The 72,089-nt window shown below is 45.2% G+C and overlaps 1 protein-coding gene across 6 annotated transcripts; it reads right to left on the bottom strand.

The window, feature by feature from the left end:
• Positions 1-18,667: 18,667 nt before the first annotated feature.
• LOC119180198 (uncharacterized) lies at positions 18,668-35,214 on the bottom strand. 6 transcript variants are annotated; one of them, XM_075868661.1, is made up of 5 exons: positions 35,030-35,214; positions 21,302-23,852; positions 20,133-20,602; positions 19,929-19,959; positions 18,668-18,969 (listed from the first exon to the last, which is right to left on the bottom strand). In XM_075868661.1, the coding sequence occupies exons 1-3, from the start codon at positions 35,039-35,041 to the stop codon at positions 20,136-20,138; spliced, it is 3,030 nt and encodes a 1,009-aa protein (XP_075724776.1). In that variant the 5' UTR covers positions 35,042-35,214; the 3' UTR covers positions 18,668-18,969; positions 19,929-19,959; positions 20,133-20,135. The 6 variants fall into 6 exon arrangements, with proteins under 6 accessions (XP_075724776.1, XP_037287243.1, XP_037287242.1 ...); XM_037431346.2 differs by lacking the exon at positions 19,929-19,959 and having other exon boundaries at positions 21,302-22,906; positions 23,009-23,852; positions 35,030-35,209; XM_037431345.2 differs by lacking the exon at positions 19,929-19,959 and having other exon boundaries at positions 21,302-22,927; positions 23,009-23,852; positions 35,030-35,208.
• Positions 35,215-72,089: the final 36,875 nt, after the last annotated feature.

Genomic DNA, 72,089 nt, shown 5'->3' on the forward strand with positions numbered 1-72,089 from the left:
ATGGTGAACACAAGCAACAGACTAACATGAAAATCATGACATGCGTCTCATGTAACAACATGACTACTGGCACGCTCGTAATGCGCTCGCGGCCGTTTCGTCTATCTATCTATCTATCTATCTATCTATCTATCTATCTATCTATCTATCTATCTATCTATCTATCTATCTATCTATCTATCTATCTATCTATCTATCTATCTATCTATCTATCTATCTATCTATCTATCTATCTATCTATCTATCTATCTATCTATCTATCTATCTATCTATCTATCTGTCTGTCTGTCTGTCTGTCTGTCTGTCTGTCTGTCTGTCTGTCTGTCTGTCTGTCTGTCTGTCTGTCTGTCTGTCTGTCTGTCTGTCTGATCTAGCCACTTATGGCTTTTAGCTCTTCTGGTCATTTGAATAATGGGATGAATACCAAAATGGGTATGGCATAACGTGACTGCATGACGTGCATAAGTGACTAGTCATAACATGCAAATCATGACATGTATGTCTTCGATGTAATTATTTACATGTCATGGTCTTGCTGCTCTTGCGGTGGTTTCGTTCACATGACATATTGCAAAAGTGGTGTGGTATGACACGACTGCATGGCGAACATAGTGACGGGTGCTAACGGGGAAATCATGACATGCGTGTCATGTAAGTCATGACTACATGCCACGCCCTGGGTGCGCTCGCGGCCGTTTCGCTAGCTTCGCACATACCAATTTTCGTGTTGCGTGACGCAAATGGATGACGAAGGTAAATGGCACGACCAAACGTGATAATCATGACATGCGTGTCACGTAAAACATGACTACACGCTGCGCTCATAGTGCACTCACGGCCGTTTCGCTAGCTTCACTTATACCAAATTTGGTATTACGTGACGTGAATAGATGACACGTCCAAGCATGATGGTCATTATGTGCGTGTCATGTAAAACATAACTACATATTGCGCTCAATTCCCGGCTGCGGCGGCTGCATTTCCGATGTAGGCGGAAATGTTGTAGGCCCGTGTGCTCAGATTTTGGGTGCACTTTAAAGAACCCCAGGTGGTCGAAATTTCCGGAGCCCTCCACTACGGCGTCTCTCATAATCATATGGTGGTTTTGGGACGTTAAACCCTACATATCAATTAATCATATTGCGCTCAAAACGCTCGCAGCCCTTTCACTTATGCCAAGTTTAGCATTTTGTGACGTGAGTGCATGACGAGCGTAAAATAAACGTCCAGATATGATAGTAATGCCGTGCGTGGCCCGTACAGCATCACTACATGATACGCTCATAATGCGCTCTCAGCTGTTTCGCTATAGCTTTACATGTACGAAATAATTTGGTCTTACATGACGTGAATCGACGACGAACATAAATGCCAGACGCAAACATGGTAATCACGACATGAATACAAGTACAGCATAATTTACGTCCACCTCGTAACGCTGTGCTGATTTTAAGGACAGCAGCAGATGCCATAGGAGATAAGTAATAACTGTATGGCACAGTAGACGTTGGTAAGGTGGGGCTGACGTACATAAATATTTTATTGATTTTGTTATTTTGGCCCGTGATTTGGTCTTATCGTACGAGCCATGACACTGTTTCATCTGTCAGTATATATTTCATAGTCTTCCGAATAAACTTTCACTTGGTAGTAAGCGCTTGTCCCTGTCTGTCTGTCCGCGTCTAAGCAGAGCACTCTCATTTCATAACAATCATGTATCACCAACTCGTCCAATCAACAATATTGACATATCAACCTTCCCCATTCGTTCTTCGGATATCATCGATTTCCACTGTAGGTTGAATCTGCCAATTTTTTTTTCTTATACTCCTCACTTGTCGTTTTCGGTGAACATACGATAGCTGTACGTGTCGCACGACCACACGCAGTTAGAACAAACAACGCACCACAGTCCATTGTGTATTGCTGGCTTGACTCTGTGTTGTGATGTGGGGACACATCTTATTCTGGAAAAGAAGACGAAGAGAATCATATGGCAAGCTCGACCAGTGCCTCCGAGGCGCTGGCTTGACATGTGAATATCGTAAGGGAGCAGGGTGTACGAATCAGTACGGAGGCCGGTGAAATTTCGGCAGCATATGCTACCCACAGCAGGATAGTGGCTTTCGTAACCATATGATGGGGCATCAAGTGCTGTTTTTGGCAAGTACTTGTTTGTGTAATTTTGATCTAAAACTATTAGGGAGATAAAGTTTGTCTTCTTCTAAGCCATCACTAACTGGTCTAAGCACGAGGGCTAATTTTAATCCAATGGCGCCAGAAGCTAAAGTTCGTCTTCTTAAGGTAGGTCATTACCTCCGAGAAGAAATTTTACAGTTTTAGTCCGACAGTTACATTATGGTTTTGGCTTGTAGTGTTTTAGAAAGTCTTGAGATATCGGTAGTAAAATAGCTAAAAAATTGCTAAAATATTCATGTTGCGCCAACAGTGATAACTAATTAACCTTTGGGGTGACTCACACGTGACTTGGCAGCTATATATTAGTTAGGCCAACACCCTGTGCGTCTAACCTCCACGACCATCATATCTGGAAGCCTAGATGCGTCATCATAAAAAGAGTGAAAAAGTTTGTTTCGCAAATGCGCAGTTGGGCACATTCCAAAAAGTTACCGCTTATTATCAATAATTCTGCTTGATTGCAGAGCTCCCCATTTAAAGAAAGAACACGTAAAATTTTATGCGAAAGTGATGGTTAGAAGCGGGGCTATCATTGTTCGCTAGGATTCCAAAAATCACGTTCAGAAATAAAACAAATGACTTTGTGTATTTGAACCGAATGTCTATGTAACAAAGAAATATTCAAGACGCCTGAACTTCACCAAGTTTTATAGATTGAGACCTGTTCGAAGTGGTGCAAGCTTTTCTTGAGCTAGGCAAAAGAAGTATTTTTTTTTTCCTAGCTCGTTTTGTGTCTGCAGGTGACTCTCACACTTGTGCTCCACAGTGGGTTCACGCTTGGTATATTGAAATTCGAAATCGCATATACGCTTCTTTTCCGTCCCATACTTCGCCATACTTTACGACGTATGCGGCCCCAACAACTGTGAGGGCCTCGGGACGGGTTTATGCTCTCCCACTGTAAAATACCAAGTACTCTTAAGTCGCTAAACGATTTCTTCTAAACACACAACTTTCTCCTTAAAAAGCCAGAATTGTATTCAAGCACTCGCGATCGCATAAAAAACAGTGACTGCTGAACGAAAACACGCGCAATATTACTAGTCGAGTGCTCTAACGAAGTAGTGACAATTTTAAAATAGAATAGAGGACATGATGTTCCGAAAGCTTTAAAACGTACTTTGCTAACTTAGCATTACGTAATACGTATATGAAAAATATTTATGGCGAGGTGGTAGGTGTTGTGAAAACGGAAACACACACAGTATCGGTTTCGGATGCATCCATAAGGTGTTCAAAAAATGGCGATAACTTTTGAGTTACTCAAGATAGCTCTATTTTTTTCTGTAGGTGTTCTTGAATGGACAGGGAGCTCGAAAATGTGAAATCCCCAAAAAACACTTCTTTAAAATTGCGTTCTTGAAGGTATAACTAACTATAGTCTAAGTACGAGGGCGAATGCTTCAGAGTTTGCCCATGGTCTCAAATCGGCAACTGTTACGCGAGAATGATTCCAAAAGGTCGCATTTTTTTTCAGGCAATAAACGGCATCAGAAAAGGCTGCGTTCGATCTTTTGTTAACGCCGAAGAGTTAGCTGCTGCTGTTACTGAAGATGAATGTTCAATCTATTGATTAGTTAATCACTTCAATTTAATTTTATTATTAGGTCGAAAGCCTTTCATGATTTATCACGAGTGAATTCATGATTTAGCGTTGACATTAACGGCGCAGCAAGTCACGGGATAACCTCATCTTCACGTCAATCTAACGTGGCATAGCATTACGTCACTTACGACGGCGTTGTTGTACGACATCGACACTTTGTCGAAAGGTTCCGATGTGGTAGACAATGCAACGCCACGTGAGATGCAGGAATCTTCGGGAGAGGTGGGTGGATGAATAATTAATACAATCGACTCAGTAAAAAAAATGGTTCTCGGTTCACGCGGCGCTTCAGTCTTGTGCATAATAATCGTGTGATTTATAATAATAATAATAATAATAATAATAATAATAATAATAATAATAATAATAATAATAATAATAATAATAATAATAATAATAATAATAATAATAATATCAAAACGGAAGCCACATATGTTTAATAAAAGATGAAAATTGGCCAACGGCACCGCTGACATCAATGTGGGCCGTGCAAAAAAAAAAACATTTCATTACTCATATGTCATCACGTGATAACTTCATTACATGGCATCCGCGCTTCATCAGTGATGGGATGACCATGGCGCCTGTGGAAAACCATGCGAGGTGGAAAAAACTGGCAATTCATCTGATCATTATGGTACTGCAGTGCTAAACCACATTACTTGCAGGAAGATTTTGGATGAGGTGTGGAGGACCGGTAAATAGAGCGTGTAAGTGGAAAAAAAAAGGAAGGGGGGGGGGGGCTTTTGCCTTCATGTTGTCCTATGAACAAATGCGAATAAACCCCATGGGATTTTCGTTAAATTACAATGTAGGTTTACCCATAACATATTCACAGATCTGGGGCCTTATTTTAGTAAATAATTCCATTTCGTGAGGGAGAAGCAGCGAAAGAGAAGCAAAGAAATCAGCCAGGCTTGAGCGGAGCACGCAGCATTGTCACATCTAAAGATGCAAGAGCGGCCTTTCAGAGCTTTTTTTAACACTCTTTTGGGTAGCTGCTGCAAGCACACTTGCAGGGTACCTACTACGCCACAAATTGTTGTGTAGTAGGCAGGCATTCACTCTGCCAACCTTCATCATTCTTCGGAGAAGCGTGGTAACCACTGTACACTTGCAAGAAATTTCGCGCAATTTTTTGATGCTGTGGCTGACGGCAATGGAGAATCATGCCAGAAGATTTTATTGTCATCGTCATCATCATCATCATCATCATCATCATCATCATCATCAGCCTGACTACGTCCACTGCAGGACAAAGCCTTCCCCCCCTCCCCATGTTCCGTTAGTCAACTCGGTCCTGTGCTTGCTGCTGCCATTTTATACCCACAAACTTCTTAATCTCATCTGCCGACCTAGCCTTCTGTTTCCCCCTAACCCGCTTGCCTTCTCTGGGAATCCAGTTAGTTGCCCTTAATGACCAGCGATTGTCCTGTCTATGGGCTACATGCCCGGCCCATGTCCATTTCCTCTTCTTGATTTCAACTATGATATTGTCACGTGCTTGCTCAAGAAAGACGATGGCAGTTGTGCATGTGCCACGAAGGACTACGAAATGGACGAAGAAGAAGAAGTCGCTTGCGCGTTCTAATTAAAAAAGATTGACCTGCTTCTGGTGTCTTAATCTCTACGGCAAGACCTCTGTTTTGACGTCGTGGCAATATCTTTAACCACGGTTTGTTCCCTGATCCGCTCTGCTCTCTTCTTGTCTCTTAAGGTTGCACCTACCATTTTCATTTCAATAGACCGATCCCACAGGCCAGTTTCGCGACGCCACCGCTGCCGCGGCAGCCGCGGTGCATGCCGGTACTTGTAGTCGTCCGGGCGCACCAGCCAGCCGAAGTGCCTGAGCGTTCCCTTTTCGATAGATTTTTCGGTCGTGTGGAGCCAGCCGTCTTACGATGGGAGGATTTACGTGCTGTGTTCCTGGATGCTACAACAACAGCACAAGGGATAAAGGCTTGGGTTTCTACGTCTTTCCTAAAGAGCAAAAGCTTCGGGAGACGTGGATTCAGCGTATCAACAGGGCTGGACGGGGCGGCATCTTATTAAATGTATAGTGCCGCTTTGAAACTAAATAAGCGTATTGCGGTGGTTTTTTTTATGTGAATGTTTAATCATGAAGCTTAGCATACCAAAGAATATGATCTTTGCTCACTCTGCCTGCGTATACTCTTACCGGATAGCTCAGCCGCGGTTCGCGGTTGTGCATGCCGGTCATTTTTTAGCGCATCTTCCTTATTTTAGCGTTTTTTGTTACCGCTGCGTACTAATATTATTATTATTACGAGTTGTAGTGCTGAGGTCTTTTAGTTTTCCATGTTGCGCAAGTGCAGCACCGCGTACGCGGCTTGCGTTTTTTTTTTTTACAACGCAAGTGGCAAGCATGCAGGCATAAGGGGAAGGCAAGCTCATTGACGAGGCTCTTCTAATAGCTCTACCGTACATCGAGACCTTACTTTTTAGAAACGACGTAACGTACTTCACGGCACGCTTGCAACAACGTACCCAGAACTCGTTGTGCCAAACGGCGATTAGCTTTCGCGGATCACCCTCGATGCAAACGGTGCCTCTGTAATCTCGTCCTTTCCGTAAAATAGTTATCTGGTGCATGCACGCGGCCGATTTCGCTGCACCTATGCAGATGAGTGGCACAAACAGCTGTATAATTTACCTGTGTGTGGCGTTGTCGAGTGAGGCTGAAAATTAAAATTACATTTGTCATTTGCCCTTGACTGATATGGAACTTTTTGTACGTTAATCAAGAGAAAGTGATACTGTTGTCTTGCAGTGGTAGCATGCAGACTGGACATTTAAAAGGAACCTGAAAACGCAGTAGGTGATGTTCAGTGTCATATGAAATAATGCTGGAACTTTTTGTGCTCAGGTTCTCCAAGTTTACGCCTACCACGGGACACCGAGTATGCGGTGCCCGTATGCACATGCGAAAAAAACAGTCGCGCAGAACAACCGCTAACATACATCACTCAAATGAAAACGGTACTCAACAGGCAATGAACGGGTGGCTGTCCTAAGTCCCGCCGAAACGAAGGAGTAGCAGGCACTTATGACCGAAATTCGCGCCGCCTGCTCCCATTAACAGACAATGTAGGTATTGAAAATACTCACATGACGACTTTTTCTTGCTGGTGAAATCGGAGAGACGTCCGCGAAGCTCCGGCGCAGTACTGAAAAAGCGGCGGCCACTGCGTAGTCGCTGTAGTCTGGTTGACCGATTGACTACAACTAAGATGGCGGCGGGGCAACTCCGGAAAACCGGCGCATGCGCTGATCGGCTGGTGGGATCGGTGTATTTCTAGCTGCATCGTTCTCAATTTAAGCTGAACCCTCTTTGTAAGTCTCCAGGTCTCTGCTCCGCAGTTAAGTACCCGCAAGATGCAGCTGTTATATACCTTTCTCGTGAGGAATAGTGAATTACGTACTCCCCCACAACCCCCCCCCCCCCCCCAGTACGTATGTGCCCCAGTTAATAGGTGAACGACATCAAGCTTTTGTAATGAGTTGGAACATTTGACGACACACTCGGTGTGCACTTCACATTGTGCGACGCCTTGTTGTTCCTTTGCTGTTCTAAAACGCCTTATTTTTCACACTAACGAACTTCCTTTCCCAGCATCAAGCGTGCCCAAGGCAAGTTTGTTGTGGTGTTCCAAACATTGGCGTAGCTCAGTGATAGAATACTGGGCTTAAACGCAGGGGACCCGGGTTCAAATCCCATTGCGCCCTTGATGTTTTTTATTTGGTGCGATAGTGGTTGCGGACACTGGCGACGGCGGACAACGACAGCGTCGCACGCGCTCTTTGTTGTGTTCCCGCAACAGCTTTCGCTGTAAAATGTCAAAACTAAAGTTCACTTCACCAGAAAATTATGGATCGTATCAGGGCGAAAAGCTGCTCTAGGTAGCCCGATTCGATCCCTGAAGGCCCTCGCGTTGGTAGCATGTGATTTTTACAGTACCAATCGGCATACTAGGTCATACTTAAACATACACGAGTAATGCTGTAAGCTAGGATTACATCAAGCAATGGAAACAGCCCACAGAGAGTCTTAGTGAAATTCGCATTGAAACGCTTAGCACCGAAAAAACACAACTTCATGATACATAAGGTATAGTAATTGTAGGATTGATGTTCAGTTTGCAATCATCAAGCTGGGTGAACTAAAAAAAAACGTCAAAAGAGAGACATAATGAAAGAGTGATAAAAAGGGTTCTAGTCTCTTGCACACTTGAACGTGCACATGATAGCAAATGATAGCAAAGATTGCCTTCATAGCCTCATAGGTAGATTTCCCACAATATATGGAGGTAAAAAGCTGAGAAGTACAAGGCGAAGAACGACGTTGCTTGAATAAATGAGTGCGCCCGTAGTCATGATGGCGCAGATATACCAAGCGCCGTTCTCGAAGCGTTACTATCACTACAGTCTACGTATTCTGACCCGCACCAGGATAGTTGGTGAAGGTTAAGTACTCCGCTTCTTTCTTAGAGTCGACCGGCTTAGCAAGCATACTCTTCAATGGTTTTTGCGTGTCTAACGCTGCAGTTTGATGGCGTGGTCGATATAAAATGTAAATGTAATGCATCGCCTATCATGGCCCTGACTTGGCCTTCAAACTTATTATCCTTGACTATGATAAAAAATAAGCAAATATCTTAGCTACGTGCACCACGTCACACATCTGTAGAGAACAGATAATTGTGCGGAGTCGGCTGCATTCGTAAATCTTCAACTGTTGTGTATCACTTTGGGCCCAAAATGAAAGACGAAACGCTGAATGTCAGTTGCACTTGGGTTGTCATCTGGGAGTTTGTATGGTGGTTACGACTCATAAGCGTTCCGCAGGGCTACAGTAATGCGTGTCTGACAATGTAAGGTTGGGAAGACCCCACTCATCCTTGAAACAACTGACAAACTTGTACACATGTGTGGAATATTATGTTTCAAATACTGCTCTACTTATACAGCCCTCACACGGCTATTCTCAGCACTAATCTTAATGATGACCTAAACGTGCTTGAATATCGTATCAGCTCTAAATGAATGTGTCATGGGCAGCGGAATCTTAACGAAGGTCTATAAAACACAACTTGTGTCTGGGGATCGCAATCCCCTTAATTGACGCCAAGAATGTTGTTATCTTGACTCATGGAAAGACCAGGGTAATACCAGGCGAGAACGATGGGGTTCTTGAAATGTGCTTACAACCCTCCCTCGCGGCTTCTTCGCGTTCTACCGAGATTCATCTGGCTATAGATCAAACTGCTTAGACCAGCGGTGTAGGCCCGTGTGCTCAGATTTGAGTGCACGTTAGAGAACCCCGGGTGGTCTAAATTTCCGGAGTCCTCCAGAATGGCGTCTCTCATAATCATATGGTGGTTTTGGGACGTTAAAACCCGCATATCGATCTGTCTATCTTTTAGGCCATCTTTTCCAAAATTGCTTTATCTGTCAGTACACGCCTCGACAATATTAGGAATTGACAACTCTAAACATCGCCTTTGCGTTCTTTTGGAGTTTGGTATGGAAGTACCTCGACAAGATTTTCAAAGCTATGTATGGTTTTATATGGAAATTGTCAAGAGGAAGCGATAACTTCGGAAAGAAAGGCATGCGTCGATTCAGTCGAAAGACGCTTGCTGTTAGCAATTATCTTTGTAAATAGCTTGTATACTACAGAGAGCAAGCTGATCGGCCTGTAGTTCTTCAAGTTCTTGTCATCTCCTTTCTGCTGTATTAGGATGATGTTAGCGTTCTTCCAAGACTCTGGTACTCTTCTCGCCAGGAGACACCTCGTAAACAGGGTGGCTAATTTTTCTAACACAATCTCTCCTCCATCTTTCAGTAGAACTGATGTTACCTGATCCTCACCAGCAGCTTTGCCTCTTTGCATGCTCTCCGAAGCTTTTCTGACTTCTTTTATCATTACTGGTGGGGTGTCATCTGGGTTACTGCAAGTTCTTATAGTATTAAGGTCGTGGTTGTGTCGGCTACTGTACAGATCTCTGTAGAACTCCTCCGCTATTTTAAGTATCCTATCCATATCGGTAGTTTTTTTGCCTTCTTTGTCCCTTAGTGCATACATCCGATTTTTGCCTATCCCAAGTTTCCTCTTCACTGCTTTGACGCTTCCTCCGTTTATCGGAGCGTGTTCAATTCTTTCCATGTTATACCTTCTTACATCGCATACCTTACGCCCATTAATCAACTTTGAAAGCTCTGCCAGTTCTATTTTGTCTGTTGTACTTGAAACTTTCATAATTCGACGCTTCTTAATGAGATTCTTCGTTTCCTCGGAAAGCTTGCCAGTGTCCTGTGTAACTACCCTGCCTCCAACTTCCACTGTACACTCCGTAATCATACTCGTCAGATTATCATTCATTGTATCTATGCTAAGGTCGGTTTCCTCACTAAGAGCCGAGTACCTCTTCTGAAGCGAGACACTGAATTCCTGTATTTTCCCTCTCAGTGCTAGCTCATTGATTCGCTTCTTGCATATCAGTTCCTTCTTCGTTCCTTCTTCAAGTCTAGGTGATCGTCAAATGATTATTCTTTACGATAGATTCTTTCACATCGTGAAGTAAGAAAAAAAGGCTATCTCGAGAGACGCTACTGGTATCGCCGTCAGATGATGAAGAAAGGCTGTGGTGATCTGCCACTGTGTAACACATCTATGAACCTTGTAAATTCTTTTTGTTGCTTAGTGCTGCCACTAAGCCGCCCGCACTGCATGCCACGCCATCACTTTTCGAGCCATGCCTTATGTAGTCACTCGCAATGACTCTAATATGCATTGCTTTTGGTTCTGGCTTGAAGGTATGACCATGAGGTAAAGTGTAAAGTCACGATCGATCACTGGTGTAGGAAACTTTAGTGGGTCACCGTAGGGTAATGATCACCCCGCGGTGGTTCGGTGGTTATTATACTCCACCACGGACCACCAAGACCGTGGGATTGAATCCCGGCTGCGGCGACCGCATTTCAATGAATGCCAAATGCTATAGACGCCCGTGCGCTTACATTTGGTTGTACGTCAAGGAACTCCTGGTGGTCTACATTTCCCCAGCGTTCCACTGCAGTGCCTCTCATAAATATAACATGGTTTTGGGGCACAAACCCTAAACAGCTATTAAAGGATGCCCCGCCGCGGTGGTCTAGTGGCTAAGGTACTCGGCTGCTGACCCGCCGGTCGCGGGTTCTATTCCCGGCTGCGGCGGCTGCATTTCCGATGGAGGCGGAAATGTTGTAGGCCTGTGTACTCAGATTTGGGTGCACGTTAAAGAACCCCAGGTGGTCAAAATTTCCGGAGCCCTCCACTACGGCGTCTCTCATAATGAAATGGTGGTTTTGGGACGTTAAACCCCACAAATCAATCAGCTATTAAAGGATCGTCACAGTCCTTACACGTCTCTGTAGTGCTTTCACCTCGTCGCAGTGTTATGTGAAAGTATGTCCAAGCCTTGACCTGCTGCGCACCTGTACACGTCTTCGGCTCCTTGCGCGGAACGCGATAATCTGAGAAAAGTGAATAAAAAAAAAGGTCCGTACGTATCAAGATGTACGGGGTCCCTATACATATCCAGGAGAAAGCGCGAGTAAACGTGAGAATATCTGATGAAGTGTGTGCCCTCGCGCCTCATCGATGATGACTTCAACGTCGATATAGCGTCGGTTGATCCAGATTCTCAACGATGGTGACGCTTCCTTTGTCGATGCCTTTTTGGCGTAATATGTTTTTGTTGTTGCTTTCAGTAAACACTACACTCCCCTCTGCACCCTTGCCTCGCTAGTGTCACGCCGATGGTAGCTGGAGACAAGGCGCATTTGCCAGTCGGTCCTTTCTGGACCACCACTCTTTGGGTCACGCGATTGGAATGCAAGAGCCGTACGCTGTCGAATTTTGCGAGACCCGCCGGAATGCGATAAGAAGGGGGGAGGTTTCTCACTGAACAGCCATCCAGTGACCTTTTTAAACTCTTGCTTTTTTTACGGCTGAGCTCAGCATGAGGGGCTGGCGCCCGTAATCAGGTGCATCCTCCAGGGCATCACAATGGTGGTGATATTCCAAAGCCTGAGGCGGTTGTTCATTACAGAGCCCGCGTCGTTGAAGTCGGTAAACGAATTCGCACTCCTTGTGCATAAGCTTCGAGTCGAGATAAAATGTTGTGCCTGGGGTTCCTTATCGAAACTCATGAGCGTGGGCGGAAGTGCTGGTAGCGCCCGTACTTGACACCAATAAACACTGGAATACGATTGAACAGAAACTTACGAGACATCTGGCGGATGTGTCTACGTGTGGTTATTTCTTTCTAGCTACGAATAATTGTGCTGCACTTCTGCCGCAGTTTACTGTTTAATCAGCGTGGCATCCCTTATAAACCTCTGCAATTAAGCTGGTAGTCTATAACCGTGTTTCACTGATAGTACGCACGCCTCAACAAGGACAAGGTGTGTAATAGATCTCTGGCCCTGTCGCAATAAATAAGCATGTCATCTAAAAAGTTTGTTCATTGTACTGACAAGTTCGCTAATGTGTAGCGAACGGTTGGAGCTCATACGTCGTAAGAACGAGAAGGAAAGTGCAGTGTACGGGCAAACCTCACCGGTGAGGCCTGGTAGAGAACACACAACTTTTTTCATCGGAAGCGACTGATTCGCTATCGTGGTCGATAAAAGGCGGCAATATGTGTAGTCGCCTACTTGGCGCGATACATATCCTTCCGCATTGCACGGAACTCGAATCCCACCTCAAAGGCATCGTTTGTTGCGGTTCCAGGAGAAGCTGTCACTGAATACGGTTTTGCTCATAAGTGAATATTGTTTTAAAAACGAGTCATATATCACATTTCAAAAAGTCTGCACTGTTTCGATGGTTTTTACTTATGCAATCTACAGCAGGGCTTTGAAACAGTTTGCTTCTGCGGTATATGCAAAGAAAGAAATGCTCGCCAAAAATCTCTTTGTCTCACGGTCCTTGTTGAGGCATTGTGCTAATTACATATTTTAGCCATTTCATTTTTTAGCATTTTAATTACATTTTTGACCATTTCGCGCACAATCCAATACCATCAAACAGTGAGTAAGCATGTTACTGCCGCAACTTTACATTATTAATAAAGCGATTTCGATAGAGGCAAAATACTTGAGGCTCGTGTCCTTAGAATAAAGACGCCCTTCAGCATCCCAGGTGGTCGAATTTCCGGTATTCTCAGCGTCCACCATTACAGTATTAAGTATTCAGGACCGAAATCCTCAACTGTTATTGGGCGTCGACAGGATTGATTCACCACGCTTTCGTAATGAGAGCACTGAACGCTGGGTGAGTTGGTAATTCATTACTGCAAAAACTGTGTGACAAAGAAACAAGAACGCAGAAGGCACACACACTATAGCAACTTCGCGAAACAAAGGTGTTGATTCGGCGCAGAAATGGGACAGCGAGAGAAGTTTCTGAGACCTTTTTTTTTTATATTGACAGGTGTGACTACACATGTGTCGCAAGAACTTCGATCGCATTGCACCAGCTAGAGAAAAATTATCTAACTGCCAACCTATAATCGTTTACGTCATTTCTTGCTAGTTATGTTTCGGTTTCCCTCAACGAAATTTCAGTAGCTAGTGTGCGCTTTGGCGTGTGCCTTCTGTGTTTTTGTCTCGTTTTCGCGAAGTTTTTTTTTTTTTTTGCATTTGTGCAGCTTTCATGACGAGTAGTGTGAGCTGTGTCGCACCTATGCACAAATGGCAAGTTCACGGGCCAACCAAAGTGAGCAGGCCCGTTCACAAGAATATGAAAGAGGTACACAAAAAGCCAGGGGGAAAGGAGCTGGAGAAAGTTCAAGTTCCCCTGAAAATTATCCGTTTTGCATCCTTATACGTACACGCACATACAAACGAAATTACAAAAGTTTGGTTAAACGCCCCTCCCCCCCCCCCCTAAAATTTTGTCTACGCTTTTGGAGAATGCCTACCTAATAGCAACTCCCCTCATTGTAAATATTTGTGTCGCTCATTGGCACGCATAGATTTAGTGTAACAGATAACGCTGGCTACGTTAATTTGGCAACGACGAAAATATTATATGCTTCTTCACAACCTCATGTGCGATGCTCACTTTTAGCATTCTCTGAAACTTTACCAGAGCTCATTAAAAAGAAATGTTGCGTAGAACAATGTCACTGTTGCACGCACGAATCAATCATTCGGAAGTTTGGGGTGCACGTTAAAGAACCCCAGGTGGTCTAAATTTCTGGAGCCCTCCACTACGGCGTCTCTCATAATCATATAGTGGTTTTGGGACGTTAAACCCTACATATCAATCAACATATCAATCAATCAAGTTTGCAGGGGCCGTTTGCGCAAATTGGTCGCCGTTCCAGCAGTATACTTCATTTCAACTGTTGCGTGCCTTGACGTCATGCGAACGCTGGCCAACCCTGTTTATGAACCGTCACCTGAACGCCGTGTCTGGTACTTTTACGTATCATGTGCGGCTGTGTGTGAGTAAATGTGTCTACATATATGGCTAGTCCTCACCATATATGGATAAAAACAGGGCCGCATATGACAAGGCTTGCCCATGTATGGCGTCAAATACAGGGACGTATACTTAATTTTTCTTTAGCAAAAACATGGTATCACAGCCTTGTGTCGAGAAAACTGATGTAGACTAGCAAAAGAACCAATGAAACTCGAGGCTAGCAACTTGCTGCATTTTTTTAAGGCTTAGTTCGACAAATGGAAAGATTATGCGAAGACAGGACTACCATCTATCTGTGGCTGCAACTTATTCGGATGTAGCATCAGACTATAAAATAAATATCGGACTTGTTTCTTGGCGGTACGACAAATTTCTACACTGAAATAGTGGAGTGCAATGGTTATCTCCTTTACACAGTGTATCTATGCAGCAAACGGCCACTTAAGTTCCCGCACTGCGCCGCCTTGCGCGTGGTGAAAGCCTTAAACCCGAACAACCTCGAAGCAGGGATTAAACTACGGGCACCACAAACCGTCCTTAACCGCATTCTCAGGCAGCATACGGCAAGCGTGATCTTGATTTACAAGCATCACTGGCTTTATCGGTTCTTCTTCGTGTCGCCTCCCCGTCCTTTGTTTTCGAGGGCACGGGGGTGGCCCGCTGCTGGATATCGTTCCACCCGGTGCCAGCTCGGTTCTCCAGTTGCGACACTGGTTTACCCTTGCGGGTTTTTTTTTTTTTTTTCGTTACGTCGATAAGGTCCAAAGCAGTCTGCCACCTGTGTCTATTACGATACCGCTCGCAACGCGAAGAGAATAAGGGTTATGAACCCGTTCTGTGGGAAGGCTTAAAATGTCCTGCCGTCGCGTAGAACGCTTTCAGATTGGGGCGCCGCCTCCAAGGAGCATGGTAATACGTTCAGGTTTTGAGCCGTGCAGTGTGCTTCGTTTTACGGCGAAACTACATGTGGCTAGATGAACAGGCCCATAGCCAGGACGTGTTTTTTTTCCTGAAAGGGGGGGGGGGGCACTTGCTGAAAGCCTTCACCATTCGTAAAAACAATTATTTGCGTCATAGCCAGGACGTTTTTTTTTTCTGAAAGTGGGGGGGGAGGGGGCACTTGCTGAAAGCCTTCACCATTCGTAAAAACAATTATTTGCGTATTGTCATTCACAATGCCAGTATGTAAGTTATGTACTCTTTGTAAAAGCCGTATTCATAACCGCCAAGGTCACTGCGGTTGACACAATGCTGACGGTGGTGAGTTTTTTTTTACGGGGAACACGGGCACGGTGACAGGGCGCCGCGCCGGCCTCGTGAGCGATGGCATGCAACCATGGAAGGTGACGCACGGGCGATCGCATTGTCTGTAGAGTGCGTGTATATAAATGTCGTGAAATCGTTGGCACCATACTCGCCGTAGTTAGTGCATCTAGCACGCGTTCTCTTGTGTGTTTTTCTTTTGTTCGTTGGTGTGCTATTAGTCGCTGTTTAACACGCGGACAAAATGATTTCGCCGACGGCGCCAACGGTGGGTATCACGCTATCACAGTGTTCGGCCCCGTTCCATTAGTTTCGGATCGTCACGACACGCGCTCTACGCAGCCCACGCGCTTTCCTAGTCGGAGAGAGAGTCTCGCTTTCTGCTTCACATTCGGATATAAGCAAGAGGGGGGAATTTGGGCAGACAATATGGCTGACTTCCGGTTTCACAACGTGTTACGTCCGGACCCCCTTGCTCAGTCGTTTCCTCCCTGCATTCCTTTTTCTTAGTCCGTGCGCTACCTCCGTCATTGGCGTCGGCAACGCGCCTTGAGCGACGGTGCGTTGAGGGAGCTTATCTCAGAGGCCTAGGTCTTTGCCGTACCTGCTTGCGTGTAGGGAACGCAACCTCGACGTTAAACCTCAAATTCGTGCAGACCCTTTTGGTAACTCGGCTGAGAGAGGTCACTCGTGCGCGCATGTGTTTTGTATATTGTGCGAGAAAAACGAGTGCCCTGCTCGCAAACACCTACCCCCCTCCCACTGAAATTTCGGAGTGGGGGGGGGGGAGACCCCCTCCCCTGTCTGGCTACGAGCTTGGGCTAGAAGGTGGGGAAATGTGGTTGTCTGTGAGCGCGCTAAAACATGACGATGAAGCAATGCCAGCATACGCCAACTTGAAGTGTCTCCGCTCTCGCACTACTTCAGTTCAAGGTTTCACCAGCACAATGGCTAGGAATGATACCCGCTGCACTAAGAATCACTATAAAATTCTCGAAGAGCTTTTAATTCCGCCCAAGTTAACGCCACCTAGCGAAATGTTTGAAGCACACCTATCTAGAATGCAGTGATATCAAAATTTAAAAAGTACGAAAAAGGGCACTTCTATAGATTCCAGCATGCTATGAGCATTGAGCCGCACTTTCCAGCTTCTCCGGTTAACCATATGTACATTGTGCTTGGGTGGGAAATTGTTTTCTGGTTTCTAACATATTGACGATAACCTGATGTCTGTAGTTAAAGCTACTTCAGTAAATAGGAGGAATTCAGGGGCCTGTCCGCCATCATAATAAATATTCTTTTCACCCCAGTTTTTGTGATTACGAACAATATTACGACAAGTAGTTAGCGCTTGCGCTAAGTAAATGTTAAGTAAAATGTTAATAAATGTTAAGTAAATGTTAAGTAAATGTAAATGTTAAGTAAAAGTAAATGTTAAGTAAATGTAAAGTAAATGTTAAGTAAATGTTAAGTAAATGTTAAGTAAAAGTAAGTGTTAGGGCACCAGGGGCACGCCAAGTCACAATTCATTCTCAATGCAACGGCTCCTGATGACTTTGTCGCGAAGAAGGCTGGCTTTTACATCGTGAGGTACCAACGTCGAGTGAATTAAGGTATAGTGATATCATCTCGTCGTTCACAACATTTGTTCGGGTCATGCACGTCTAGTAAACGGGCAAGGTTAAATCTACAAGCACTGTCGTATGTTATTTCTCTACCTGTGGAAGACACCTTGAAATTCTTCCTGGAGTATATGCTGCGTGTTTCTGAATTCTATGGCAATACGTCTTCACCTTCATGTCCCGTGCTCTGGACTCAAATGTGAACATGTACTCCGATTGAGGCCACTCAGGTCTTGAGTTCGATGTTCGAGATTCCTGGCAGCTTTGAGGGATTAAGTTAAATACACAGACGCAATAGCACTCTTTCGCTACTATGATATGGCCTGGCGATCTCATCACGGTGTCTGTTCTAGACAGCAGCCACTATAGGGCTACTATTCAGGCTTGGCGTTGGTGAAAGGTGATAGCAACTTGGAAGAAACACACAAGGAAAGTGCAAAAAACGTGGTCATAAGCGTTCCGAGTTTGAGTTATTCTCTAAGGAGCAAATCTGATTACAGTTCTGAAGCCATCAGTTGAGCCATCATACTTACTCCTGTGGCAGACACAATGTACAGTCGTTGCCGACGCTCTTCCTTGCAGGTCATCCAGGTGCGAATTTGAGGCCTTCCTTGCTTATTAGCTAGCTCCCTCTCTTACTCAATCAGTACTCACCCACTGACAAAGTCAACGTAGCGCACTTATGAGCATGTGCTTAAGGAGCTTTTAAAATTTTTCTCATCTTCACCGCAGGATCTGAAAAACCTCGCATCTCTACAAAGCCCAGAATCAGGAGAGTCAACCTGCTTAAAATAACTTAAAAAACTGTTTTTCTCCGCTAAGCATAGTAAACTATAAGTCACTTTGGGCATGTGCAGTGTACCGCAAAGATTAGAAGTTCGACACCGCTTTGCGTACATCAAGAGTAACTTATCAGAACGGGTTGATTTACGTCACTAAAACATGAAAGGCTAGCTTCATTTGCATAGTGTCCTGTGGCATAGTCACGCATGGCAAAAAAAAAAGTCCAGCGTCTGCTACCTTTTCTATTTTTTAACAAACGCTCATTCGAAAGTCCCCGCTGATATATTACATCACAGCTTGATTAATTCGGGCACTACGCCTGACGCTTTTGCCCTGCGACGCCTGTGAGGCTGCAGATATGGATATGAAACACAAGCACCACTATCTCTCATATGGTGCGCAGGGGTGCTCACGAGGTGCAATTCGCGTGGATACTCACACCCGATTTCAATTCTTCCTCCCACCTGCCGATAAAACAAAAAAAGCAGTGATTTCCCACAATTTGCACACATTGAAGCTGTTTAAACTAGATACGAAATCTCGAAAAGAGATAAGTAGTCAGCATGTAACCGCCGCTTCTCTTATGAATGCGACCAGGCCAAGGTCTGCGGGCACGAAGCGAGCCTCCTGCGAGGTGCTCGCCTCTCTTGCGCAGTTTTGCGAGAAGATTCACCCCGATATGGGGAACGCACGTGGTTTCCTGTTTTCTTTCTTTTTTTTCTTGTTTTTTTTTGTTGTTTTATTCGCGCGAACGGTCTCTCGCCTTTCGATGGGGCGCAGTTCCGTACTTGACTGGGAACGGGAACATGGCATCCCCGGTTTCGCATCCAGTCCCGTCCTGGCTACACCCGGGTCTCGCCTCGTGACGTCAGCGAGGGCAAATAAGTGGAGAGGATAACGCGGGAATAAATAGAAGATCGCGCGCCTCGGCTCTGTAAAATTCTCGTCGTAATCATCCGTCTGAGCGTTGCGGAAGGGTTCCTGCACGTACAGGTTACCTGCGAGAGATGTGAAACGCAGACGGTGGAAGCGTCAACACTTTACGAGCACGACAAACGTGCTCGTACAAAAGAGAGAGAGAGACGAGGGTACACGTAACACTGACTTGAAATTCTTTCTAATGCGCAACGCTTGAAGGAACACATATACACACATGAGAATGGAGGAAGACGGCTCTTGAACAGCGCCAGCCTTCGACCATCGCCTTCTCTGCATCTGTTTCCTTTAGCGCTCTATATTAATACGCATCCTTACCAAAGACTAGCCTCGACGCCTTCTCAAATTACAACTCGTCTTTTGCTGACTTTCACTTTGCTACACATACACGAGAAGCCTAGATACTTACTACCATTTCCACTTTTTTAAGCCACTGTCGCAGCAGCTGTAGGGGGGAGTTCAACCCCTGATCCCTCAAAATTGTCAATTTGACGTGCGTATACGTATATACACGCATGCGCACATAAATGGAAGCATGAACAGACAATGTGATAGTGTAACGTCAACCACCCTTTTCTCATCTAGGAAATGATTTCTGTATACGACCCCGTTGAACTTTCTGAATATATTTATATGCAAAGAAATTTTTATGCCGGCCCGAGGAGAGAGCTGTGTATTCATCTTTCTATCACGTAAGACATATCGTTGCATAAAAATAAATGTGGGAAATATGATCATTTTTCTTGGCAATGCATTGTTTTGAGCTTACGGCCTCACGCTCAGAATCCGGGCTTTCTTTTTCTTTTCTTCAATGACTCGTTGTAGCACTAAGTGACGTCGACTTATGTAATATATATTGTTATATTGTAAAAGAACATTTAAGCAGCCAAGTTTCATCACATGTTTATCACAGCACTTCAATGACGCACGTGTAGAGGCGAAGTTACTGGTTAACACTGCCTGCAACGTGAGAACTAAGAAAGCTACGTAAAAAATCTGGATGATATAGCGTTCACAATACCGTGCTATAGCGTCACCGATGACCGCGTGAGCTGGAAAAGACAGAAAAGCGCATTTCATTGTATGTGCTGCGTGGTACGGGTGAGGTTCAAAGAACTAGTGAAAGGATCAAACCAATATGTGAAACGTACCGGCTCACCAAGCTTGCAGCGTTAACAAAGAAAATATAAAAAGAGTGCGGTACAACCCATGCACTGGCACCCACCGTCTATTTCTTCTTGAGAGTCTGAAGGGGCTGGACGCTTGGGTCCACGGTGTACTTCAGGGTGGTGGTGGGGCCGTACGAGATGAACCGCTGAGTGTAGTGCTGGACGGCGGCCGGAAGGGCATGCGACGTCACGACAGCCGGGGCTGCCTCGTGGACCACCTGAGTAGGGGAGGTCACCACGGTGGCCGGAGTCGTGGCGTGGCTGTAGCGAACGCCTCCAAGGCCGTATCCGTAGCCGTAGGTGATGAGTTGCCTCAGCTCGGCTTCCGTGGGCACGTGGTGCAGCACAGCAGCCGAGGCGGGAACGGCGGCACCGGTGTACGTTACCGCACCTGGGAGGACATTGGTGACCGCCACGGGGGCGGGAGCCGCTTGGATGAGGGCCGCTCCGTGTAGGGCGCCCTGAACGGCGGCGTCGATATCGCCGGCGTAGCGGAGTCCTCCGACTCCGAACATGATACTTTGTCCTGCGGTGTTCACACATGTGGGCGTAGTTAGCTTAGTTAGAGGTCGAAAGCAAGTGCTTTGCGTTGGGTGCTCTTGTTGTTGCTACGGGCGCTGATTGGCCTAGCGGCAGTCGTGGCCAGCAATCGTTTCGCCCCAAGCGTCTCTTTCAGTGACGCACACGTCACTCACGTGGAATGAGTGCACATTAGCCTCTTGTAGAAACGGTGGACGGGTTTATTCGCACATCTGTGGTACTTCTGGGAGGGAAAGCTGCCTTTGATTACTCGCTGGAAAGCTGTCATTTAATTCTGTGTGTTTCATGCACTTAAAGCTACGAGCTCAAGTACCCTGTCTAATAAAGGTATGCCATGTCACGGGGCCTTAAAAGTGTCACCATTGTAATCGACGTATTTGAACATTACACCACAAGACACCCGACCGCTTCTTTTGGTATGTTTCAGCACACGCAGTGATCATCGACATTAATACTCATTGCATGCCCTTCGTCAGGTGGTCATAGTCACTTCTGCTGGCAGTTTACGTGATGCCTAGCTTAACATAACTTACCTCGTAATTGTATTACGCATAAAATGCTAATACATATTCTTCTGTCAAAATAACGCGTGTTGCACTTTCAGCATTTCAAATAAATTTCATTACTTTCTGCATGAACAAGACAATTGTTTACATGCTTGCTGGAAACGCATGTGGCCACTCACCTGGGGTCACACCAACTGCACCGGCTGGTTGGCCAACGACTGTAGTAGCAACGGCAGGGGAATGCACGACGGCTCCTGGGATCTGGTGGACAACGGCCTGTGCGGGAGTGGTCACGGTGGCCGTCCTGTACGTGGTAACGGCAGCTCCAGGTACGGAATTCACGACGGCCCCAGTAGCAACACCTGGCTGGTTAACGACAGATACTCCTGGCTGGTTGAGAATAGCAGCACCCGGAGCACCGATGGCCGTAGTTTTGTACGTTGTCACGGAACCAGTGCTCACAGGGGCGACAAGGGTACCAGTGGCCACAGCTGGGTGGTGAAGAACGTGGATGTCTGGCTGCTGCAAGGCGGTGGCGCCATAAGTGGTGATACCGGGCTGTTGAACGACGGTGGCGCTTGGGGCACTGATGGTGGCGGTTCTGTACGTGGTCACGGTGCCTGGACGCTGGACCACAGTAGCCGTAGGAGCAGAAATCGTAGCGGTCTTGTAAGTGGTGACGGCTCCTGGAACTTGCTGCACAATGGCAGATCCGGGAGTAGTGATGGTGCCAGTCCTATAAGTGGTAACTCCTGGAATCTGCTGAACAACGGCTGAGCCCGGGACGGTGTACGTCCTGACACCGGTGACGGCGACGCCAGGTTGCTGAACAACAGCGGCTCCGGGAGCAGTGACTGTAGAAGTCCTGTAGGTAGTGACGCCTGGAACTTGCTGGACAACAGCGCGGCCTGGAGTGGTAACGGTGGCAGTCCTGTAGGTTGTGATGCCTGGGACTTGCTGCACTACGGCACCTCCCGGAGCGGTCACTGTTGAGGTCCTGTACGTGGTGACTCCGGGGACTTGCTGGACGACTGCGCCTCCTGGAGAAGTCACGGTTGCGGTCCTGTATGTTGTGACGCCCGGTACTTGCTGAACAACAGCGCTGCCAGGAGCGGTCAGGGTGGCAGTCCTGTACGTTGTGATGGCTGGACCAGGAGCAGTGTGTACGACTGCGGTGCCGGGAGTGGAGACGGTGGCCGTCTTGTAAGTGGTCACAGCCGCACCTGGGACGTGGTGGACAACAGCAGCACCTGGTGTGTGCAGAAGACCGAGGCCCTCACTGTGCACGACAGCACCAGGATGGTACAGCGTGCCGTAGCGGGTGCCACCCAAGCCGTATCCGTAACCAAAGTTGACAGGCCTGGTGTGGTAATGGATTTCGGGAACCCCAATTGTACGCGTTCCATAGCCGAGGCCATAGATGTATCCCGGGGTGTGCTCAACGACAGCAGAGCCTGGCTGCGTGACGGTGGTCACGCCGTAAGCCGCAGAACCTGGACGAACACTGGTGATCGCAGAGCCTGGCTGGTAGGTAAGCGTGCCGGCACCGTAAGCCGCTCCCGGTTTAACGGTGGTGACCGCGGAGCCCGGCTGGTAGGTGACAGCGTTGATGTTGTAGGCCGTTCCGGGCCTGTATGTGGTAACCGTGGATCCCGGCTGGTAGGACACAGCTCCGTATCCATAGGCCGATCCGGGCCTGACCGTGGTGATAGCCTGTCCTGGACGGTAAGCCACGGCCCCGTAGCCGTAAGCGGCTCCCGGGTGCACCGTGGTCACGGCTTGACCTGGATGGTGGAGAAGTAGGCCTGCGGCATAATGAGCGCCGCCAATTCCATAACCAAAACCGTAACTACCACCAGGCCTGACAAGCGTGATACCGTAAGTACCTCCGACTCCGTAGGCTCCCTGGGTGGTGTACACTGATCCGGGAATGTGGCTCACGGCCACACCTCCGGGCCGCACTACTCGTTGCTGGGTGACGGCGATGCCCGGCACGTGGCTGACGACGGTGGCCGGCTGGACGACGCGCTGCTGGGTCTGCGTAACCGTGACGGCCGGCTGCTGCTCAGTCACGGTGACAGCTGGCTGCACGACACGGTGCTGAGTGACGGCGATTCCGGGCTGCGTTGTCACAGCGATAGCTGGCTGTACCACTCGCTGCTGAGTGAGCGTTATGGCTGGCTGTTGCTGAGTCACGGTCACTGCAGGCTGGACGACCCGCTGCTGGGTGAGCGTGATGGCCGGCTGCTGCTGAGTCACAGTCACGGCAGGCTGGACGACCCGCTGCTGCGTAAGCGTTACGGCCGGCTGCTGCTGAGTCACGGTCACGTCGGGCTGGATGACCCTTTGCTCGGTAACGGTGATGGCGGGCCGTTGCTGGGTCACAGTGACGGCCGGCTGCACCACGCGCTGCTGGGTGAGCGTGACAGCGGGCCGCTGCTGGGTCACAGTTATGGCGGGCTGCTCAACGCGCTGCTGAGTGACGGTCACGGCAGGCTGCGACACACTGACACCATGGGTGTCGGTAATGGGGGGTCCGTGAACTGTGGTGCCTGAATGGCCGCGAGACACGGTGGGCACGCCTTCCGGAATCACACCACCGCTCTGGTGGAACTGGATGGCCCCGGGTCCACGGGCCACGTAGCCCACGTTGCCAACCTTGGCAATGTCGAGGTGGTGGAGGCCATCGGCCAGCGCGTACGACGCGAGCCCAAGGAACACGGTGGCCACCTGCAACAAGAGCGCAAATACATTTGTAAGCGAAAACACACAGACTTGAGTCAAAGCTTGTATAACACGACATAACTAAGAGATGCGACGATTTCGTAAAGGGTGGACAAACTGTCCAGGAGACGATGTCTGTCATTCGATTTATTTCGCAGGTGAATATATTATTATTATTATTATTATTATTATTATTATTATTATTATTATTATTATTATTATAGCAGTGGAAGTAATATTGTTAATAGTAATAATTGATATCCGTCTAGCAATAATCAAGGGCACAAAAAATTATGAAAAAGCTTAAGCTCCAAATGCCAAAAGGGCTCAACGTCTGCCTGTTTTTTATGAGCAGAAAATACATATAGGAATGCATGATAAAACAAAGAAAGAGGGAGTACAAAAGGTACAAAAGTGAACATCGAGTGAGAAATTAGAAATACAGTAAAACATTTAGTAGAAACGCTAATAAGATGCAATGGCATTATTCAGAAATGTCCGTGACCAGCGCACAAATTCGCCAATGTCGAGTGAAAACTGCAATTATGGTACACAGTTAAACAGCTCATCTGCTATTTTGGGTATTAAAAGGCTATCCTTGCGGTTTATTTCATTTTCGTGCAATCACTATTTATTCTCCTTCTATATAGGGACCCAAAGCAACGCTTGGAGGCGCTGCGACTCTAGACGGGCAGCGCCAGCTCTGGCAGAAACTGGGAAACTGGGAATGTACGCCTTGCATTTTTCCTTCTTTGCGCCACGCTGCCGCTCGCTTTCGTGCACTTGCAGAACACAGGCGCTGCACTTGCAGAAACGCCCAATGCACCGCTTGAAAAAAAAAATCTCCCAAGCTGGACAAGTGCTATGAAAAGCGAACGTTATCGAACGAGAAAAGGTTGTTAATGTGGAGTTTGTTAATGTTAACGTTTGTTAATGTTACGATGCGGTGCCGGCGAAAACAGCGCTCGACTTCACGCGAATTGCATTTGTGAAGTCTGCGACATTGCCGTGTACGATACGTCGAGGTAAGCTTTCTTCTGTCATACTTTAAATGGACCTAATGGCCTATATGCAGTGGGAAATGAAGCCACATACGCGATTTACGTTGTCGTTGTCAATGCATACTGGGAGTAGGAGACGCGAAGTGTCGTGAACGAACTTTCGAGCGTGTGCAAAAAAAACAAAAAAACAGATGACAAGATCATAGCACAAGACAGGATAAGGTCCATGTCCTCCGTACCACTGGGACATCTCCCTCTGACTTCAATCCTTCTTTACCCCCGAACCCAAATCGTACAAGAAAGGACTGGGAAGCGGCCCTGATCGGTTGACAGGACCTTGCGACCCAACGAGCCATGGTCCAGTGTGCCAGGACAGCGGCCACGACCAACGGGGTCCCTGACTAGGGACTCCCCCTAGTACTGCAGGGAGGCTGACCCACTAGAGACTGGTCTCCTTAGCAACGTCTGTTTTTTAGATGCGGAGCATCTTATACTCGCGCCTTGTAGTGCGCCGTCCGCGCCGTCCGCACCGCTTCTCGAACATTCGACAGCTGACGCGCGCGCATGCGCCGTCGCGCCGTCGCCCACTCTTCCACCATCTGTGCATCCCTTCCTCTTCTACACACCGCGCGCGCTTCACTCCTCCACCATCTGTGCACCCTTCCTCCTCTACACACCGCGTTCGACATCTACAATTCTCCTGATTCTCCAGTGGACGCGCATGTGGCGTCGCGCTTCGAGAACATTCAACAGCTGACAGTGCATGCGCCGTCGTGCTGTATATATACTCAAGGTCGGCGCTCGCTCGCTCAGTTGCCGCTCGTCGGTTGGTTTGTACGGCGCGTCGACGTCCAAGGTCGCGGTGAAATGAATTCCAACGAATCCACAAACACAATGATCGACGTACCTTCGACCAGCGCCGCCCTTTCGCATACGTGTGTACGTGTTCACTCATTTAACACCCCCTCCTACAACCACGTTAACCAATTTAGCCATCGACCCAAGTAAGTCGCAATTTAACACCCCATTTCACAACCACGTTAACCAATTTAGCCATCGACCCAAGTAAGTCGCACTTTAACACCCCGTTAACCAATTATATGGTCCGCATCCTCCTCAGTGTTCCCCCGAGGGAAGCTGCGGGCAATTTTTTTTTTTCTAAATAAATGGTTACTACTACGACCACTACCGCTGACTTAGGTGCGAGGCAGCTTGTTTAGTAGCTTTTCACTACTGCGAAACAAGTCGAACTGTATACCCTCATTTTTTTTTCTTTTCGATTCTCGCGTCGTGGTTACGCTCCTATTTTATGGGAATATCGACTCTACAAGCATACAAGTCCTCCTTTTCGAACGCGGCTCAGCGTGTGAGGTGCCTTATTTTGAGGCACGATGTGGTATAGGGTGGGCGACGAGTTCGCGACTAGCGCACACTGGAAGCACTCTGCGGACCGTAACACGCACAACACGCAGTGCGTGGAACGAATAGCACCCTATTGAAGTGACAGAAATACAACAAACCAGCAGGGCGAACTTGAAGTTTGCCTGAAAATGCAGAGACGTTCGTTCCGGCGTGATGATGAAGCCTTCCTGATGTGTGAATATGGGGAGGCGAACATCTGACAATGTACGCAGTTCAGTTTAAAGCAACCAACAACGCAACGCTAACCGAGTTCACAACGCTAGCGTACGCGAGTGTGAACATCCGACAACGACAGCTCTATACGTCTCACTAAAGCAATGAATGAAAAGACAGGAGCTGTTTCACCATGCTACCGTGACTGGACTTTCACAATGCGAGGAGACAGCGCTCGAGCTATCATTAGAGAGTTTTAGTACTGCGTACGCTGCGTACGTGGCGGCGTTGCGTACGTAAGGACGCCACGTTCTGCGTAGGGCGCATGCGCAGACCGTAACGCGCACGTATCGCGTTACGTACGCAGCTGCTGCGTACGCACGCATGAGATGCGTGCGTGCGGACGTATGAGGTGATCGCGCCGCTCTCGAACAGGTTCGCGACAGCGCGAGACTTCGTTTTGCAAAATGGCGGCATCGAAGGCAAGCACCGACCGGCTCTGTGGCTTAAAATATGGCCATACTCTGGCTATAACACTTGGATTGGCTCACATTGGCTGTCAACAACACGTGCTTCTATTTTGATCTACAAGATGGCGCAACACGCTTCATGCTCGTTACGTACGCGGGTACTACGCCGTACTAAAAGCCGATTAGTGGCAAACGACGCCACGTAACGCAAGGCGCTTGCGTGATGCGTACGTAGCACCATTCCGCAGTACTAAAACTTTCTATTACTGCGGTCGTTGCGTGAACGCGCCGTGTTGCGTAATCATCAGGTAGTCAAAACAAATGATTTCAATTGAATTCAGGCACTAAAAACGGAAGGCGAGGTGGAACTACGACTTACTTTATTCTTTTAACTGCACGCATCCACGCTTGTTTTCTTTCTCTCTCGTACGACTTGTCCGGCAACCGATAATTTTACAACCGAAGCGCGAATGTTGGTACATTACGCACTCTCGTGGCTGAGAGCAATACTTCGGACCTCGCTGATGCTTCCGTGTGGTCGATTGTGCAATCGCGGAAAAGCAACGTCAAAAGCGAGCGCTTTGTTTCAGCGCGCCAAGCTGACGTCCCGGCGCCAAAGTTTCCTGCACCGAATCTAGAACGCGTGACGCACGGGCTCCCGCTGCGGTGAAACACACACTGAATCGCCTTACGCCCTCTGCCGCGCATATCCCCAATTTCCCCGAGCTTGCCGCCAGAGCCGCAGCGCGGCGTTGTCGTCGCTCCGCAAACTTGACCTTTGATTCCGTATGCAATAAGTACGTTACAAAGCTGCACGAAAGAAAAATACGTCATTAAAACTTTTCTAAACAGACACCATCTCAAGTTTTTACGTGTCAGAAACTGAAGAGACGAGTTTGTAGCAATGCTTCGCTTAGTATTTCCGGTTGTAGTTCATCAAGTGATCTCATTCAAATACAGGGCTCTGAAATTGAAGCGAAAGTATGTCGCACTTTTTTTTTAACGTGAGCACATTTATGAAGACATCTGGCGTTGAAAATAAATGTTTATGATTCCTTTCAAATTCAGCACGTCGAGGTACATGAAAGCCACCATTGCACATAGGTTATTTATCTAAAGGAAAACCAAGTGAGACAACGTGTATCACTGTCATCCGTCCACTCAACTATGATTGAATAAGGGGTCTTTAATAAACTCCACTAAGTATGTGTGTTTTGCATTCAAAGTTTGAAGGCAGTCTCGTTTCTACAGAATTTAACTTGAAAGAAATGCCCTAGCCTGTCTGTGCTGCCATATAATGAGGTTGCGGAAAATAATTTCGCTTTACGTGATTAGGCGCCTGACAATAGGCGAAATAATCCTCCCTGATATGGTTATATGGCAAGCAATCATTTCCTACTATCGGAGCTTACGTATTTGACTTGCTGTCAAATGGAACGCCTCACGTGAGTGTCCCGACGCATAAGGGAGGAGTCTTGCGCCAGTTTTCACGGTCTTGCATTAGTAACCATCCAAACCGCAATTAAAGGTCGCAGCCAGGTATAGCACTCGCGCAAAGATCGCAGCCACGCATGAACTTACTAAAAGAATCCAAGTGGAACAATATAGAAGAGCGACTGCCTCCAACTTTTAAATAAAAACATGGCGGCCTAATGCAGTCACTAAAAAGTTCATTATTCAATCCTTGTTAGCTGGGAGGCTGACAACAATATTGTTTTCTCCTCATGAGTTCATGACTTATCTATAAAGATCGTTTTCACGTATCTCTTATTATTTCCATATTTGGAAAACCAAAAGCTTAAGCTTGCCAATCCAATGCATCATCTTACTAAACCGATTTCCGTCAAATTCGGTGTCACTTCATCAAACTTTTTTTGGAAAACGCTAAAGTCTTCATTCTGTACGTCCATGCGACTCATCTGTTGGACGTCTTATGACGGAAATATCCCTCGATACCCAAGGTAATATAAAGTACAATGCTAAAATATAAACTACTGGCACCAGAAGTTTGGCACAATCGAAACGTGTTGGTCGTTTAATTGTACCTGAACAATCTAAGAATGTTGCAGAATTTGTGCTGTATTTTTGTTAGTTTTTGCAGCCGCAAAACTGGACGTGTGGCTATATCATTCGTTATCCTCATCAGCTTGTTTTTGTTGGTGATAACAGTATAATTCACTTGACAAAAAACACATGTTCAATTCTGATTGCTCATGTAAGTTGTGCTGCTTTCCACTTAAAATCTTTGGGTCACGAGACTGTAAGAACTCAAGCTCCGTGAAGTTCCACGCAAGACAACTGGCGTATAATTACAAGGATTGGTGTAATGAAGGAGTAGGAATTAATTCTAGCTACCTCGACTTCCTTGGTATTTCAGTTTGATGTAAACAGGCTGGTATTTTGACAGTTCGCGCCCATTAATACAGTGTCACCGTGATCGAGAATGAAACCTTCTTTAACTGTGCTTGCCTGTGCGTAGCAGTGTCACACTGCTGATGAGCGGCAGCAAGGTTAGCCTATAGACGAGAGGGTGTGGCAACAATATTGTAATCAGCCTCGTAGAATTACTCTACATAAGTTATAAGCCGACTGCAAATTTTCAGGCTATTTTATGCAAGATCTGCAAGTGTCGAAATGAATAGTTGCCACCAAAATAATTTCCCGGTGGTACTTTCAAACACGCATTTTGATCCACTACCTACAAATACAGAAAATTAGCATAATTTGAAGCCGCGGTTTGGGAGACCAATTCATAAGGAAGCACAAGTGCTGGTTGTATATACTAGAGCGACTTTTTGTAATTAGACCGTGAATATTTATTTAATTATTGCGCACTAAGTAATGCTATAGTTCTTCGTAAGTGGAATTCAATGACGCACTGAAATAAAGCAAGATTGATATCTGCTTGTGGTGGGCATTCCTGTTAAAAAGGCGAAATGTTTTCAAATCTCTGTTGGGAAGCCACTCCTCCAACGTCAATCTAAGCACAGTGCTACCTTCACGAAAGCAATTATTTACAGAAAAATACTGAGAGTTAAAGTGACAAACAGAAACCCGAAGAAACAAATAAGACTGCTTAATTTACGACGAGCTCAGTGTTTTTCATACTTCTTTTCTCTAATGTGCATGGCGTAAAGACAGCAGTGGTGTCGCCTAATGAGGACTCTGTGTCGCGAATCGCATTAAAATTAAGCACACTAAATCAACATAATCGTCCATTTCACTGTGGGCACTTCCGTTTGTGTTTGTGATCACACTTTCGGTCCGTGGCATGGCGTTACGGCTGTTATGCCTGTAAGAGTAGCACTAACAAATAGCACCCGTAACCTTTTAAAAGGGGAGCTTAATTGATCACCGGTCGGGTCCCTCGCAGACAAAAACAAGTTTGGAAAAGAACCTACAGTGTTTCGTCTCGAGCATGCATACATGAGACTAAGCTTTTTAACATTTATGAAAGAAATATTTAGAGTGGTTGTGAGGAAGTCGGAAGACATGGGTTAGAGGTTGCGGTATCTTTCCCGGTCTTGCCAGCGTTGCAAGAGACCGCCGATTCTCGCCGTTAAGGACGGGCAACTGGCCAACGCGACACGCTAGCGGCGCGTGACGGCGGAGGGCGTAAGTGCCAGTTGCCGAGAGTAAGCTCTAGGTGGCCCTACTTACTCTTGAGTAAGTTCGCGCATAGGAAACGGCTTCGCGTGAATAGACGGAGACGTTCGGTAGATTAACATGGACAACGAATCACGCGCAGAGGTGGATCGTTTCGTCTTATGCGAATTGTTACTAAACCGCGGCAAGTGTAATGAGACGACGGGAATCCAAATTTGTCATTTAAACACCGCCGACTACTCCTTCTTTTCTGAACTTGGAATCTGCTAACAGTTCTCTTTATTTTCGAATTCTCTGCTCTTGAATTCCTAATGTACTGCCTGCTCAACAACACTTGAATAATTTGTCACCTGTGTAATGTGTATTCTTACGCCTTTGGGACCAACCGACATGAACACAGCCATTTCATTTCAGAATTACACTGATAGATTATTGTTGTGGACAACATATCTACTTTGTTACTTGAATGAACTTGGCAATAGAATGGTGCTCTCTCAAATATTCCGGAGGGTTATTTGTCAGGACCTCTGGGCAACGTATGTTTCATACCTTGACAAAATTACCGAATAACCATATGGACAGCCAGGTGCTCAGTGAGTTTAGCCTCTTTATGGATTGCCATAGCTTATGCGTTGCTGGCGTTCAGTAAGTACGTTCATGCTAAGAGTTTATAAGCTGAAAAAAAAAAACACGCGATTATGCATCCTTCTAGCTGAGAAGGGTCAACTTCACAATAGGGTCAGAGCACATTGGTGAGACGATTTTTTTTTCGAGTCTTGGGAAAGAGACCTTACCACCAGAATACTATTCCTCTGACTATGAACAATCTGTTGCCACAACTTGACAAACTATTTTACTAATCGCGTAACATCTTAAGCATGGTGACAACTTTCGAGTTCCTCGTTTCAACACGATTTTCAAAGCAACTGATAACGAGGGGAATAGGTGTTTTGAACATTTCTTTTATTCGTTCCTCAAATATATAAAAAAAAAAACATCTGCACTAGTTTTTACGCAGTTTTTTTTTTAGTTCACCAGCACGAATTGGGTCAGCCCTTCCGTGAAATTGGAGCTTAGCATGACGCGTTCTCGTGAATTTCTCATCTTCATACTGTAAATGCCTAGCCTAAAACTTTGCTTGGTACTAAGCCATTTTGAAGCACGTTCATGGCGTAACTCGAGGCTTGCGCCCGGGTTTCCGAGAATGATAACGTTTTGCCTCGGCGTTCTCTTTATATTGTTAGCAGTACCTTTCATCTCTTTCAGGCATTCTTAATCAAGTCTAAACATTATCAATCAAAGAGTTAGCACAATTAAGACGTATACAGAGCAATAATTTCACTGCTGGCAATTCCCACCTGCCATAGGATAGCTGTAATTGTGGCACTACACTAATGAATTAGCGGCACTAAGGCGAGGTGATAAACAGTGCAATTTGATCAAAAGCCAACGAGTACAATTGTGAATACACGACATTCGGAGCCGGTGCAAATGAAATCGTCAAAGACGGATCTACGATAGAGCGACCTTAGCGGTCACTGTGTCGTTCTTGCGCGCCGATGTGTTTCAGTCGAAACGAAGTGCTTTCTACAGCCGCGACGGCGTGACCTTTTATCCCACGGTGTCATCGGGCCGCACCACTTCTCTCGTATCCCACACCCGGAGGAAAGAAACGAACCTCGCGTGGTGGCTAGTGGGGCGTTTCGCGTTTCATAGCGCGCCTTCAGCGACGATGATTCATATTCCTTATCTCGGCCCGGTTTGTGCGTATCCGTTTTCTATGGCCGAGCACCGATTTCCTTCTATCGCGCTTTCTTCATCGAACATTTATTCAGCGCCATGAAATCCCGTTATTGAACGGTCGGATGCCAAGTTGTCCTCCTTTCTCTTTCTTTATGCCGGCGACAAGAGAGAGCCTGAGAAAGTTCGATTGTGAAAATGGCCTCGTGCGTCGTCCAGGCAGCAAAGAGCTTCATTGTCTTTGACTTTCTGTGTGCTTTATTCAGGTGTCAACAAAACTTTCCCAAGTATGAAGAAAATTTCAAGGGCCTAAAATACCGCGAGTGCTTTGCGCTCTACGGGATACGCAGTAGTTAAATACTTTCCATGCTAAACCCCCGTTCAAGAACCAACAAAGAGCCTTACGCATGCGCCTTAGTCGAGCTGTAGGCCGAAGTCATTTTCTCTTTTGTCTTTTAAGTCGATGTATTGAACTGCGATTCACGTCGTTTTGCAATGCCGCCAGGATTGAAGGCATTGCAATTTATCTCCACCTCGACTGGTTTTGCGTGCCTCCGGGATTGCCGCCCCCCCCCCCGCCTTTGACCAAGCAATCATGTCATGCGATGCTCACGACACGTCAAGATATGTGACTTCACGATGGCGTCACGATGATGTCATGAATTACGGTACCGTGTGGCTGGCTCTAAGATGATGTCATATGCTCAGGTCATCATGCGATGATGATATTTTGCATCATTCGTTTTGACGCCGCCAGTGGGGGATGCCGACACCCTCATTCAATTTTCGGGTATGTTAAGGCACCGATTTGCCCTTAATTCTCGTCAACATATGCACCTGGCCACTTCCCTGCTTCGGAATTCATCTGGAGTAGCAGGTAATGGCCCGAGAAGCCGAATTCAGACCCACTAAAGTAGCCAAATATCTTTTGACGCTACAACTTCATTCGAGAGTTCTATTTGAGAGTTCGAGAACGCAAGGTGTTGCTGATGCAAACGCTTTGACAAGTGATCTTGACTTCTTCAAGGCTGTAATTTCTGTCTGATCTTCTGTTTTACTTGACGATTTGGTAGCTTCAATATATAAGCACGTGGCGTTAGATCCTACATACATTGTTTGTGTGACATTGATATATAAAGGCGGCGAATTTCATCAGCACTTACATCTCAGCCAATAACTTTTGCAGTGCTTGCATAGTGACCTATCTGCTGTGCGGAAGTGTGATTCAACACAGTCAACCAGGCATAAATCTAGCGTCAGTTGAGGTCCGCTGTCTTGTGTACGCAGCATTTTTCTTGCGTGATCATTCATTTCTCAAGTATAGGCAAAACTCAGTTAGTGTTGCATAAGAACAAAGCACCCACCACCGCACATCCATCCTTGCCAGCCGTGTTCTTCCCATCTACCATAAGAAGACTACCACTTGTGCGCAAACGCCAACCAGAGCCGATGTGGACATCGTTGGAAATCTGTCGTATACGGGTAACCTACCCAGGAGACACAGTTCTTCTGCGATTGCAACATGCCACTTCCGAAAACTGTTACTTGCTTCTGTAAACACAAGATGCACAGGACAACACCACGTCTCTTGGAGATAAGTTTGCTAAAGGAGTGAGTGCAGCCGACTGCCCAATTTAAACTGAACGGCTCAGAACTCGCACCGAATACCAAGTCTCTCCACCGCAAACGTTAAAGAAAGTCAGCTTATACTAAGCGCCTTTTATGATGTTATCGTTTCAAATGAAATAATCAGCCGTAGTCACGAAAGAGCTCGTAGATGGAACTCGGGATTAGTAAGTGCGCGGTTGTGGAGCCTACTAAATAAACCCTGGCATTCCAAAGGAACACGCGGAGCCTTTTGCGTTGTATCACTAATATCACTGCCAATGTAAGGATATAATACTATAAGAGTTTTACCAACAGTCATCACTACGCATTCTCCTTTCGAGCTCGTGTGAAGAAAAGACCGCACTAAGATATACCACCACCGAAATACAGATTAAAGACTAAGTCAGTACAAGGGGCACAAGACGGGATGAGTTAGTATAAGCTTAAGTTTAAGCAAGCGCGTTCAAGGTAGCAGTCAAATGCCTGCAAATATTTCTGCGACACATGTGTTGTAAGCTCTCCCCCTCCTAAGGCGCGTATAAATTTTGCAACAGTTTGATTTCCGATTGCCCAAGCTCGCATGAGCTACACATCTTGAGGGAGGGCTATTCCGTCAGCTTTCAAAGTATTAAATGAGGTCTGAACAAAGTATGCGTTTCGTTCAAACCGGTTCTCACGGGTTGTCCTGTCTTAGGCGCATGGTACAACAGTAGCCATTGCATGAGCAATCAAATGCCTTGTCCGGCCAGGTACTTCGTAATTTAAAGGCAAACTCGGTTGATCCGTTGCCGTATTCAATGTAGAATCACTACAGAGTATTCGCGACCACAGTCGGAAGACGAGGAAAGTGCCCCACGGCGACGTGGTATCGTCACATATGGTAGACTGAAGCATGCACGCCTGGTATCCATCACCACTCGCGGTCACAGTGAACGTGTCAGACATTGGAAACAAGAAAGCCACTGGCTCGGTGGGCACTAATATCGAAAGAATGTTTGCGACTCGTCCTTGTTAGCTTAACACTCCTCTAGATGACGGGTATCCACAATGAGTAGCGCTGGGTCATCGCCGAAAAATAAGATGTAATACAAAGGATGCAATACATGTACGACCGAATATCACCGGCACCAAATCCTAAGCCTCGCGCTCGAAACACACACAGTTTGTATTTTGGTGTACTCACAAGGATTCTCATGGTTGCGCCCCCCGTTTGGATGCAGCGAGACGGCCGTGCCGTCAGGGGCGAACCATCTTTTTATACCGAGGATGACTTGCGAGCATCCTCCTCGCCAATCGCGTCGCCCTACCAGGCTTCGAGGTGAGAGGGGCACGCGAGAAAGGAGTTGACCAGTCCGAACTTATATAAGAAGTGCCGCCTCGAGCGTCAACCGCGTCGGCCACTGCCTAAAGTCGCCAGCAAACCAGTGCTCGTCCCGCTGGTGGCCTGGTGAACAGGACTGCGCAGGTCCATCACCCTCTCCAACCTCCTCTCCGGAACAACGGTTGTGAAAGGGAACCGTTGGATACGTGACAGAAGAAGCGTTCGATTTCTCCTCCCACCCTTGGTCCAACTCCTCGCCCAGTCACTTCGAAGAATGTGTCGTCGTCATCACGAACACATCATCATCCCAGCTACTCCTCCCTGCTCTTCAATTCTAAATCTCTTTGTGGAGTGCGATTCTATGGAAGACCGATTCTCGGCGCCCGTGAAGAGCTGAAAAAGTAATATAAGAAATTGGCATGGCTGTACCCTCTCTCTCTTACTGTCTCTTTCGATTAATTCCTTTCCTCCTCCTCGTTGCCCTCGGATCAGTCCTCTGGTCAGTCTTGACTTGCGAGCCGTAAGCAGACGTTCTTCGTTACAGAAGGTCAACGCGGCATATCCGCTTGCGGCAGAAGTCGACAACGATCGAGGGAAAGAGTCGAGTTACGTGTTATTTTTTTTTTCGCGTTCTTGACGTTTTTACTGGCTCGGTCCCAGTGTACTTACTTTACAACCCCAACTCATCTCCTCTTCGAAGTCGCCCTCGCCCGCTGTCGCTAACTGGGCTTCCCGCCAGCGCCGTGGAAAAATTTTTAAATTTAATGCACTAAGGCAACGCAATATGACGACACCAACGTCCTAGACATGCCGCACTGTGTGGAGCAACAGGAACCAGCCGTGGCTGTGTGCAGCGTGGAAAGAGAAGCGGCAGTCAGTTGAAGGTGCAACGACGACTTTGAGGCATCAAGAAGTCCGGCGTATTCTATTCCTCTTCGCCTGTTAGGTGGACACGAAAAACTGTATGAAACTGGTAGATAAGAGAAGACTCCCCGAGCGTGGCGAGCTTTTTCCTTTATGTTCTTTTTCTGAAAGAGTCAGTATGCAATCGGAATAAGGTCAGTCGGACCACCCGGCCCGACCGATACTATGGCAAGATGCGACCGCTCTCACACACTCCATGCAAGAAGGGAAGCCCGCTTGCAGGCCACGAGATAGCTGTGCGCTGCATGCTTCAAGACCTCTGCCTCTCCTTCTCCCCCTCTTCCATACCTTCTTTCGCAAACGGCTGCCGTCTTGATGCATTGAGCGGCTTGATATGCAAGACCCGCACTCCTGGTGGAATCGCTCGCGGATGTCCCTGAGTATCGATGCTCACGCAAGCTTTCCGAGGATGTGGCGGGGGGCTAACGTTGTGCGCTATATCCTTTACCGCCCTTGCCGGACCGTCCGGTCTTGTTGACGCCACCATTTTCTCCTCCCAACTTTTTTCCCCCACTTTTTTTCCTTGGTTTTTATTTTTATTTTCTGCTTATTGTTGGACGTCTGCACGCTGCGAAAACCGACCAACAAGCTGTGAAGGGTGTTAACTCTACACATTTCATGTTGCCCAATTCGAGTTGCACCACGCGTAGATCTTTGCGCTGTGTCTAGACCTTCGAAGGCATACAAGCGCAACATCTATGAATCGAATATTTGTTTTTTTTTTGTAACCTTACAAAGGAATTTCATTTGTTTCGGATCGTTAGCAACGCCATGACGCTTGTGTTTCTTTAGATGGTGTGAGTAACGAGTGTCCTACTTTCAAGACATTCACTTTCATGACATACATTTCATCTGGCTGGTATCCTGAAACCTGCGAAAACAGTATTGGGTTTCGGTCTATTTTCTAAAGGATGTCTAAAACAGCAAAGCCAACTAAGATACAATGTAACACCAAGATCGCTTATAAAACTATTAATCAAGGTTCCTAATGAAAAATACATCGAACCGAGAAAGAAGGCGACGAGAACGTACTTCTAGGAACCTCTCTGTCGTGCTGTCACATTACTTCGACCTTGATTTTCTTTATTTGCGGCAACGTATACGGTGCTTCACTCCAGCGAAACTCCCTGACCTGCGCGATCTTTTTCTGTTGTCCGACGTCATCGCGTTTGTTCTTGCAAACATTAATTCCCTTCGAAATTGTCCTCAACTGGGAAACATTTTGAATCTTCCGAAGCTGTTCTTGACAGCTAAGATATCACGCTGGTAGGCTTTCAAATAACATTGATGTGTGATAATATAAAGAAGATTGAAGAGGTGATGGGAAATTCCATAAAATATATCATTTCATAACAGTACATGCCTTACCATGCAGATGTGATACGCACGTACGCCAAATGTATGGTACCTTAAAGGCAAATCTTTATGGGAATAACAAAAGTAATATCTGATTTCATTGGCCTATAATAGAATTTTCACGTTGTGCTCATCGTGTTCCACCGCACCCTCCGACACCCGCACCTTCTGGGATGGCTTATCGCAAATTTTATTATAGAATACTTATTTATTTATTTATTTTTATTTATTTATTTTGTAGTGTACAGTGTGCTTCGTGTCTGCGAAAGACGAAGAGACTGAAAAGCTGGGACTTAACGGGCGTGACATCAGCTAAGACGTCGACACATGGTTAATAAATGTTTGTTTATTTCTAGCTCTCTAACCTCACAATTTATTTATTTATGTATTGCGCAATACTGCTAGTCATCATAGCCCACGCAAGATAGGAATTACAGTAAAGGAGAAAGGCATAGAAATAATTCATAACACCGGCACCACATGTGCACCACGTCAGTTTCGCTAAGAAGATTTTTAACAAAATAAAGAAAAGAAAGAGCACCAAATCTTCACAACACTCAAGCAACAAGTAGTGTAACATTTCAGCTGATTCAGCACAATAAATGTAGGACAAGGAATTCGTCACATGTAAACATCCCGTAGCGTGTCAAAGCGTCAAACGTATACACGACGAGCCGTGAAATATGCTTCTCTTTTAGCGCTTAACGTTATGAAACTTTTTTGTTAATTTCCTTTGGTTCCTTTCTCGTTATCTCTCCTGCGCTCAATTTCGTCCGTTTTTATTTATTTATTTTTTTACAGGGTACCTGCGTCGCCTCGAAGGCATTATGGCAGGGGAGTATCACAGGCGTGTTTAGTATCACATTCTGCATGTTTTGCGTTGACGAACAACAAAAATATATGAAACAAGGTTAACATCACGGTAAACAATAGGTTTAGAGTGTTGAAAACTAACAGAAAGCTCGAAGGAAAACTAAGACAATTATACCTCATTGTAAACACAATCAGGAATTAAAATTATGATTGTCATATACAGAAACATAGTTATCCGGTTACACGTTTCAATCTGGTACAGTCTGTGTGAAAAAATATCTGGAAAAACAATTTGTGTTGCAACTAAACGCGTGTATTTTCTAGGAGTGAGTGGTAGTTCCTAGCCGAAACATAGGATGGTTCTGACAGGTAGCAGTGACTATCAATGCCTGTTGGATTATAAAAATTGTGGTAGAACAATTTGGGCCTCAAGTTTTTTTCTTTTTCTATAGCTGCTAAAGTTTCCCAGCCCAGTAATGTTTTTAATTTAGTGACACTTTGAACGGCATCGTAGTTACTAAAGACAAATCTATTCTACCTGTTTCTATTTTCAACTTCACAAGCACAGCGTGCCAGCCAGGCAGAACCTCTCTGTTATTTCTACATGTTTTCTCTCTACTATCTGGCTGACCCTCCCTCGTTACGGAGATGTGATACATGAAATACACTTTCAACGTGTGTCTTCAAAAGGTAAGCCACCCGAAACACTCCATTACGCTCAAGCAGAGCGTAGCACCTGCAGAGTGCGGATGTCGAAAGTGAATAACTCTAGACAAGTTTTCTTGCTCTTAACGTGTTTGCATTTGCACCTAACTCTCTATTCCTCTCGACATGACAAGCGAAATAGAGCGGCGGGTGTTTTTCCTGGGAATGCTCGAAACGTTTGCAGAATTAAAGTTGAGTAGAATGAACTTTATTTGCCCAACGGTTGTTGCTGTGCCCGGGGCTAGGCTGCCAGGGAAACATCGTTCGGGGAACACCTTCTGAGGTCCTCGGCGACGGCCCTGGCCCGCTGGACGGCCCACACCTGGTCTTCGAGGGCCTCGCTGAGAAGGGCGGCTTGCCATCACTCAGCAAGGCGCCCCATTTCGATGGGTGCCTCAGTTAACGTCATCCTTTCCCGTGGCCCATCTTCATCTCTTTCGCATTGCCAAAGTATATGTGCCACATCGGCCCCTTCGTTCGCGCACCACGGGCAACCAGGCGACGGGTGCAGCGTTAAAGCATTCGCTGGCTTTAAGGATTGAAAAATGTGATTAAAACTTTCCTTTAAAAAATGCCGCAAGACGGACATTGCATACACTATAGGGCAACATTATTAGTTCCATTACACAACATGTATGCCTACTGTGCTGTAAGACAGAAAGACTGGCAGATAATCTGAAAAAAAAAACGAACGAACTGACAGGACCAGACAGACTAACAGACGAGGAGCAGTGGGCATAAGATAAGAGAATTATCCCTTGACGAGCCAGCGAGTAGTTTCAGGCAGAGAAAAGAGAGAAGCGCGTGGTTAGTTAGTATTAAATCACCAGCTAATAACTATTAACGCCATATTCACAGAATGAGTGATGCTAAGTAGGTGAAGCTTTAGAAGGGGAGATCACCGGTGAACCATAACTCTCCCGTGAAACTTGGCCCATTACATCATTAGAAATACGTAATGCTGTGCGTGTAATATACAAATCAACATTTATTTTTTCTCTCGTTCCTGTTTGTTAAGGTGCTTCATGGTCGGTAAGGTGGTGGACCGGTGATGGTGCGTAGTGGGATGTTTGCAAGGGCGAAGTAGTGGGCAGTTTGCAAAGGTGGTTATGTAGTAATCACAGAAGAAGGCCAGACCCACGTCTTTAGGGGCTTCGCCCCAAATAATGTCTAGGGCTGAATATCTCCCTGCCTGTCAAACACTCAACCGCAGACAAGTCGTCTGGTACCCATTCTGGACCGACATTTATCCGAATCTTTTTGACTACAGTCGTTATCGCCCAGGCGAAGGCGATGGCAAAGTCGAGTTATACGGAAGAAAGGTGAATCTGAGAAACATCTTGTGTGCTTGTGCTCGGGTTTCTCGAAAGGCCGCACAATATTTAGTGAGAAATCGTGGGTGGCCGTACTGCTTAGCACGGACCCGATGACCGACCCTAGGCCGTCAAGCAGGCTGAAAACGCCACCAAGGCCCATGAGCTTCCGGCCGCCAATTAGGCGGGGACCTTTTCCCTCACCGCTAGATTCTATAAAAGTGTCAATCCCTCTCTCCACTTCATAACACGCTCAATTCTGAAGAAAGTATAACCAAACATGCGTGGGTAGACGCCTAAATTATTGACTCTTTAAGACAAGGACCATTAAACTGAACCAACCATTCTTTACATTTATTGTCATGTACAACGGCCATCACTGACACCATTGGCATTTCGCTCTGCATACAATATCTCAACGATCCATTTTTCAACGATATCACGTTTTTTACTTTGTGCATTTGTTGGCAGGTTCGCCGTATACCGTTATAGTGGTTATTTCCAGAAGTGCACTCTTATCAAATGCTTGGGTAACTTTAACCAAGGTGGAAAGGTGGGCATGTTGGTATTCCATGTTTAAGAAGCTAACTTTAAGAACAAAATAAGGGTGCCAGGACTGGAAAACATTAGGAATTCACTCACTTCTAGGGCTGCCTCCGCCCCGCCACGGTGGTCTAGTGGCTAAGGTACTCGGCTGCTGACCTGCAGGTTGCGGGTTCGAATCCCGGCTGCGGCGGCTGCATTTCCGATAGAGGCGGAAGTGTTGTAGGCCCGTGTGCTCAGATTTGGGTGCACTTTAAAGAACCCCAGGTGGTCAAAATTTCCGGAGCCCTCCACTACGGCGTCTCTCATAATCAAATGGTAGTTTTGCGACGTTAAACCCCACGAATCAATCAATAGGGCTGACTTCAACTAATGCATTGCTCAAGCGTTGGTGCTGTCTTCCTGAAAAAAAAAGTGTATAGACAGTTTGAGCCACTCGAGAGAAAAAGGATTGATTCGTTGTTTATCAGCAAGAACAAACAGACTCTACGCTACTTTGTCTTCTTTTAATCGACGCCGACAGGAGATATAAAAAAATTGGCAAGCCCGACGCATGAATCGCATCCATCGTAGCCTGTACCGTTCGTGTGGTCCTTGGCGAGCCTACCTGGGGACATCGATCTCCCGGGATCATGAATCACGGGTAAAGATGAACGGGACCGCCGCCGACGGGATTTCTGTTCAGATCGCATCGTGATTGATGCGTGGACTGATGTCACGAAGAATTCTTCGGAAGGACATTTACTTTAGGTTTTACGTCATGGAGGCAAGCGTCCATTATCGAATGAAGACATCGGAGCAACATACTAATGGTATTAGTTCCACGGAAATCTAGAGTATCGTTGCCTTTTGAAAAAAAAAAAGAAGCCAGCAGCACTGGTACACACATCCATTGTATCTAGTGTATCTTCAATCTACATACTGCCAGTTTCAGTTGAGGCGACGTTCCATCATATGTTGTGTTCTGTTACCACAACCACCACCTCGGCCGTATCTATAATTGGAAGTGACGAAGTAGGAAGATTGCTGTTAATTTTGTATTACTATACATATTACCACCATCATGCCTGTTACGGCGGCTGCGGCGGCTGCATTTTCGAGGGAGCCGGAAATACTTGAGGCCCGTATGCTTAGATTTAGGTGCACGTTAAAGAACCCCTGGAGGTCGAAGTTTCCGGAGCCCTCCTTTAAGGCGCCTCTCATGATCATATGGTGGTTTTGGGACGTTAAATCCTCAAAATTATTAGTATTTTAATTATTATTGCTTGTATTATTATCAACACCGCAAATGTCTTGATAGTGGTACTACATCAGCAGTACTACATTTCACATATATCTTGCGACCAGAGGATTATACTTGGTTAGATAAGTGTCCCTGGAGCCAACGTTTAAACAAGTGGACCTGTTTTCTCCAAAGCAGAAGTTGCTCCCTAGGAGAAGACAAGACCATTGCTAAAATATAATAAAGTGAATTATCTCTGCAAACGAATTGTCCCCAGGAGGCTGGAGCCCTCCTTTCAGGCAAGCCGCAAATCGAACAAAAATGCAAACATAATTTTGGACAACATGCTTACTCACGACCTAGTTAAGTGGTTAGGCAGCCTACTCGAGAACAAGGTTCGTGTAGTGCAATATTAGACTTAGTGTTCCTAAGCCGCGATTTTAAATAACATACTGTTTTAATTGAAAGTGGCATGTCGGATCACCATCTTGTATGTTACTAATCTTTTATTTAACTCAGCCGTTCACTAACCCACAACTACGCGAACCTTCAAAGATTATGCAAAATCTTATGATGCGTCTATGGTGCAGTACAAGGCAGTTGTTACATAGTTTATTGAAAATGAGGGCGATGTTGATGAGCTATGGAACCAATTTACTAGGATGTGCCATCACTGCATAAGATCATTTGTACCAATCAAATATAAAGAGAGATTGCAAAAAGTGCCCCATGGCTTACGCGTAAAATCATTAATCTAAAACGCATATTAAAGCGGCTCAAAAAGAGTAATCCCCAACCAGCTATTATTCAAAAACCTAAAATAAATTTACGAGGGCTTTGCGTAGTTCAAAAGATTTTGACTTTTAAACAACACTGCCAAACTTTTCAAAAAAAAAACTATCCTACGAAGTTCTGGAACTTCCTGAGTGATAGTAAGGGACAGTTATCACGTATAATAATTAGTCAATAGAAAAACAATTACACATCTGGAGTTTATCGCGGGACATTTTAACAAATTTTTTCATAGCATGTTTTCTGAAGCAAGTCTTGATACGCCTCAGCAAAAAGTGTTTCGGTCTAATGAAGTGAACCTATTTGGGTGTTTTCGAAGTGATTTTTAAGTTGAATACTAAATCATCTTGTGGTTCAGACAATATTTCGAATGTTTTTCTTCGCCGTTATGCCGAAAGTATTACTACCTTCGTCGTTGTGCTCTTTCTGTGTTCACTGTTGAGCGCAAAATTACCCAGTGATTGGAAGAGGGCTCGTGTTGTTTCCTTATATAATACAAACAAACATTCACTTGTAGAAAATTATTGTCCCATCTCACTGACTTCACCAATTTGTGAAATGCTCGAACATGTAATATCTAAGTGCATTGTAAAATTTCTCGAGCAAAACACTGTGCTGACTAAATTTCAGCATGGCTTTAGAAAAGGTTATTCAACGGTAACTCAGTTAATCTCAGTGGTCCATTTATTTGCAGAAACTCTGGATAAAAATTGGTCAAATGGACGTCATATTCCTTGACTTCATCAAGGCATTCGACAGAGTTGTTCATCACCAACTACTTACAAAACTTAAGGAAATTAATCTACCTGACATATTCATTACCTGGATGCAACACTACTTATCAGAACGCTCACAGTTTGTTTCAGTAGATGGCGGCAATTCGAGCTCTCTTCCTGTTTTTTTTTATTGTAACTCTCACATCCATGAAACAAAAAACTTCGCAAACACTTGTTTGTTCCCATAGCCTAACTGGCTAGTAGAGGGACCGATTGTGTGACATACCTACATACTTGCGCAAGTGGTTACACAGTGACAAAGGACATCAACCTGGATACAATGTTTAAAATAGAAGAAAAGCAAAAAACACATGATTGAACTATACAAAGAAACATAGCGCAGAACATAGCTACTTCTAGCACAGAATAATAATAGCACTAGAATAATAATGATAATAATAATAATAATAATAATAATAATAATAATAATAATAATAATAATAATAATAATAATAATAATAATAATAATAATAATAATAATAATAATAATAATAATAATAATAATAATAATAATAATACTAAATCACTATGCAGACGTATTATTTAGAAAGTTCGCATGAAGTGCATGCTCCATGGCCAATGGAAAATTTCTAGCTTCTTTCACATCAGTCGGTATCACATTCCATATGAGAGCGCCGTGAAATTCTATGAGCCTTCGACCATAGGCATTTCTGGCTACTGGTAAATTAAAACAGTGATTCGCTGCAGCTCTTGTACAGCGCGCGGGTAACGTAAAGGTGCTTAATGGGAATGTGTCATCACGTTTTATTATTCCATGCACTATATCAGCAACACTAGACACGTGAACAGAGTACAGCGGAAGTACACGCATCATTTGAAACAGTGGTTTTGCAGTATTTCTTCAGGCGTGCCGCAGGGTAGTGTTCTGGGGCCGCTGTTATTTTTAATTTATGTGAACATTGTACCAACAGTTACCAGGAACTCAAATTAGATTATTCGCGGATGAAAGTGTGCTCTTTCGTGAAATTACTTGTTCTAATGATCAAGAGAACTTGAAGATATGTCTTAACAAGATACTATTCTGGTGTAATCACAATGGTATGGCACTGAACGCACAAAAAACTGTTTATTTTTGCATGACTCGTTCCAAAACACCCTTTTATTTTACTTATAACCTCGGCTCATCCTCACTACAACAGGTAAAATATCCACAACAATATCTATGCGGGACAATAACTAATAACCTGTCGTTGAACACTCACATAGACAACGTATGCTCTTCTGCGTTCCGTAAGCTTTTTTTTTTCTAAAATATTAACTTAGAAATTTTAATAACGTAAAACTACTTAGTTATTTTACGTACATAAGACCAAAACTAGAATACTCTTGTGTTGTGTGCGACCCTTTTACTAAATCCAACATTAAGAAACTCGAAGCGGTACAAAGAAAGGCTTTTAGGGTCGCTTATTCCAAGTTCAAACTTACGGACTCGCCGACTGAACTCATGAATGCTAACGACATTGAAACACTTTCGGTACCACAAAAAAGAAACGGCCTTAACTTTCTGCACAAGTTAGCCCTTGACCCGAGTGCATATGTATCTCCTCCGGGCATACACGTCATCATCACGCCGATTCTTTAACCCCGTATTTCGCCGACACCAACGCATTTAAATTTTCCTTTTATCGTGTACTGTACCAGAGTGGAACTACCTGACTGATCGCAGCCAACTTTCGGTTGTTCAGAGCTAAAATAGGCATTATGAATTTGTGTTCTGTTGCTATTTCATGTAATGTTTTGCCTTGTTAACTTTAATGCGTGCTGTTAGTACGAGTTTTGATACTATTTTTCGTGATATATATTTATGTTATCACATGTGTTTTCGTATTCCTATCCGGCATCTTGTACCTCTCCTGCTTGAACCAGTTCTTGGTCTGAAGTATTCAATAAATAAAGTAAAAATAAACTGAGGGAGACGTTTTACAAACTAGGGTCACAAGCTCCGAAGAGTGAAAGGGGAGCCACGATAAAGAAAACATGCAATAACAAAAGAAAGGTCAATGCGTGTCTGTCTTCGCAAGTTGTTTTTTTTTTCTTCTGTGTATTCATTAAGTTAGGTCTCCTCTCACGCATGTCGTGTTATGAGGTAGAAAGACACGAGGGCTTAAAAACAAACATTTTAGTGACACAGCTTGATGGCAACGACTTGCTTGCTTTGCTTTCCTTTTCGCCTGTTTCAATTAGCCAAAACAATCGTCATCCCAGCAGTCGCAGTGCCTTAGAGGACATTAATGAAAAAAAGGAAATACAATTTTCCTCCATTCGGCAATGAACCGTTTCGCAGCAGGGTCGCCGTGTATACCGTGTATTCGAACGCTGTATCGGATCCACCGCATCTGCAGCTGGAGCACGTATTGGGCTTGCTTAAGCAGCGCAAAGCGAGTGGATGCCCACCAGAACATCTTGCTTGCGCACTATCCGGCGTATGCGCTTTCTTTCTGTACCACGGCGATTCGTATTGGCTACTCGCTCTGAAGAAGGCCGCCTTTATAGCCAAGTTTTCTTTTTCGTAACTCCTTCGTGGTCGCCTGACACCGGTCTGGTCGGCGTCATCGTCTTCTTACTGACCTTGCGGTTTGTCTTAGAAGGAAGCGTTTGCGAAATCGGGAGTCTCTGCGGTCTACGTGCGCTCAATACTGTCGCCGATCAATTTTACGCGTTTTTCGCGAAACCGACGTGACAGCAAGAACTCCGCGTACATGAGTCAACTCGTCGCCATTTTCTTACTGCTAATGTTTCGCACGAGCCTAACCAGGTGTGCTCGTCATCAGGTGAGAAAATAAATGTGTAATGTGAGAAAGAGGACGCAAACCGCCGGAGAAGAATAAGCGAAAAGGAAGACTGTCAAAGTTGACATGACCTTTATTTGAAACGAAAAACATTATATATCCTCGCATCAATCTCGTGCATGCGCACACGTCATCCAACAAGAAATTACAGGGATGAATCTTCCGGCATGAAAAAAGAAATTAAATCATCAGGCATCCAAATCCGTAGCGAGCCAAACAACCTCATTATCTTGCAACGCCAAAGATGGGCAGACGACGCACTGATATCCTGCTTTCCTCAACAAATATATACGCCATGACTATATCGCGTTCTGTTTTTGTTCCTTTTTTTCTCAAAAGAGTGGTGTTCTGAAATAAAGGCGTGCAAGTACATTCCTTGGAAAGATCCTCTAAGTGGTTACCTTATTAACATCAATATTGTGCTGTCTAGCATTACCATTAAAGCAATGACTAGACTGCCCCATGTAAACATGACCACAAGTCAGGGGGATTCGGCAAACCATATTTGAGGTACACTCAGTGTAAACAGTCCTGCGATTGGTATGACATTGCAACGAAAGTTTTTTTTTTCTTTTTGAAGGTTGCAGATGGCTGATAGTCTGCAAGCTGCTGAAAAAACTCAATTGATGTGATGTCGGTTAGCTATCATGTTCAAGTTGTGAGACTCTTTATGAAGGAATGAAATTTCAAGCACTGGCCTTTTGTCAGGAATGTTTGTTAACTGCTCATTCGGAAATTTCGATTTCTTATAGCCATGTCACGAAACAGAAGGGACAACGTATGCCGGAAAGACTGCCTTGCTTAATTTGTGCACTTGCCTATGAGAGACTTGGTTCTGTCTGGTACACACACGATTTGTTCAAAGCCTTCATAATACAAGTAGAGGCTATGACTCTTTTTATAAGCTTAGAATGGGTGCTGTCGTCGGCTAAAATACTTTTTTTTGACGTAGGATGATAACACCAACAATCCCTACTAGATGATGAAAAAATAATGTGAATGTGTCGAAACTGGATAACATTTTCATTCGGTAATTTATAAGGAAACATGAAGCATTCAGAAAGGTTGGTCAACAATATAAGACACTTTGCTACTGCATCGTCAAGGCAAAGACCGCGTGATAGTTTAATGACTATTAAGCAGTCATCTACATATCTAAAAATACGAATGATTGACATTCCAGGTAGTTGCGCATTCACACGATTGTCAAAGGATGCTAATAAAATGTCACATAAAATGGCGGCAGTTTAATAACCAATACAAGTGCCCGTGTGTTGAAGGAAGAAAGAACCATTATGAATAATATCTGTCGAATGAGATAGAATTCTAAAAGCGTTAAAAAATTGTGACAGTTTATGCAAACCGAATTTGGGGAAGCAATTTCACCTATTTCATTCATTTTTTTTCTCTCTACCTGCTCGTGGAATACCTTCACACGTCACGAAATAGTACAAATCCTCAACATCTAGAGAGAGAAAACAGTTGCAGCAGCACCCAGGCCATTATTTAGCTCTGGGACAACGTCATCTGAACACCTCACTAAAAAGGGGTCTCCGAGTGGAAGCGGCTGTAAGTGTCCTTGCAGGAACTTCCCCAACTGGAGCTGCCATGAGTCCTTTTCTGAGACGATCACACGAAGATGATAGCCATACTTGTGCGTCTTGCACGTGAAGAAGACTTACAGGTGCCCAGCGGACTTCAGTCGTTGGCATCGAGAATCTAGCTGCAAGTCTTTCGTCAGTTTGTGCGAGGCTTTCTTTCTTTGCACTGGATAAAAGTTGGCTTCATTGAAATTCTTCTTAATAGCTTCGTCGGCTTTGACTTTCGTAAGGCTATCGGGAAGTACTACAAATACTTCTTTCTTGTGTGCTTGAAGGATGTCCACATTTTTTTCTTTGTTCTTTCAAGCATTTCACTATCTTCGTGAGTGGAGGATGGATTGACGTTCCGCGATCAGTTTTCATAAGCGCAAATTCCACTGCCTACCTAGTATCGCGCTCACGCTCACTTTATACTGCTTGGTTACCTACAGTTCTCGCGCGGGCTAAAAGCTGCTGCTGTCCGCTGAGCGTAGGTTCGAAACTAAACTTTGTTCCATTCTGAAGGATCTCGTTCACGGGGCTGGGAAGAACAGCACCTCCCAGAATGGTGACCGCGTCATCGTCGCTGCTTTGTCGTGGAATTTTCGGTAGCGCGAGCCTGGTGCGTTGCCACGAGAATTCCGTAGTCTGGCCTGCTAGCGCCGGGTCAGCTTTTCGACGTCGTTCTTGGGGTCGATGCCATGTTGAACTAATATTTCATTATGGATACATTTCATCACGCGTGCACCACAACTTTAAGGTTGGTGTCCCCCTTTGGCGAACTAACCCATACAACGACTCTTTTATCCCTCAAACCAGCAGAGAATGGAGCAACTTTCCCGTATCCATCGCAGCAATTGCTGACACAAATTTTAGAAGTACCATTCGTGACGTGATATTCTGTTAATTTGTATAAGTGCACATTTCTAAATGTATATTGGCCACTCCTTTCTGTAATGCCCCTGTGCTCTGAAAGCATTTGTTATAAATAAACAAACAAATAAAAAATAACACCTTTAGTCAATCATGGTGGAGTCGTATTCGGCGCCAGTTTTCGCTTTTTAACAGCTTGCAAATAATTCTAACGTGGCCCCTGTACGGTTCAACAAGCCCGAAAATGGCCTGAATTTTCGGACGTATTATTTTCAATCTGAGGTAGTTACACAATGTTCTCTATTGGCAGGTGCATACGGGTAGCTACTTCGCTAGCATCATCATCATCATCATCATCATCAGCCTGACTACGTCCACTGCAGGACAAAGGCCTCTCCCATGTTCCGCCAGTTAACCCGGTCCTGTGCTTGCTGCTGCCAATTTATACCCGCAAACTTCTTAATCTCATCTGCCCACCTAACCTTCTGTCTCCCCCTAACCCGCTTCCCCTCTCTGGGAATCCAGTTAGTTACCCTTAATGACCAGCGGTTATCCTGTCTACGCGCTACATGCCCGGCCCATGTCCATTTCCTCTTCTTTATTTCAACTATGATATCCTTAACCCCCGTTTGTCCCCTAATCCACTCTGCTCTCTTCTTGTCTCTTAAGGTTACACCTACCATTTTTCTTTCCATTGCTCGCTGCGTCGTCCTCAATTTAAGCTGAACCCTCTTTGTAAGTCAACAGGTTTCTGCTCCGTAGCTAAGTACCGGCAAGATACAGCTGTTATATACCTTCCTCTTGAGGGATAGTGGCAATCTACCTGTCATAATTTGAGAGTGCTTGCCGAATGTGCTCCACCCCGTTCTTATTCTTCTAGTTACTTCAATCTCGTGGTTCGGCTCTGCGGTTATTACCTGCCCTAAGTAGACATAGTCTTTTACAACTTCAAGTGCACTATTACCTATCTCGAAGCGCTGCTCCTTGCCGAGGTTGTTGTACATTACTTTCGTTTTCTGCAGATTAATTTTAAGACCCACCTTTCTGCTCTCCTTGTCTAACTCCGTAATCATGAGTTGCAATTCGTCCCCCGAGTTACTCAGCAATGCAATGTCATCGGCGAAGCGCAGGTTACTAAGGTGTTCTCCATTGACTCTTATTCCTAACTGTTCCCATTCTAGGCTTCTGAAAACCTCCTGTAAGCACGCGGTAAATAGCATTGGGGAAATTATGTCCCCCTGCCTTACACCCTTCTTGATTGGTATTCTGTCGCTTTCTTTATGAAGCACTATGGTAGCAGTTGATCCCCTGTAGATTTCTTCCAGAATGTTTATATATACTTCATCTACGCCCTGATTCCGCAGTGTTTGCATGACGGCTGATATTTCTACTGAATCAAACGCCTTCTCGTAATCTATGAAGGCTATGTATAGGGGTTGGTTATACTCTGAGCATTTCTCCATTACCTGATTGATAGTATGAATGTGGTCAATTGTTGAGTAGCCTGTTCGAAATCCTGCTTGTTCCTTTGGTTGATTGAATTCTAATGTTTTCTTTACTCTGTTAGCAATTACCTTTGTAAATAGCTTGTATACTACAGAGAGCAAGCTGATCGGCCTGTAATTCTTCAAGTCCTTGTCATCTCCTTTCTTATGTATTAAGATGATAGCGTTCTTCCAAGACTCTGGTACTCTTCCCGTCAGGAGACACCTCGTAAACAGGGTGGCTAGTTTTTCTAACACAATCTGTCCTCCATCTCTCAGCAGATCTGATGTTACCTGATCCTCACCAGCAGCTTTGCCCCTTTGCATGCTCTCCAAAGCTTTTCTGACTTCTTCTATAATTACTGGTGGGTGTAATCTGGGTTACTGCTAGTTCTTAAAGTATTAAGGTCGTGGTTGTCTCGGCTACTGTACAGATCTCTGTAAAACTCCTCCGCTATTTTAACTATCCTATCCATATTTGTAGTTATTTTGCCTTCTTTGTCCCTTAGTGCATACATCCGACTTTTGCCTATCCCAAGTTTCCTCTTCACTGCTTTGAAGCTTCCTCCGTTTTTCAGAGCGTGTTCAATTCTCTCCATGTTATACCTTCTTACATCGCATACTTTACGTCTATTAATCAACTTCGAAAGCTCTGCCAGTTCTATTTTGTCTGTTGTACTTGACACTTTCATAATTTGACGCTTCTTAATTAGGTTCTTCGTTTCCTGGGAAAGCTTGCCAGTGTCCTGTCTAACTACCCTGCCTCCAACTTCCACTGCACACTCCGTAATGATACTCGTCAGATTATCATTCATTGTATCTACGCTAAGGTTGGTTTCCTCACTAAGAGCCAAGTACCTGTTCTGCAGCGACACTCTGAATTCCTGTACTTTCCCTCTCAGTGCTAGCTGATTGATTGGCTTCTTGCGTATCAGTTTCTGTCGTTCCTTCTTCAAGTCTAGGCGAATTCAAGACCGTACCATTCTATGGTCACTGCATCGTACCTTGCCAATCACTTCCACATCCTGCACGATTCCAGGGTGTGCACTCATTATAAAGTCTATTTCGTTCTTATTTTCGCCATTAGGGCTCCTCCATGTCCACTTGCGGTTTTCTGGTTTTCGGTAGAAGGTATTCAAAATCCGTAAATTATTGCGTTCTGCGAATTCTACTAGTAGCTCTCCTCTGGCGTTTCTAGTACCGATGCCATAATCTCCTACTGCCTGGTCTCCAGCCTGCTTCTTCCCTACCTTTCGCTAGCATACGGATAGCTAATTCGCTAGCTACTCAGCAGACCATTCCAAGCAATGTGGTTACACGTCTTTATTTCAGAATCGCTCTTTCGAAAAGAGGAACGAAAACAGAACGCAAAATAGTCGAGCCGTATTTAATCAGCAAAGCAAGAGATAAGTGTGTCAGCAGTCCATCCTTGGCGTTGCAAGATGAAGTGGCTTCTCTAGCTACGCATTTGGACGCTCGGTGACTTGATTGCTTTTTTTTTTTCACGCTGTATGGTTAACCCCTGTAATCTCTTGTTAGATGGTGTGTGCGTATGCAAGAGATCGATGCGAGGGTATATGATGTTCCTCGTTTCAACTAAACGTCAGTTGTAAGTTCATGCTTTTCTCTTTCGCTTATTATTGTCTGGTGGTTTGCGTCCTCTAATTTTCTTGCAGTAGGGACTAACGCGCCCAAATTAAGGTACTGTTCAATGTGTATATTCTGTAATTTCGAACATTGGCCGAGTTGGTAATAGTTCATCATTAAATATGAAGCAGCGCATGACGACAGGCACAAAAGGAGTGATAGGGACACCGATGCACTCTCAACTACAGTTTATTTCGCAGAAAAACATGGTTATTATGCAACAAAACGGTGTACCACGTGCTACAATGACGTTCAGGCTACAGCATATTTTCTAAAAAGCACACTTCGCAATCGCTTAAAGTTATCGACGCTTGGCTAATGCAGTAATCTTTTCTTTTTGTGATGTGGAAGGCCTCGATCACATCCCTGCTCACTTGATCTCTGTGACTGGAAAGTATTTCAGTCTCAGAAAACAGCGGGGAGCAGCCACACACTGCACGATGCCGCCTTATGTGTGAGTAAGCATTATCAACTAATGCTCTGTTGTGCTCCGTCAACCTTGTATTTATCCGCCGGCCAGTTTGGCCGATGTACATCTTCCCGCATGACAAGAGTTTTTTTTTCGTTTGTTGAGTGCAGAACTGCAATAATATACTGTTTGCTCTCTCTCTCTCTCTCTCTCTCTCTCTCTCTCTCTCTCTCTGTATATATATATATATATATATATATATATATATATATTTCTGCATTGACCGTTTTCTTCACGCTCTAAGGATTCTCTAATTGAATTTCAAGGGTACAGATTTATAAACAAGCTTCCACTTTTGTGTATTCAGTTTTCATGGGACATAGTCCTTGACGTATCCCTTTAGGCATACAAATGCATAATTAGCTTGGTGCTGCCATCTCCTCTGCCATTGCGTTTCACCTTTGACGTGTAGTTTGCATGTGAAGTTGGCCAGTTAGCCTTGCCAGCGTTTGTTAATGTTAGCTAACGCTTTGATGGATGTTGCTAAGAGGTTCAGTAGTTAGCCGTGTAAGCTAGAGGTGGCTCCATTCATTGTGAATAGGCAGATCGCCAAGAATCATCAAGAATCCTATACCACGCACGTTCATTTCAATATCAAAAAAACATCTTGCCCTATCGATCATCGCACTGCTCATTGCGGTAGATTGAGGTTTTTTTTTTTTATGAGAGATTAAGCATGGCGATTTCTTTGCCCAAGAAATTGTTTCCCTCGGGTTAATTGTTTTCTAAGTAAACCTGCAGATATGTAAGGTAGGATTTACAGAGTTTCATGGCTTTTTTGCTGAAGATGAGACAGTACTGTGCAATCTCAAAATCGTTTTACTTCAATCGTTTCGTTTTAAATATTTTCATCGAGCTTGGCGTTTCTCATTTTCCAATGCCTCATCCCAACCAGATGGGTTTCCGTCAAACCCTGGATTTCACTTGTAATATTCATATAATGTTTTTGGCTGAAATTTTCAGATGTTTATTGCCTGCTAACTTTAAGGGAAACGTTGTGAAGTTATTTTCCAAACTTACATGGCTAGAAACCTTGACCACCGTTGTGTTCGTAGCAGCTCACGATATCTGAAATATGTTGGCCGGGGAGAAACCAAATCAGGTCATCTTGATTTCCGAGAAATCAACAGATTTAGGAGGGGTTCATTATCTAGCGGTGGCCATGGATTTTTCGCTAGTATTTAGAGACGTCTTATAGCCAGTTGGAAAAGTATGGAATAGCACAAGAGACATAAAACAATAAATACGGTGCACCTTCTCCTTTAACGAACGTACCTCACTGTGCAAGAGTGAAGGAATAATGAAGAAAAACTCGGGAAAGACAGAGCAAAGAAAAAAAAATTCACCTCATTTTCTACTTATTTTCATGATGCTTGCGCAGTACGCCTCCTGTTTTATATAAGAACTAATTAGCCGGCAAAAAAGTCGTATAGCTGTTTTATAAGACTTAATACATCAAAAAAATTGATATGCAACTTCTGTTTGTAGATAATACATATAACTTTAATTCCTTAGCAAAAATCATGCACGCAACATACAGAATAGAAAATGAAAGGTGCAGCTCCGCAAATAGTCATAATGCAACACTTGAAATATCACATAAGTAGTATGTCATACCAATATTGATTGTCTTAAGTTTCTTTCCTCTGTGCCAAAGTATAACGAAATCAGGAAAGTACTTCTGGGAAAAAAATTGTAATTTATGATATGTCCTTCGCATTCTACCACGTAAAAAAGGGGATAATAAAACGAAATAGCGATAACTGTGACGTCTTATCACTCGAGCGAAGCTCCTCCGACTACGAGGCAACGTGTTCGCTTTCGTGGCTCCAAATGCTCATGTTCAACAACCTAGAAAGCATTCTTGGCATAGTATCAAACGTATTAGGGGAAGAAGTATCGTGTTGAGTGGACCTGAAATGTCCCCGGAAGCGTGTAATTAGGCGACGTTGCGCAAGAATAGCTCTTGCCCGTATAGAAAGATCCTGCACAGCAATAGCTTGTTCCTGCGTTGTGATCCAACGAACACACACGTCATCAGCGGTCCATTTCGCAACGATTATGCGATAAGGTCTCCAATGTTCAAGCTGTAACGGAGTCGTCGCACGTAAGAACGGAGTTGCATTATCAGCATGTCCGAATGAATCCACTGTCTATATGAGACTTCGTTATCCCTCGCGTTACACTGGTATTCGCACCGAGGCCGTGCAATTGGTCAATCCTCCCAAGTTAGTGGATAGATCGTATGTCGACAACCAGGACGTGGACATTTTTGTTGCAGAACAAGCGTAGGCATGACTCGAAGCGAAACTGCTAGCCAGCCTGTATGAAACGAATTCCTATTTTAGCAACTTTGCGCCAGACGAAGAAAGGGAGCATGAACAAACCAGCGCAGCCTAAGAAGTGGTATATTTAGAACTAGCAGCGCTAGAATTTTCTTCAAACACTGGCATCAAACAACTAGATAAATTGTGGAAGTCGCGGGTTTAAGAAATTAGCTGAAAATCGCATCAGCCATCGTTCCTTTGCTTTGTTAGAGAAGGAAATTTCAATTTTTAATCAAACTTTTAAGGAGAACTTTTCTAGTTGTTTGCCACATGTGATTTTAACGTAGTCTGTTGCTGTTAACGCGACAATCAAAGGCATCATAATCAAACATGTTCGTTTTATGCGCTAGTGATGTGTGTTTGTTCTTTTTCTTCGACGAGATTGAGCAGTTCATGTTGGCCTCTTGAGCAGATGTATATTGGAAAATAATCCAGTTGTTAGATTCCATTCGTTTTTTTCATACTCCTGTCTTCGTCCATATTTTTTTTCGCGCGAATTGCTTACGAAGAGTAGATAGTGCGCCATGAAAGTCTTGGCAATTCGTGTCGGCAAAATGAATATTCAACATCCGTAGAGTATACACTCTGTGCTTCCCTGAAACGACAGCTGCCATTTGATACGATATAAAACTGCTGACGTGACATTAGAGTCTTGCCTAAGTGTTAACAACGCATTAATGATAATTCTATGTAGAAAAGCAACACAAAACGATGGTGTCCAAGAACACGCTTAAGAACGCTGCAGGAGCACCGTGTTGTTAGTTTTTTTTTTAATTTGTGCCCGATGTCTGGTTAGTTCATCACTCCTCGTTCATAATAGTTTGCATTGTGAACGTTTCAATAACCACAACGCAGTACAAAATTTGCCCTTGATTGAACGTTCACATTTGTAATCATGGCACAACAATATCACTGAGGAACCAATTGCGATGCCCGCATGTTAAAAGTGTTCGCAACCGCAAAACATGCACGTTTTACACAACAGTTAATAATGTGTGGTCACACAAGTGACATGGTGCTTGCCGCCATTCAAACATAACTGCCCTATGCGACGCCATGTTTTCGCTCAGTTTTTCTCTTGTTATCTGCGAGCGCTAAGTTCTGCATCGTTCGCGTGAATAAAAAGCCGAATTTCTCGCGCCCAAACAACTACAAACACTTCCTCCTCTTCGCAATTCACGCAATGGTTGAAGCGAAAAAAAAGTCACGGCCCACTATGTCTAGCCGCGTAGTTGTCGAATGAACTTGCGCATAATGGAGCAGGTGCACGGTGAAAGCTATGACGGTGGCCGTCAGTGTGCGCTTTGGATAGTTTCCTTTCTGGATTCCATCGCGTGATCGGCTGTTGCTTCTCCTCCTCCGCCCCTCCTTTTTTTTTCTTTCAAATCGTAACTGTTTCGAAAACAAGACCGAGTATACGAGTCTCGATGTAGCGTAACCTGAAACGACTCAAGTAACTGACCGTGCGAGAATCGCTCAACAAAAATCGTGCCAACGTGCGTGCATCGAATGAATTTGGGGTGTCGCTTTCGTGATATATGAACATCCGCGACGCCGTCTCACATCCAAGTGCTCGAGTGTGTTTCTTTCTTCTCGCTTCTTTTTGCCTTTGCTATGTTTGTAAGAGACTTGTGCAATATATATATATATATATATATATATATATATATATATATATATATATATATATATATATATATATATATATATATATATATATATATATATATATATATATATATATATATCCAATGTGTAGAGCATTCTCACACATCATTCCAGTTAAGCTGGCAGTAATATCCGTGTACTCGGTTTTTATGTGCGTTTTTTTTCTTTTCCTCGTACGTGGCTATGTAGTACCTCGCAGCGTGTTAACCGATCGTTTGACCGAAGTTTGCACACCCCCGGAATTCGCAGAAAGCGAAAGCATTTGCCCACACCATGCACGTGTGAGGATTCCCGGGGAGGACACAGGCGGCGCTAGCTTGGAACACGGCCAGACTGCGTTACACAGAATGTGTTCGTCCTTTTATTGATGAACACCTATACTGCTTACGCGAAAGTCAAGTTGTGGTATGCTTCCCGTTCCCTTTATAGTGTCATACGAAGGAAAGAAGGAACAGGAACAAGAAAAACAGAACATATTTACAGAGAAGCTCCACATGCATGTAGGCAAAGCCAAATTTTTTCGAACTTCTGCGCCCAGGTCTTGTCGAGCATACATGTAACGCAGAAATGAGGGAAGCCAAAGTGCCCAGCTCAGCGCTGGTCCTCTAAATATTACGCTGTCCGCGCGCAACATTACCTCCACCGCAGAAATTGGGCAAGCCTCACTGCTGACCACTGGCCCAATAAAAACAAAAGAAGAAACACAAGGGTGACGAGCACCAATTAACATTTCTGGACAGACTGATCCAGGAACTGTGAGATGCTTTAATGAAGCATTTTGATTAACCCAGCGATATTAATAAGGAATGCGCGTTTCTTCACTGGTTAACTATTCGTGTGGAGAGCTTGGGTGCCGTTCCTTATTTTTTGCTAGCCGAACACCTCCAGAACCAGAGAACGGACCCGAGATAACTATCGACAGTGTGCAGTATCGCTTATTACAACGCACAGCGATATCCACCTACCGGGCACCATTTTAAGGAGACATATTTCCTTGGGCCATGGACAAGGCAACGAAGGCTTTGCTGTCGCGCATAAATGCTACAAGCGTCTGCCACCGTCTGTAGACTTTATGTGCTTCCCCAACTGTGGACGTAATCATTCTTCTCTCCCGGTCTATCTCTGCTTGTTTTTTTATCTCTTGCACTGGAGCTGGGTAGCGGATAGCATGGGGCGTATGGCTGCAGCCACCCTCCCTTGAAACTTGGCCTGTCACATTTTGACTCCCCGAATGGAAACTTGTCACTCGTAAAGAACTGGCCCCTCTCCCACCCCCGTCAGAAATAGAGAACCCTATGCTCGAATATGGTCTGGATACAATCAGCTTCTTCATAGTGTATGCTGTCGTCAGCTTACTACGCATCATATAGGTAAGGTTACGTCTCTGTTGTTCGCAAGTCCACTGTATTTGTACATTATGATCCACCTTGTTTTCTCCCTCCCCCTGTGAAAGAAAACAAACCAGGTATATTCTCGGGCTACTTTCCCTGCCCTTTGAAACCAAGAACTCGGAGAAAGCCCGTCTACTCCGGGATAATCGTGGTCAAATATAAGAGGAAGATGCCGACCAAAAAGCACTTTAAAAATAATGGACGTTATGGCTCCCGTATGGGGACCATGTTCCCTGCCTTTTGCTCCTCCATGCTCTTGTTCTCTCGCGGTCCATCTCTGATTACGTGGTATGGCGTGAATTACTGCTCATTAACTGATCGATCGATCGATTGATTGATTGATTGATTGATTGATCGATATGCGGGCTTTAACGTTCCAAAGCCACCATATGATTATGAGAGACGCCATAGTGTAGGGCACCGGAAATTTCAAGCACCAGGGATTCTTTAACTTGGAAGCAAATCTGAGCACACGGGCCTGCATCATTTTCGCCTCCATCGAAAACGCAGCCACCGCAGCCGGGATTCAATCCCGCGACCTGCGGGTCAGCAGCCGAGTAACCTTAGCCACTAGACCACCGCGGTGGTGCACGTGCTCATTGTAGGGCCATTATGTCCATTGCTAACGTGGGACATGTTCCAAAGAATCCTTGCTTTTAAGGCTCTTCTTGCGCGAGGTTTGTTTGCCGCAGCGGATGTTTATAAACTCTTGCTTCGTTAAAATAAGGCAGAAGTAACTCCAAGCCTTTCCTTATAGACTCGCTGCGCACCATTTGTCGTTCGCATTGTGTCTCACGGTCGGTATACGGTCTGGATTAAAAAGCTTCGCAATTAACCCGGTTCCGCAAGCTCCTCTCGGCTGAGCCTCTCGGCTTAAATCTTCATCGTGTCAAGGACGCCAAGTGTCGCTTTTTTATAGCCTTCCCCGTCTCTCGCTTGTCAAGGGCGTCCGGTGTCACCTCTCCCAGTGCGTCTTCGCATTTCAAAGGAGTATCATTGTGCATTTGTACATTTGGTTCGCGGCTATAACTCACGTTCGATGTGGGCTAGAACGGTGCGTTATTCTCGAGGGCCGGACGATTTCGGATTAGCCTTGACCATCTCCCGGGGATCGCGAACGACGCGCCGAAATCGGAGCGACGACGGTGTCTTCATTCTTGCGGCTGCGTCTCGTATGTTTTGCGCAACTTGGTGACGTGGGGTAAACAATGGTGGCCAGTTTCTGGCTGCCCAAGTACCGGACCAAGTTCGCTCGGAAGCTACGCAAGTTTGACATTGATGCGGTCTTATCGTGGATGGCGTTGGTGACTATGCTGTCCTTTGTAAAAGCCCTATAACTCAATGTCACATGGTTTTTGGGGTGAAGCTCCTTATAGCGGCACCCGTTCGTCCCTCGTAGTCGTAGTAGTAGTCGTAGTGTGTAACCAGTCTTACATTTTGACCTCCAAGGTGGTGCCGGTAAGAGATTTCTTCTGTTCGTTGTTGAACAATAAAAAATTCACAGCGTGCGCGTTAACTAAAAGCCGAATTCTCCTGTCTCTCATTCTCCCTTAGCAGCCATTGGCATGTACATTCAGCACTATCTGACAAGAAAGGGTTGCTACGTTATACTCGCTGGGCATAACCTCCTTGCTTTTAGAAAGGTTTAGCGAGCGTTGGGCCGCAGTGCCATGAATACAGTGAACTAGTATATACCGTGAACTCGAGGTGGTTAAAGGTGGGAAGTAGACACGAAGCGCAAGCCTTAAGAAAGTGTGCGTGTGCCACCTCTCGTTTAGTCCTTTGAATGTCCGCTGGATGGCGGTGAATATGCGGAATAAATGATGAAAAGATGCCAGATAGTGGTACTTGGAGTGTTGAATAGATGGAAGAAAGGACACACAGACAGATGCATGGACGGACTCACGGATGGCTGCACCGACGGATGGACGCACGGACGGACGCAGGGGCGGATGCATGGACGAACGCCGGGACGGACGCACAGATGGACGTGCGGACGCACGAACAGACGCACGCACGGACGGGAGAATGGACGCATGGACGGTCACACAGACGGACGCATGGACAGACGGAAGCAAGAACGAATGGACGGACGGATGCTTCGCCCCACTCTCCATCATTCACTCCGTGGATATGCTGCCATTTTTTATGCATCTCTCTAACACGTGATCGCAAAGGCCATCCTTTTCTTCTTTGATAATTTACCACGCCACTCCGAAATCTCCCTGTACCTTACGTCGTTTTTCTCTGCTTCCGAGATCTTTAGAAACTGTGCACCTCACAAGGTTATGCAGGGCCTCTGGAATCTGCCCAGCTTCCTCCGAGCGATGATGTAATGTGACGTCATGTGACGCCACCTTGACGTCCTGCTTACGTCGGAAATTTTGTGACGTAATAACGTGGGGATTTTTTTATACTTTGGTTGCCACGGACACCCAACCGACGGTCAAATTTCGCGTTTGGTGGGACAGAAGGCCCACATCTTGGCCTGGAAAGATCCAGTCGCATGTTTAGATAACGCATATGCGTTGAGTTCCGATCTCTTTAAATCCCTGATCGACGTTCCACATGACCTGGGGGATTCCCTCGCCAGTAGACCAGCACACCCCATGCCTGTCCAGTGGTCGAGTGCCTTTGGCGAGGGAAAAATATCATCTTAAATTACACAATGCGTATATTTTATTCAACGCAGACCTACCTCTGGACAGGCTTGATGTGGTGCTCATGCTTTGGTGGTATTTATTTATTTATTTATTTATTTATTTATTTATTTATTTATTTATTTATTTATTTATTTATTTATTTATTTATTTATTTATTTATTTACTTAATTCACGATACTGCAGACCAGCATGGCCCAGGCAGGAGTGGGTTTACAAAACAAAGGAGAACAGTACAGAAATCAATTATTAACATTACTAGCACGACATGCAATACATCAGTTTTTCTATAAATTGTTGTTTAAACAAAAAAAAATAAAAGACAGCATCAATACAATACAACATTCTCACAATAGGTTATGTAACAGTCTCAGCGATTGATTGACAGATGTTGTTCAAGGGCTTTTTCAAAATTGCCTGCCTCGCAAACAAACTCGGGCAGAGGCTATTCGAATTCAAAGCACTGCAGGGAAAAAAAAAACTCTGTTTAAATGCCTCTGTTTTGGCAAAAAATGTATTCAAGGGTGTTTGTCAGTATTGCGCGTAGTTCTGGCTGTAGTGTCTGTTATGTTACCATCGTAAGAGAAAGGGGCTTTCTTTATTCAGCAGTTGTCGTGAAAAGCCTTCAGTTGTCAAAATTGGTACCTTTTTGTTGCACCTTAACCTTCTCGGTCCCGTCAGTTTCATTTCGCGGCCAATTCAGCTTGCTCTTTCTTTTGTTGACTACATACATAATTGAATAGCGATGAATCGTAGACCTATTCAGAGGTCGTCTTTGACCTAACGCGACAGCAGTCGTATGTGTTTGGCAGCTAAGCGAAACGTGGAAGACACTTGAGTTTTCGCTTTTACGAGTAACAAGCGTAATTAGTCCGCGCGCGCATCGCCTTCAGCCGTGGAAAGCAACATTTGTGTGCGTAACATCTTGCCATCTCGATCTACCCTAAAATGCGCATAGCAAGTACAGTTGTGAAGTGACCCCTGATATACGATACTTTCTTTTGAGAATCAGTGGAGTGCCCACTACAGCTCCATAAGGAGCCCAATTGTAGCAGCAAACTGGGCAGCTGCACACTACGCAGCTGCCCCCTGCGCACGCGTAGCGGGTACCTTAGGGTACCCTTATGCACATGTAGTGACCACAAAATACTTCCCTCTGAGAACTCACCAAGTGCCAACTACAGTTCGATAAGGAGCTCCTGAGCTACCCACAATGCATCCCCACGTGGAGCTGCAAAGTGCGCAGCTGCATACTTTTTATTGGGTGGGCACCTATTCAGAGGTTGTCTTTGACCTAACGCAACATCAGTCGTAGGTGTGCGGTAGCTAAGCAAAACATGGAAGACACTTGAGTTTCGCCTTTACGAGTAAAAAGCGTAATTAGGCCCCGCGCGCCTCGCCTTCAGCCGTGCCGTGTGGAAAGCAACATCTGTGTGCGTAACATCTTGCCGTCTGGATCTACCCTAAAATGCGTATAGCAAGTACAGTTGTGAAGTGACCCCTGTCATACGATACTTCCTTTTGAGAATCAGCGGAGTGCCCACTGCAGTTCCATAAGGAGCCCAATTGTAGCAGCAAACTGGGCAGCTGCACACTACGCAGCTGCCCCCTGCGCACGCGTAGCGGGTACCTTAGGGTACCCTTATGCACATGTAGTGACCACATAATACTTCCCTCTGAGAACTCACGAACTACAGTTCGATAAGGAGCCCAAGTGTAGCTGCAAAGTGTGCAGCTGCACACTTCGCAGCTGCCCCTGCGCACGCGTAGCGGGTACCTTAGGGTACCCTTATGCACATGTAGTGCCCGCATAATACTTCCCTCTGAGAACTTACGAAGTGCCAACTACAGTTCGATAAGAAGCCCAAGTGTAGCTGCAAAGTATGCAGCTGCACACTTCGCAGCTGCCCCTGCGCACGCGTAGCGGGTACCTTAGGGTACCCTTATGCACATGTAGTGACCGCATAATACTTTCCTCTGAGAACTCACGAAGTGCCAACTACAGTTCGATAAGGAGCTCCTGAGTTACCCACAATGCATCCCCACGTGGAGCTGCAAAGTGCGCAGCTGCACACTTTTTATTGGGTGGGCAGCTGAAACCAAACCATTTGTTTCGCAATCCACATATATTGAGCCTGTAGCGATGGTACGAATCCTGGTACGATTCTGCCCCCAATATTGCGTGCTTTAAGCAGGCGCACTCTTGCCACTGGATGACTTTCATATATCGTTTGCCTTCTTTTTTTTTTCTGGTTCACGAAAAAAATTTCAAAATTGGCCTTGGCTCTGTGTATGCAAACCCGTAACGATAATTTTTATTTCGGGCAGTTAGAGGGCCCTTGTTGAAGACCATATAATAAAAAAGCTCATTTACTTATTTACTTTCAGTAAAACATTTCCCCCAATCACAATTTCGCACCCCCTTCCCCCAACACGCTGAGTACGGGCGTGGTTCTATCAGAGAACTCCTGCTTGCCAAGCAGAAAGTCCGGGTTTTGTTCTCACTCCAACCAAATATATTTTATTATTTTTTAATCTACATGTTTTTCGAATTTTCGCTGACTAAAAGAGCCAATTTCTTACTCCCCACCGATGACATTTAGGCTGATGCAAGAATCTCTCCGGAAGAAGTTTTTTTTTAACGTTGCCGCATTAAAATGATATCAGGCACAGCTAATCTGGTTCATAGCAGAGGCAGATTGCTCAAACTCTTATAGTGAGGTAAGTACTTTCGTCTCGAATCACCCCACGTTATTCAAAAAAACCACTTTAACTCGATGCAGTTTGACACGTCTACAACGACGTCTTCATTTGCTTTCAGTACCTGGTCGCAGAGAGTACGGCGAAACGAGCCAGACGGACTACTTTGTTGGCGTTTCATAACAGGTGTAGTTAGTTAGAACTATTACGTTCAACGGAGAGACTTCGCATTTTTTGGGCAGAAAGAAACTGTTTGCGAAAGTCACAGTGGCCTCTGTGAAGGTCTTGAAACAGCGTCTGAGGTATCGTTGCTGTGAAGGTTGCGCAAACGGGACTTTAGCGATCCTCTTTCTTACATTCGTCTGACCTTGCACGCTTCGCTTCGGATTGCCAAAGGCCATTCATCATGCGATATGTGGATTCATACCTGCCTTGCTCGCCTACCAGCATGCAACTGCCGAAGACGTTCGTTGCGATAACTGCTTTACTGCGTAAATCCCTCTGTTATGCTGAGTTTCAGCAGCTCGCTATGGAGCGTCCAATACTGTTATCGTGCACCATGCTCGTGTGTAGCCAACCGTATGAGTTCTTTCTCTAGTCGCGCAGTTTATTTTTCTTATTGTAGTGTGTGAACTTGAGGGCTAGCAACATGTCTGACAGGTAGTTTCACGATATTTATATGTGTAGCAATTCACTAATCATTCGCAGCCGGCTAGACAAGTTTAGAAGCCTTTACACCTGAAAATACTTTAAATTTTTGAAGGAATCCTAAGTGCATCAAGTCGAAGTAACCAACAGGTGTTGTTGGCGCGTTCTTAAACACGCTCCTAATCAAACTTTGGAGCTACCTTCCGAAGCAGCAAGGTTATTAAGCTTCTTATCTTTCAGTCCCGTGATCGCTAAATTTTTGACGTTGGCTGCCTTTGATCAACAATTTTTCATTCGCAGGGCATACATGGACTACGTAATAATGAAATAGCTGTGACCTTCTTATTGTTACAACGAGTGTCTGCTTAATTTGGAGTCAGAAATTCGGCGCAGCGTGTGATCGTTAAGAATTCTGTAGCAGTTAAGTAAGTGCATTTTGTGATTCAATTTCCCAACAGGGATATTGACTCACATGTGCCTGGAGTGGTAACGCAAACCTGATGAAGTAATAAATGAAACGTTTACCAACATTGATTAGGAGTTTTCGTACACAAAGAGCCATATTGTTCTCTCTCGTTATTCTGCTAAAACTGGCTCACGAGGTTTCATGTTTGAGCCACATTTATCTTCCTGGCTCTCGGGTGAACTTCGAAGACCACAGATATTTTTTCCCAAGCTGAAGGCCGTTTATATGGGCAACCTAGATTTCTGTGCACCAAGACGTGACTAGAAAACTGGCAGAAAAGTGTTTATGGTAATCAGCAGTGGTGTAATAGGGGCGATGTATTACCTGTATCGGCTGCGGCCCTTACGAAAGTGTCCAAATCGTTTATTAATCTCGAGCCATGACATCTCGCAGAATTAATCTCGAGCCGTGACATCTCGCAGAATTAATCTGGAGCCGTGACATCTCGCAGAATACCAGGTGGAAATACCGCGCACGCATTTTCCTATACGCACTGTAGATCCGGACTTCCACGTGCACTTTTCGTGCAGCAGTTGAATTTTTAGCGCCTGCTTATTTCATTTTGTATGATGGAGAAAGCCTTGAACGTCCCATGAAGCGCCAAAAAATGGCCGTCGGTGTCGACATGAACTTGATGCAAAAAAAAAATAATAACTTGTGATGACGTCATGACCATGCGAGCAATCGCGATATTTTAGAGCGTCAGCGTGACGTTACAAAGCGTGTCGTCTCGTGTTGGCGTCACCGCATGGCATCGTTGCTAATCCCGTAGGCAATGCGAAAACCACGTGAGTTGAAAGATTGCAGCGTATTCGATCCCGGGGGACGGTGCAAAAACACGTTAGGCTACAATAGACTGCGAATAAAATAGACTGCGAAGGGGCAAATGAAGGTAGCTGTCCTATAGTTTGCTACAATATCTACAATAGGTTTCCTTAAAATATGCTTCCCTTGTCTCCATTGCCTGCTGGTTTAATTAGGTTCTGTCTAATACCGGTGTCATGCGGGCATTTTTGATCGCGATGAGTGCCGATCCGGATTAAAGACGATCCGGGTTAGGTGTTGCTACACGGTCACTTTTAATCGCGATCAGGCCCGATGGGGATCAAGAATATCGTGATCCACGCATCGTAATCTGGCTGAAAGATCGTGGTTTCTTGTCGTCTGCCACTTGTTGGTCGAGCTTGTTGAACGGAAAAGAAACAACACAATCAACCATAGTTTTCTGAAAAGAGATTTAATAAGCTAGATATTTAGTTATAAAAGAAATTTTGACTATTTCAAATGGAAAAATATGTGTAATAATGCATATTTTATTATTCGTATTCATCGCATGTATACTTTATGGCAGAAGCAAACGATAAGCAGACGACAAGTTCAACTCTTGCACCGTTGGAGCAGATTGAGCACCTCGAGGCGAATTGATTATGAGCGTCGCCATCTTTTCGACTACGTCGCGGCATACGCGCATTTCGTGGTCGAATGAAGAGAATGAAGAATGAAGATAATGAAGAATGAAGAGAATGAAGAATGAAGAGAACTAATTGACCGCTGGCAGGAGCAACTGGGAGAACTTGAGGCGCCAGAAGTGAAACTCTCGCGGGCTCAACAAGATTGCCGTTTCCTTGCGACTGGACGCGCCATCAGAAATAAAAGTAAAGATTAGGATTCTCGCGCAGCAATGCAGGTAAGTGAAAAAAGAAAACTTTACCGAAAGATGAATTTATCAAAAATACTTTTGTAGCGGCACGCAAAAGTTTTGGCGTTAGAGCGGTTCTTGCACGATTAACACATTGCTAATGAATAGCTCTATTGAAATATCGCATGATGAGTTTTGTCAATAACATGTTTTACAGCACTTAAGTATCTCCTAGTGCAATTGATCTGACCCAAGCTCGAACCAGTTTAGCTTGGGCCGCGTAGCAGCGGTTATAAAGTTAATTGCGATCAAGAAAAACCTATCTGGATCACTCTTATCGCGATTAAAAGTGTCCGTGTGACACCGGTACAACGAAGAAAGTAGCTCTCGATTCATCCCCTTCGTTCTACCTAGATTACTCGAGTCACCCTTTATTCGCACTTAATTCACGCTTTTGATCAACGCCCATTTCGTTTGATTCACTCTTGAATCGTCCGTTATTCAAAATAGCTAAAGTCACTCTTGATTCGCCCTTTATTGAAAACCACTTAAGCCACTCTTGATTACGCTTCATTCATTTTCGGGTTTAACACCTATTTTACTTCATGCACTCTTCATTCGAACTTTATTCAAAAGCAGTCAAGTCCTCCTTGATTCACTGTGTATTCACATTTTCGATTGACACCAGTCTTCCTTAATTCAGTCTTGATTCACTCTTTAAACACCTTCTTAATTAAAGGCTATTCAACATTTCCTCGAAGACACCATTGTTGGGGATGAATGTTGAGTGTACTGCATTGAAAATGTTTACCGCGACTCCATGTATGCTCTGGTTAAACCACAAATTTAAAGCTTACCAAATGCGGGGCTGTATTTAAGTAGGTATATTCTTATCGATATTTTTTCGTCTACCCTAAAAATATATTTAAAGAATGAGCCGTCCCCAAGACGTGGTGAAAGCAAATCTCTGATATACTTTTATTTAAAAAACATCTAACACTATTTTAAAAAAAACATTGACACTCTACCATTATTATGACACTTGACATTATTCTCTCTTCCGTTGCTTCTGTACACTTGATTCATAGATAAGTTCCTAATTAGTTAACGCTTAAAATCTTCGTATCACCCTTAATTCACACACCTAATTAACACGTGGCTCACTGAATGCACTACTGATAAACCCCTTATTTGCTTGTCCGCACTTGGTTGGCCTTAATTTGCAATAATCCATGTTTATTTCACAACAGAGCTGTCGAGGCTTGCCAAGTGTCATAGATAGATCATTATCATCATCATGAACAAGTGCCCCCTCACTGACTGCCCACATCGTCTGGAGAGATGATTAATAAGAGAAGCCGAAACGTGCCCACCAGCTCCGCTTGGAACGTAAATAGTGCAGGCTGCGATAATTTTAACTGAATATTTACTTATTTATTCATTTTCAGTACCACCAAAGTATAGATACATTTCAGCGGGGGTTGGGTGTACGTAGCAAAAAAAAAGAGAAAGAAAAAAGGTTAACAATAACAGTAAAGAGCAAGCATTACACAGAATAACAAACATTTTGTGAAGCACATTACAGAACGTCTAGCAAAGTAGTTATGACTCCGTCTCTGGATTTCGTGCCGACCGGTTGCACCCCCGCGATCTCCGATGACAGCGCAGCTCTGGCCGACTGGCTCGCCTTACGCCATGCATCTCCTGCTGACGACAATAGCTCTCGCTGAGTGGTGCCCCGTCCTCGGACTCCTGTGACTGTGTCCATCTTTACCATCTCCTCTTTAGTTGAGTCGTTTTCCGTCGCTCGCTGTACCTGCGCCTCACTCTCTTCTTCCTCTCTCTATCTCTTTACCTTTTAGTACTATCCTTTTAATCCCTCATTACCCCCATCCTTTCTGAGCTACTGTTGAGGTGTCGCACTCTGATGCAGACAGTTACGGGGCTCACTTGTCTCTTCTTTTCTCTATAAGAATCACATAAGAAGAAGAAAGTAGTTACATGCAATGCGGAAGAAACAAACGTGTAATGTCACAGTAGGCTTCATGGGACATGTTTAAATGCAGCTGTATCCGTCATGAAGGCAGGTAAGTGGTTCCGATCTCCTGCTGTCCTTGTAAGAAAAGAGTTAGAGCCTGCAATATACTTGAGATATATGGCATGTTAACAAATATGTGGTTTCATTGAATACGTGTCGTATGTATAAAGTGTACGAGAGGTGTGCACGAATCACACCCTCCTTCATAAAGTATATTCAAAGTGATATCATTACTTCCTTCTTTCACATTTCTTGATTCGCTCACCGTTCACTTCAACGCCACTTAGAATCCATTTTCAAAGAATTACAACAGATGTAGTGAACGCAGGGTGCAGGCAACACTTTTACGTACACGATAAGCTTGCGCGCACGAACTTCCTGGCATTACAAGTCAATTACAACTGCGGTCCAAATGACGCACGCGAACGCTGTGCGTGAGCTTCGGTCGATCATTCACTCTGTCACGTGACGCGACGTTATAATGCTCGGCGCCGCAACACAATGCGCCTAATGCTCGGCCGGCCTTCGACGACGTGGAAACTGCTGGCTGTGCCGAGACGGCAAGCAACACCGTTCACACGCTCCATACAAACACACCCGCACGCCAACCTGGCGGTTTCGAATGCACGTCCCACAACGAGCAGCAGCTGTTTCGCCGCACGGATCCGCCACACGGTGGCGCCTGTTTGTCGAGAAAGCTTTTTTTTTTTTTTTCCACGCGGCACGCATGTCGTGCTGGCTCCATTGGCGAGAACCAAGGCGTGTTTGTTTACTCGCACGCAACGATATGTAGGCCAAGTTACCCACTGACCGAACGCGCAGTTGATGCTGCGAGACAAATTTCATATAGAGCAGCACAGCCCGTGCTGTGAGATGTAAGCGGATCGATGTGAAAAAGCTATCAGTGTCTTTCCATCACCATGAGCTGTAAGCTCCTGCTTCTCTCATAATCAACATCACCATCCTCAAGCTTTGGTTTCAAATAAAATGTGGTTTTCATACCAAAATGAACTGACTTAATTCTGCAACAGAGCAGTAAAGATGACCAGGCAAAAGAATGAAAAGTCTGGTGAAGCTTACACTAATGCTGGCAAGACTATGCAAACAGCGAAGCTGGACGAAATTTGAAAGCTAATCCGGTTGCGTCTAGGTTGAATCGAGGCGAAACGTAATTGTTGCAGGTTGTTTATTGAATGCTTATAAGCCATTGCTAGGTTTCAACTACTTCATTCTAGGCCGTTTCTACGTTCATTCACCGCGCATAGAAGTTTCAGGTAAACCCCAGACAGTCACACAAACAACGCGGATATCGAAACTCCGGAAACTGAACCTGGCGCTCGGAAAGCGTTCGTACCTCTTTTCGAGCTACTGGCCGCTTATAGTTGTTGCTATGTAGAACATGCGTGTACCTAAGTACAACTGAGTAGAACATGGCTATCTCTAGATAAAGCACAGTGTTGCTAGGCTGAACTTACCTATGTCAGGTTCACCTTGGTAGTACCTAGCCTGAACTTGGCTCTATCGACGTCAGGCTTCATATGACTAGGTATGTGTGTGTGTGTGTGTGTGTGTGTGTGTGTGTGTTTGTGTGTGTGTGTGTGTGTGTGTGTGTGTGTGTGTGTGTGTGTGTGTGTGTGTGTGTGTGTGTGTGTGTGTGTGTGTGTGTGTGTGTGTTCGTTTATCATATCGTTTATCATGAAAGTTTTCTAAAAAGCCCCACAGGGGCAGGGATTTGTTTGACGGGGATAGCATTATTCATTTTTGATGATCCAGTGTTTGTTAGTGAGTTCTAAACAATTACTATGGCACATACCCATTTGTAATCACTATAGTATTTTTTTCTTGGTTCGGGGGGAAGAACGGTTTGCTAAACAGCACAGTGTTCCAATTTACGGATGATTACGATATACCATAGTGGCAGTGTTGAGCGCAGTGTCTTTATGTTTTGATATTGCGATAACTTGAGACAAGCAGTTCGAGAGTGCCGTGTGTGTATGTACAGTAGCATACCATGCCGTGACCAGCGATAGTCGCGCCGCGGACTATTTCGTTCAGAGCATTTCACATATCACCTGCCTTAGACAGAGCGTACTTCTACACTGCCTCGGTAACCGGAAAACCGCGCAAGGTCGGGTTATACAACAGCCACCGCGCATTACAGACTTCCGCACATGCAGCGCTTTATTTCCGTATACGATATCGCTGAGCGCCCTCGCCGCATACTTTAGCGATGACGTCATAGACGACCGCACAATGGCGCGCACTACACTGTGGTGCGCTGCGTGGGGCCGCTGCGGAAGCTGTCGCCTTGCCAGGGCTGGAGGCTCAAAGCATAGAGTTTCCCAAAACTAACTAGAGGGAACTCTGGCGCTGCGATCGTTCAGTGACCATGGGAACGATGGGTAGTACACACATTTGCCTCGTCTTCGTACTTGCGGCTTCGTTTATTGCTGGTTACGGTTTTGTTTTGAAATAAAGAACAAACCCTTTTGAACTTAGTGACTTGATTCGAAATGGTAAGCCTAAAAGAATAAGGTTATGAAGCGCAAACGGTGAACATTCGCTAAATTATGTTTTCGTGAAAAAAACAGCTCCAAGCCACACGAACGCACACGGAGCCAGAAGCAGGCCACGAGTACGAAAATTAGACAAATGTGTGTACTACCCATCATTCCCATGCTCACTGAATCGCCGTGTGTTGCAGCTCCCATAGACACTAGCGCCAGAGTTCCCTCTAGTGTGTATTAAGAAACTCTATGGCTCAAAGAGCTCTAGTCTAACGGGCGCGGGTAGTGGCCTTGTCCAGCGGGGTTCCAAAATAAGGACTCCCCCTTTGTAGGGGCCCTTATGGGCATGCAAACTCTCCATAAATAATTGTTTTTCACACAAACTGTTATTTTATCTTCCTCGCACACTCCTATAGCTATCACCGTTTATCACGCTCCGCGTTTGCTCTCTTTCGTCCTCGTTCACTCCGCCAGTGAAGGCGACGCTGATGTCGCTCAACGCTGAAACAAGCGCATAAAGAGAGGTGCGCTTTAAATTAACGTATGCACGTTTCATGTTTGGGTAACGCCGAATGTGTTTGAAGTTTTGCTTATCCGCAGTTGTAGCAAGGTAGCATTTCCTAGATGCTGCCACATAAACTACCGGCGCACGAGTGCTACGCACACCGCGCTTCGCATTGCAGACGTCGCGAACCAAGCCAAATTAAGACAAGCGAAGCCAGCCGCAGAGCTCCTGTCAGCCCTGAATGCGGACGAGCTCCGATGGGGGCTGCAGCAGCGTTCGTGACGGAGGGAGAAAGCGAGGTTACACACCGGTGGCCCGTGATACACCGATAGACTCCGCGTTCACTCTCTCACGTCTTCGTTCCCTCTATCGGTTACGCCAATCACGCGGACCAAGGCCTACCGTGATGACGCGGGAGAAGAAAGCAGAAGGATGCGATCGCTGCCTTTCAGTTCATCCGCCAGTTTGTGCGTATGTTCACACGCACGCGTGTGCGTGCGTCCGCGCGTATCACAACACAACACGGGAGCCACTATGCTTTCAAGCCGTATCTGTGTCGTGTATACGCTCTATACGTGTCGTAAACGTAGACGCACAGGGTGACTGACAACAGTACGCGGAAAAGCGGTGCCCTTTCTACCTCACTTTTAGCAGTGTCATTGGAAGGATGACAGAAATCGGGTTCGACGCTATCTCGCCGTGCGCCCGTGTGTTCCCTTTCATAGGGATACTACAGACGGAATCACAATTGTCTACAACTCCCAGCGGGTCACCTGAGCTGCTGTCTCCTGCAGAAATGTGCAAATTCCGACACTCTAATGATCTCTAACGTAGTCACACTGAATGCTAGGTCCTTTTACTATAATTAAAAGGTGAACGGAAGCTCGTAGCTAACCTAAAGTAGTAGTTGTGGATGACAACAGCGTTCACAGTTCGACGCTCTACCCTTCTAGACTAGTGGGATTCATTATTAACGAACAAGTAGTTAACGGTTAGAACTATTTAGCGCCACTTCTTTGCTCAGATCAAAAACACGTGCACCACAGCATAGTGGCGGAGCTCCTAT

Source organism: Rhipicephalus microplus, chromosome 7, assembly GCF_043290135.1.
Source record: "Rhipicephalus microplus isolate Deutch F79 chromosome 7, USDA_Rmic, whole genome shotgun sequence".
Lineage (NCBI taxonomy): Eukaryota > Metazoa > Arthropoda > Arachnida > Ixodida > Ixodidae > Rhipicephalus > Rhipicephalus microplus.

What these genes read in the sequence shown, in the direction of transcription:
- LOC119180198 (XM_075868661.1), bottom strand. An exon ending in TGCAGTTGGTGTGACCCCAG is followed by an intron (nt 20,603 to 21,301) that starts GTGAGTGGCCAC and finishes TGAACACCGCAG; the next exon opens with GACAAAGTATCATGTTCGGA.